This window comes from Rhinoderma darwinii, chromosome 2 (assembly GCF_050947455.1).
Source record: "Rhinoderma darwinii isolate aRhiDar2 chromosome 2, aRhiDar2.hap1, whole genome shotgun sequence".
NCBI classification, from domain to species: Eukaryota; Metazoa; Chordata; class Amphibia; order Anura; family Rhinodermatidae; genus Rhinoderma; species Rhinoderma darwinii.
Window position 1 is genome coordinate 213,051,071 of NC_134688.1, and position 72,089 is coordinate 213,123,159.

Sequence of the window (72,089 nt, forward strand, 5' to 3'; positions counted from 1 at the left end):
AAAAAAGTTTTATAGTCTACGTGTTTGTTCGACATCAGTTTTTTGTGGAGCGTGCTTTTGTGACGTCCGTATATTTTTGTCTGTGAAAAAAAAGTAAAGAAAAAATAATAACATTTGTCTGCATGTGCGTCTGGTTACAGTCTTTGTCGTACGTGTGTGTAATTACAATAGCCCATAGAAGGTTCACGGTGGAAGAGGCATACGCCATGTTAAATTTCTGACTCTAATGAAAGCGATACAGAAACCGCGTCTGAGGTAGAAATGTATTCTACCAGTGTTAGAGACGACAGTGATACGCTTTCTGCAATTCAAGTGTCGCTGCAGAGTCCACAAGCACAGGGCATGTCACAGAAGTACCACAAAACACGGCCCACTCTATTCCCCCAGAATATATTGAGTGGGTACCCACAGAGTCATTTTCCCCTAATATCCAAGAATTTATTGCCACACCAGGGATAAATATTAATGTGGAAAATTTTACAGCCCTCTATTTAAAAAAAATATTCATTACAGATGAACTATTGGAGCTGGTTGTTAACCTAAACCAATCTGTATGCTCGCCAATTCTTTGCTGAAAAGCCAACGTCCTCCTATGCAAAGCAGTGGCACCCCACAAATACTGGCGAATTTAAAACATTTTTGGTGCTCATCCTCAACATGGGGTTAGTGAAAAAGCCCTCAATCCGGTCATATTGGGCAACAAGCCCTACACATGCCACACCTGTTTTTCCAGCCGTTATGACCAGAAGCAGATATGAAGTGCTAATGCGCTTCCTTCATTTTAACGACAATCACCAGGGCCCCCCGAAGTGATCCAAGCCGTGACCGCCTGTATAAAATAAGGCCCCTGATAAAAATTTTGGAGGAGTTATTTATTCCGATGTACAACCCCGAAAAAAACCTAGCGGTGGATGAATCGCTGATGAGTTACAAAGGCAGGCTCTCATTCCGCCAGTACATCCCCTCAAAGAGAGCAAAATATGGGGTTAAAATCCACAAGCTCTGTGAGAGCGGTACAGGTTACACATCTGCCTTTAGAATCTATGAAGGTAAAGACCGTGATATTACCCACATTATTAACTCATTTACTTTCACACCGTTTTTGTAGGAAGAACCAAAAGGGAGGGTTGCTTATTGGATAATGTTTCACTGTAAAAATGCAGCAATACTGTATTTTCTGGAAAAACCTATTTTTTATTTCTTTCCACCTATTAAAAATACTCACTATACCCCTAGATGAATATTAGCCGGACATTTATAGAGAAAATAGAAGAAAGGAGGAGACCTCCAGCTCACCAATCCTGTGTCTCGAACAAGCACTTTGCTCGGATCCCCGCGACGGCCCACAGTAGGTAATGTAGGAAAAAAGGAAGAAATGATCCAGCGCTGTGTCAGGGTAAAAGGGATACTCCGTTCCCACATTAATTGGTAGAAAAACTATTAAAAATAGAACAGAGACGCAGTCTCAGTGTGGTTAATGATACAGGCAGATGCCCGAGCCTACGCGTTTCGAACACCGGTAGTGTTCTTATTCATGGCAGAAATGGACATTTATACTTGTCAAAATGACCTGCAGTACCACGGCAAACATAGTGTGGTTCCCTAAAATCAGCTCTAGCGTAAAAAGGCCTCAATGGATTCTTTCTATGATATGCCCTATAACGGGACCGTATAATAGATTAGACACACATTTGGTATCGCCGTACACGGGAGAAATAGCAGAACGTGGAAAGGTGTCACTTTTACCAGTATGCTGGAGAAAGGTAGAAAAAACACAAAGCGCACAATAGTGCGTGACACTGTGATTTTACACGTGTGAACAAGGTTCTGAATACGCTCACCTGGTGGGTTTATGCTGGGAGCATAACATCCAGTGTAACAAATTCCACTTAGGTAGCCTCCACGGTAGGTTAGTGGCAGGATCAGCTTGCAGCATAGGACCCGGTTTGAGAACTTGATATACAAAGTCTCAATAATGAATGAAGGAATAAAAGCAAAAAGCCAAAAAGCGGGTGTCTTCTATGCGCTATTGATCAATAGAATCTTCCAAAAGACGTGTATTCCAAATTCCTCAAGGATAACGGTATAGTCGGTAATGAAAGGATTTATTGGTACAAGATGATATAAAAACACAACTGTTTAACAATGAACAGTTTCGAAACCGGACCGGTTTCTTCCTCAGGTAGTATGTAAATGAAAGGGTGGGGTGTCGGTTAAATAACCCAGTGAAAGGTTAATTAAAAGCAAGAACTACCGGGTCGGATGCAAAAATAAAACACCAACTCAAATTACATATCAAAGTATACATATGATTACAGTCAATAAAAATAAAAATTATAAAATATATGATATATATGAGCTATGTACAAATGTCCAATGAAAGATGATTCATTTCTATGTATTATGCTTGGAATATGTCTAGCTATTGAAAACATCCTGTATTAAACGGGATTGAACGTATACATAAATACAAAAAAATGCACATACATAATTATATTATTTTTAAAAATGTATTATAAATAAGTTTAAAAAAATGTAAAAAAAAAATGTAAAAAAAAAATATTTTTATTTTTTTTGGTAACTTAGCCTACAGATGGAGTATCATTCTTGTAATCGTTATTTCTGGACGTGATATTAAAGATACATTCTCCTTTTGCTCATTTTGTTCATTTTGTCTATTTTGCTATACAAATTCGTAAATACCAAACTGGGATAGTTTTTGTGCAGATTCTATATGGGTACATATATGTATGTAGTTATGATGTGCGCATAACTATACTATTTCCGTCGAAAATGATAATAGTGCCAACTTTATCATTGTACTGGTCTTGGTGTTATTCACAAATGATCAAAGTTTGGTGGTTTTGATTTTTAGTATTAAACAGATTATTTCTTTCGATACGATCTTTACCACTTGTTGAGGAACTTTGTATATGTATACATATATATAATTACATATAACGGATTTCCCATTTATTTCCATATAGTGGGATTCATCTAAAGTAAATTCGTTTTATTAAATTATGATCTCTGTCATTTCATTCAAACCTGCAGGTTTTAGGGTCTTCGATTTGTATATCCAAAAGATTTCTCTCTTGCACAGTGAATCATATCTGTCCGCTCGGTTGTCACTTATATGTTCAATTGGTGTAATATTGAAACAACTAAAGTCATTATTATGAAACAAAGTACAGTGTTTGGAGACACTGTGCAAGAGGAATTTTTTCTTACAGTTAGAACGATGTTTATTTAGCCGACAATGCAAGAATTGGATTGTTCTCCCTACATATTGTAGACCGCAGACACAGTCAATGAGGTATATAACGTAGTTTGACTGACAATTTAACTGTGTTACAATTTGGTACTCGTTTTTTGTTTGGTTTGATTTAAAAGAGTCTGTAGTGCGTATACTAAGACAACATAAACACTTCTTTTTCCTGCATTTGGAGCTCCCCTTTAAATATGCACTTGAGGACATAGCATTTTGTTGGGACATCGTTTGTCTTCCAGAAAAGTTAATCTTACTCGGTGCTAAAATATTCTTCATAGTTTTTGCTCTCTTAAAAGTAATCATTGGTTTCAAAGGTAGGCTATTTTTAAAAAAAGGATCAGTGTGTAAAATGTACCAATATTTATTCATGATATCCTTAATATTTTTGTGTGCAGCGTTATATTTAGTTATGAAGTTGAAGGAGAAAAACTTTTTTATTTGTTCATCTTTCGCTTTTTTTATGTCTATTGTATCAACCGCTTCAATACCATTTGATAGTGTATCCTTAGGGGGCAAACAATCCTCTTGACTTAAAATCACTGTTTTTTTGTATGCATCAGAGAGGAGTTTTTTTGGATAATTTTTTTCTTTAAATCTTTTTTGTAAGATACGACTTTGATCATTAAAGTCTTTGTTCGATGTACAGTTTTTTCTAATTCTTTTATACTGACTATATGGGATGTTTTGCTATCATAGAGAAACTAAAAATCTATTCTAAACATATCGATTTTCACCACATTAACCATAATATTAACAATAGGATTTTTAAAGCTGAACAAGAACTAATTGAGAAAAAAAGCTAATAAATTGATTACAGATAGAATAGACTACCAAACCAATCAAATTAGATCCTGGACAAAACACCCCTTCCACTATGTTCGCCCTGAACGAATACATACAACTAATAAAACTCTGCTGCCTAATAAAACTCTGTTGCCTATCATTAGTCCTCCTCAATCAGATTCCAAAAAACTTGAATTAGAAAAAAGGTTTGAGATGAGTCAGTCTCGTAGAATGTTTTTGAATAGCAAATTTAGTAAAGCAAATTATAGGAATACACCTAATTCCAAACCCCGACCTTTGGATAAAAACATTAAAAGCCTAAACCCTACTAATCTCACCTTCTCTGACTCGGTGGAAACTCAGAAATCACCTATAGGGAACTTATTGATCGATATGTCTATTTTAACAGTCCATAATTCACCCGACAATTCCCCAACCAGAATCCAATTGGAATCATCCTTTTCTCATCCCCCCAGTAAAATATCATCCCCTCCCCATTCAACACTGCCAAGTCCCGTTGATTGTTCTCTTCCCTTGGGAACTAATACCATTGATAATACTAGAGCCGGGTCAAACATGTCTGTTCCATTTTTAGCGTCTGCTTTTTCAATTCAATTAGAAGAAAACCCACCCTCCAGCTCTCAAGTTTCCCCATTCCCCCTTTTTTTAGATCCACTTCCCCCATACAACCCACAGAAACTAACAATTACGCATTTCTTTCACCCCAAAAAAAGAAAGTACGATACAGAGGAACTAGAGGAGGCAAAAAGAAAAAAAGAATAATTACTCCTCCTACAAAACAAACCTCTATATTTAACCTTTCAAACCACATCCTAAATGACTCTGAAACATCACTATTGAATAAAGGTTTAGCATTTTGTCCCACTGCCAGTGCAAATGGCTTTGATCTATTTTTAGATCTACATAGATTTACGAGGAAACTAACATTGCACAGACACTTCCAAATTACATCCACAAAAAATAATCCCACTGATTCCGACAATGTCACAAACATTAACACAACTTCAGACACAGAAATATCGGATATATTTAGACACACAGATCTAAAACCGGTATCTAAATTTTATCCTGTGGGTAACCAAGGAAATTTTATCAATACTTTCCATCATCTAGTCCTCAAGGATCTAGAGGAGCTAGACTCATACAAAATCCGTGGAAAAAATAACCTTACTTATAAAGAGAAAACAGCCCTAAAAAACCTTAAAAATAATAACCAATTAGTTATCAGATCAGCAGACGAGGGGGGACAGTAATTCAAAATGTTACAGACTACTATGAAGAAGCAATGAGAATTTTATCAGATGAGAACTACTATAGGAAACTCATAGTTAACCCTTTATCGACAATTTTGGAAGACCTTAAAATCATGGTCAATCAAGCTTTCTCGAATAATATTCTTAATAAAAAAGAAAAAAATTATCTGATCCCGGAGAATATCAACATGCCCTTTTATTATCATCTTCCAAAAATACACAAAAATTTAACTAATCCACCAGGGAGACCGATCATATCGGGTATGCAATCTCCCACCTGTCACCTCTCTCACTACCTAGACATAATTTTACAAAAATATGTGATAGAATTCCCAAGTTTTTTAAAAGACTCAACCCAACTAATTGGGGATCTAAAGACCGTTCCAATGAGGGAAAATCTACTATTTATTACTTTGGATGTTACTGCACTCTACAGCAACATTGAACACGTATTGGGTTTGGAAAAACTAAAAATAAGACTGGAGAGGGATACGGAACTATTACCAATACAAATTAACTTTTTTTGTAATAGTATGGAATTTATCTTAAAGAATAATATCTTTTCATTTGATCAGAAATTGTATCACCAAGTAAAAGGCACAGCTATGGGGACAAGGGTAGCTCCTAGCTATGCAAATATCTTCATGGGAATGTTTGAGGAGGAATATATCCGGCAACACCCATGGGCAAACACTAATATCTTATTATTTAGAAGATTCATAGATGATCTGTTTTTAATTTGGGAAGGTGGTCTTACAACAGCGACAAAGTTTTGTCAGATGCTGAACACTAATACCTGGGGGATAAATTTTACGTTCAACATACAACCAATTGAAATCGATTTTTTGGATTTAACAATAGTCAAAACTACGAGTAAAATCATCACCCGTACCCACTTCAAAAAAGTGGATAGCAATAGCTATTTGGACTATAAGAGCAGCCACTATCATAAGTGGCTAAAAAACATCCCATATAGTCAGTATAAAAGAATTAGAAAAAACTGTACATCGAACAAAGACTTTAATGATCAAAGTCGTATCTTACAAAAAAGATTTAAAGAAAAAAATTATCCAAAAAAACTCCTCTCTGATGCATACAAAAAAACAGTGATTTTAAGTCAAGAGGATTGTTTGCCCCCTAAGGATACACTATCAAATGGTATTGAAGCGGTTGATACAATAGACATAAAAAAAGCGAAAGATGAACAAATAAAAAAGTTTTTCTCCTTCAACTTCATAACTAAATATAACGCTGCACACAAAAATATTAAGGATATCATGAATAAATATTGGTACATTTTACACACTGATCCTTTTTTTAAAAATAGCCTACCTTTGAAACCAATGATTACTTTTAAGAGAGCAAAAACTATGAAGAATATTTTAGCACCGAGTAAGATTAACTTTTCTGGAAGACAAACGATGTCCCAACAAAATGCTATGTCCTCAAGTGCATATTTAAAGGGGAGCTCCAAATGCAGGAAAAAGAAGTGTTTATGTTGTCTTAGTATACGCACTACAGACTCTTTTAAATCAAACCAAACAAAAAACGAGTACCAAATTGTAACACAGTTAAATTGTCAGTCAAACTACGTTATATACCTCATTGACTGTGTTTGCGGTCTCCAATATGTAGGGAGAACAATCCAATTCTTGCATTGTCGGCTAAATAAACATCGTTCTAACTGTAAGAAAAAATTCCTCTTGCACAGTGTCTCCAAACACTGTACTTTGTTTCATAATAATGACTTTAGTTGTTTCAATATTACACCAATTGAACATATAAGTGACAACCGAGCGGACAGATATGATTCACTGTGCAAGAGAGAAATCTTTTGGATATACAAATCGAAGACCCTAAAACCTGCAGGTTTGAATGAAATGACAGAGATCATAATTTAATAAAACGAATTTACTTTAGATGAATCCCACTATATGGAAATAAATGGGAAATCCGTTATATGTAATTATATATATGTATACATATACAAAGTTCCTCAACAAGTGGTAAAGATCGTATCGAAAGAAATAATCTGTTTAATACTAAAAATCAAAACCACCAAACTTTGATCATTTGTGAATAACACCAAGACCAGTACAATGATAAAGTTGGCACTATTATCATTTTCGACGGAAATAGTATAGTTATGCGCACATCATAACTACATACATATATGTACCCATATAGAATCTGCACAAAAACTATCCCAGTTTGGTATTTACGAATTTGTATAGCAAAATAGACAAAATGAACAAAATGAGCAAAAGGAGAATGTATCTTTAATATCACGTCCAGAAATAACGATTACAAGAATGATACTCCATCTGTAGGCTAAGTTACCAAAAAAAATAAAAATATTTTTTTTTTACATTTTTTTTTTACATTTTTTTAAACTTATTTATAATACATTTTTAAAAATAATATAATTATGTATGTGCATTTTTTTGTATTTATGTATACGTTCAATCCCGTTTAATACAGGATGTTTTCAATAGCTAGACATATTCCAAGCATAATACATAGAAATGAATCATCTTTCATTGGACATTTGTACATAGCTCATATATATCATATATTTTATAATTTTTATTTTTATTGACTGTAATCATATGTATACTTTGATATGTAATTTGAGTTGGTGTTTTATTTTTGCATCCGACCCGGTAGTTCTTGCTTTTAATTAACCTTTCACTGGGTTATTTAACCGACACCCCACCCTTTCATTTACATACTACCTGAGGAAGAAACCGGTCCGGTTTCGAAACTGTTCATTGTTAAACAGTTGTGTTTTTATATCATCTTGTACCAATAAATCCTTTCATTACCGACTATACCGTTATCCTTGAGGAATTTGGAATACACGTCTTTTGGAAGATTCTATTGATCAATAGCGCATAGAAGACACCCGCTTTTTGGCTTTTTGCTTTTATTCCTTCACTTTTACCAGTATGTCATATGGTGTTTCGAAATGGCCTAAGAAAAGTGACACTTTTGTAAACAAAATTCAATTTACATTTTTTTGGCCCAAGTTTGGACAAAATTCTGTAAAAAGTGTGAAGGGTTAAAACAGAAATTGAACCGCTAGAAATAGAATTTGGGGTGTGTATTTTTTTGTATCATGCTAATTTTTGGTAAATTCTGACAGTCTGCCACTCCAGTACTATGGCAAATGCAGAATGGTGCACTAAAATTTATTCTGGTGTGACAGGCCTCCAAAAGCCAAAACGGACTCCTTCTATGATATGCCCTATAACGGGTCCATATAATAGATTAGACGCGCATATTTGGTATCGCCGTACACGGGAGAAGTAGCAGAATGTGGAAGGGTGTCACTTTTACCAGTATGTCATATGGTGTTTCGAAATGGCTTAAGAAAATGCCACTTTTGTTAAAAAAAAAGCAATTAACATTTTTTTGGCCCAAGTTTGGACAAATTCTGTAAAAAGTGTGAAGGGTTAAAACGGAAATTGAACCGCTAGAAATAGAATTTGGGGTGTGAAAAAAAGGGGCACTTGTGTTTTATACTATATTTCTGGTCAAAAAAAATAAACTACAAGTCAGGTGTCCTTATGATCAGGATAAATGAAAAAATATATTTCAATACATTTGTATGATACAATTACTTTTATTTTCAAACTGTTACATTTTAAATGATGAAAAATCCCCCCCAAATTTTTTTTTCTGTCTTTCCACGGCTATAAAAAAAGTAACAAAAATGTTACCTATACATATATACCACAGAAAGGAAGCACTACATGTCCCAAGAAAACAGTGCAAAATTCACATCGATACATAAAACACATACCAGAGTTATACTGCGTTACATCTGTGAATAGCAAAACTGCGAAAATTGCTCTGGTCACTAAGGTTTAAAACACCTTCGGTATTAAGGGGTTAATATGTCAAAGAAACCGCCAATAGTGCAGGTTACAAGGTAAAGATAAAGTGACATGCGTTTAGAGACAACATTAAGAGTCATGTATCACTAATCATTCGGTAGGCAACCAGAGGACAGTAGCGGCACACATAGCATTGGGGGAAAAGGAGAGAGGAAAGAAAAAGAAAAAAAAACGGGGTGGGGGGGGGGCGGGAGAGCTTGTATTAGGCCGACGCAATACATCAATTAGTCTGGGAATATGTAGGCTGTAGAAAATAAAAGGTTAAGCAGAATGTACATAATACAGTATTAATAACCACAAATATTTTTTCCAGATAAATAGTTAGGTATACAGTAGTACAGCAGAGAGTAAAAAATGGGGGGGGTGAAGGCAAAAGGTGAATATCATAAGCAGCATAGTTTCCATAGTCAATCATAGAAAACACTTGAACTGTCAATGGGACAAAAAAATTTTGTTTACAAAATGTCAAAAATGTATTGTGGGTATCAGTATAGTAGAGAGAGTCAATCATGTAAGGATACATCACATAAAGGGGTTGTGCCAGAACAGACAATTTTCACCTATCCCCAGAATAGGTGATAACTGTCTGATTGCTGGGGCCACCACTGCTGGAACCTCCACCGATTGCAGAACGTGACACCGCCCCAGTGAGGAGCTTGAATGGAGCGGCAGTCAAGAATATGCCCGACGCTTCATTTAATATCTATGGGACAGATGGACCGGCAGCAAAGGGGAGATGAGGAGAGCAAAATAAGCTTGGAAAGGCGGTGGTAAGTTTCGCTGCTGAACCCGAGGAGTACAGTGCTCAAGCGGCCATCTTGGTTGCCTGCTTACAAGCACACGCCCTCCCTGTTTATTCTTTCTTTTATTTTTACATCCGCACCATCTTTTTGTGCGTGTCCTGCTGGTGCGGACTGCTGATCAGTGACGCACATCACGGATTAGCATCTTTGCTCTTTTAGACGCAGGATGTTTGTTATTTAATAAAACTGTAAAAAAAATGACGATGTTTGTTGCTGTAGTGATGCACTTGTGGGGGGGGGGGGACGTGGCCCAGAGCCAAGCAGGCATGGCACAGCCGGATAGCATGGGTGCTTTTGGGCCCCTGGGTTGCTCCCTCTGCAGGAGAGGTGCTGCGGTGGCAGTGGCCGCCATGCGGTACTGCAACCGATAAAGTAGGGACACACTTTGAAAGAGGTCACCGTGAAGTGGCAAGTGGGCTTATACAGGTTTATCAAAATGTTAAGGCTATGTTCACACGGGGTATTTTGCCGAGTTTTTTGACGCGGAAACCGCGTCGCAAAACTCGACAAAAACGGCCCGAGAACGCCTCCCATTGATTTCAATGGGAGGCGTCGGCGTCTTTTTCCCGCGAGCAGTAAAACTGCCTCGCGGGAAAAAGCGACATGCCCTATCTTCGGGCGCTTCCGCCTCTGACCTCCCATTGACTTCAATAGGAGGCAGGAGAAAGCGTATTTCTCGCTGTTTTATGCCCGCAGCGCTCAATGGCCGCGGGCGAAAAACGGCGTGCAGGGAGAGGAATATCTGCCTCAAAGTTCCAAACGGAATTTTGAGGCAGATATTCCTCCCCCAAAATACTCCGTGTGAACATAGCCTAACAAAGAACCTCATGTTCATGTTAATAAATTATGCCTAGCGGCTCAGATCAACGTATATATTGTGGATGTGCGGTCCATGTCTAGTATCTCACAATGCTGTAAAAAAATAATAATTCTGATAGTAGTTAGGTGTAGCTAGTACGTAGGTAGGGAACTAGGGTAGTGGACCTTTAGGTTAGATGTTAGTTTAGTAAAAAAAAACATGTTTTATCGTTTTAATATGGTCATATATATAATTTTAGGATTTGTTTGGTGTGTAAATCTTTCTACAGTTGCAGTTTTTTTTTTTGTACTACAGTTTTGTGTTAAATATATAGCATTACCGTTAGCACCAATTAGTGACGGACATTGGTTTTTTTTTAACCGCTTCCCGACCGCCCACTGTATATTCACGTCGGCAGTTGCTGGGCTCTGTGCAGTGACAACGTGAATTCACGGTGGGCGTTAAAAGCGCGATCCGGGTGTCTCAGAGTAGCACTGAAACCCGGATCGCGCTGTTATCACCTGCCTCTGGTCCCGGAGATATGATCGGGACCTGATTAGTTCAGGTCCCGGTCATGTGATCGCAGGGAAAGTGTGTTGTAGCAACGAACTGGAAAGTTTGTTGCTATAACAAACTGGAAAGTTTGTTGATACAACACACTTTCCCGGGGACCGATTGCGAGTGCTGCAGTCAGTTATAAGGCAGAATCGGCAGAATCGGAGGCCATATAACAGCCCCAGGGTCTGCCATGCACGACAGCCTATGAGAACCAGCAGGAGGCCGGTCCTCATAAGCTTCCTGTCAGTGTGACTCCCAGCGTTACACTGACAGTTTATAATACGTTACACTACCTAGTAGATAGTGTAATGTATTATAGAAGCCATCAGTGCTGCCAGTCTTCAAGTAAAACAAGTAAAAAGTAAAAAATAAAGCAATAAAAATGTTTTATAAAAGTGTAAAAACAAGTTACAAAAACAAAAAATGCTTTTTTTCCTATAAGTCTTTTATTATAGGAAAAAAATTAAAAGGTTAAAAAAAAGTACACATATTTGGTATCACCGCGTTCATAACGACCCAAACTATAAAATTATAATATAATTTTTCCCGCATCGTGAACAGCGCAAAAAAAATAATTAAAAAACAATGTCAGAATCACTATTTTTTGGTCATCAACCCTCCCAAAATATAGAATAAAAAGTGATCAAAAAGTCGCATGTACCCCAAAATAGTACGAATAAAAACTACAACCCCTTACACCGCTTTTTTGACTGAAAAATAAAAAAATTATGGCTCTCAGAATACGGTGACAAAAAAAAGAAATAATTTGATCGAAAAGTGATTTTATTGCGCTATCGCCACAAAACATAAAAAACCTATATACATATGGTATCGCCGTAATCGTACCGACCCGCAGAATAAAGTAAAATGTCATTTATAGCGCACGGTGAACACTGTAAAAAAAAAAATTTGTTTCTTTGTCGCTTTGCTTGCCAAAAAAATCTAATAAAAAAAGTGATAAAAAAAAAATCACATGTACCCTAAAATGGTACCAATGAAAAGTACAGATTGTCCCGCAACAAATAAGCCCTCACAAAGCTCCGTTGGACAAAAAATAAAAAAGTTCTGCCTCTCAGAATATGGCGATGCAAAATGTGCAGAGTGTTCCAAAAGCGGATAAGATCGGGCGCCATTTATCAGTGCGACACCGGCCACATATCTGCGGATTATTATTTATGTACCCCATTATTATACCCTCTTATTATGCCCTGATGTACCCCGCACAGATAACATATGTCCCCACATTATAAATTGAAATACCAGCAAAACCCCAAACAGAACAGTTACCAAGCAAAATCTGCGCTCCAAAAGCCAAATGCCGTTCCCTCCCTTCTGAGCCCCACAGCGTGCCCAAACACCAGCTTACGTCCACATGATATTTTATATCCGGGAGAACCCGCTCAACATTGTATGAGGTATTTGTCTTCAGTGGCACAAACTGGGCACAACATATTGTGCATTAAAATGGCATATCAGTGGAAAATTTACATTTTCACTTTGCACCATCCGCTGCGCATTAACGCCTTCGCGCACCACGACTTAATAGCATGTCGTGGTGCGAGGGGTTATATATGGAGCAGGCACACGCGCTGCGCCCGCTCCATATTCTGCAGGAGTCCGCTGTGTATTACAGCTGACACCCGGTACTAACGGACAGGAACAGCGATCGCGCTGTTACAGGAGCCTGTAAAAATTACATTATACTGCAATACATTAGTATTGCAGTGTATTGTACCAGCGACCTAATGATCACTCGTTCCAGTCCCCTAAAGGGACTTTTGGGGGGCTTCCACTGTTTTGGTACCTCAGGGGCTTTGCAAATGCGACATGACACCCGAAAACCATTCCAGCTAAATTTGAGCTCCAAAAGCCAAATATTGTTCCTTCCCTTCTGAGTCCTGCCATGGGTCCAAACAGCAGTTTATTACCACATATGGTGTATTGCTGTAATCAGGACAAATTACTTTACAAATTTTGGGGTGATTTTTCTCCTTTATTCATTGTAAAAATTAAACATTTCTATGTTTTTTCAGAAAAAAAGTAGATTTTCATTTTCACGGCCTAATTCCACTAAATTCAGCCAACAAACTGTGGGGTCAAAATGCTAACTATACCCCTAGAAAAATTTCTTGAGGGGTGTAGTCTTCAAAATGGGGTCAGTTTTGGGGGGATTCCACTGTTTTGCTCACTCCAGGGCGTTGCAAACGCGACATGGCACTGAAAAACAATCCAGTAAAATCTGCGCTTCAAAATCCAAATGGCGCTCCTTCCCTTCGGAGCTCTGCCGTGGGTCCAAACAGCAGTTTAGTACCACATATGGGGTATTGGCGTAATCAGGAGAAGTAGCTTTACAAGTTTTGGGGTGCTTTTTAATCTTTATTCCTTGCAAGTAGATTTTCACTTTCACAGACAAACTCCAATAAATATAGCAAAAGACCTGTGGGGTCAAGATGCTAACTATACCCCTAGATAAATTCCTTGAGGTGTGTCGTTTCCAAAACCGTCTCACTTTTGGGGGATTTCCACTGTTTTGGCACCACAAGACCTCTTCAAACTGGACATGGTGCCTAAAATATATTCTAAAAAAAAGGAGGCCCCAAAATTCACTAGGTGCTCCTTTGCTTCTGAGGCAGGTGTTTCAGTCCAATATCACACTAGAGCCACATGTGGGGTATTTCTAAAAACTGCAGAATCTGGGCAATAAATATAGTGTTGCGTTTCTCTGGTAAAACCTTCTGTGTTACAGAAAAAAATGTATTACAAATGAATTTCAGCAAAAAAAATTACATTTGTAAATTTCACCTCTACTTTGCTTTAATTCCTGTGAAGCGCCTAAAGAGTTAAGAAACTTTCTGAATGCTGTTTTGAATACTTTGAGGGGTGCAGTTTTTAATATGGGGTGATTTATTGGGTCTATCTAGTACATAAGGCCCTCAAAGCCACTTCAGAACTGAACTGGTCCCTGTAAAAATAGCCTTTTGAAATTTTCTTGAAAATGTGAGAAATTGCTGGTAAAGTACTAAGCCGTGTAACGTCCTAGAAAAATTAAATGTTAAAAAAACAATGCAAATATAAAGTAGACATATGGAATATGTAAAATAGTAACTATTTTGTGTTGTATTACTATCTGTTTTACAAGCAGATACATTTAAAATGAGAAAAATCATAATTTTTGCAAATTTTCTCTAAATTTTGGTGTTTTTCGCAATTAAGCAATGAATTTATTGACCAAATTTTTCCACTAACATAAAGTACAATATGTCACGAGAAAACAATCTCAGAATCGCTTGGATAGGCAAAAGCATTCCAGAATTATTAACACATAAATTGACATGTCAGATTTGAGAAAATGGGGCTGGTCATGAAGGCCAAAATGGGCTCGGTCTTGAAAGGGTTAAGGAAATGTATTCAGTAAATTATAAGCTATAGACAGGGGGAGCTATATGTAGTGCACCATCTACAGGGGTGGGCTACATGTGGGACACTATATACAGGGGGAGCTATATGTGAGGCACTATCTACAGAGGTGGGCTATATGTGGAGCACTATCTACAGGGGGAGCTATATGTAGGGTAGCATGGTGGCTCAGTGATTAGCACTATTGTCTTGCAGCTCTGGAGACCATATGCGGGCACTATCTACACGGGAATGTATATGGGGCACTATCTACAGACGCTTCTATGTAGGGCACGGTCTACAGAGGGGCCACTATATACAGAGAGGGGTGTGTGTGTGTGTGTGTGTGTGTGTGTGTGTGTGTGTGTGTGTGTGTGTGTGTGTGTGGTACTATTATAATCAGGGACACAGGGGTTTTGAGAATTTTATCTTCGTTTATAGGTGCAGAAATGTTTTCAAAGTGAGAAGCTGAAGACATCTGAGCGGAAAACTGCAGAGATGGGTCATGGCCGGGAGAAATCCATCATAGACGTCTGGACCGGATGGAGAAGACCACTATAAGGTGGTGGGAAGACTCCTTGCGCGGGCCGGCGTGATGACGTCACTGCATCATGCTGGTCTGCGCATGTATCCCGACCGGAGCCTGTCCATCGCTCTGTCCAACGCAAGAATGGGGCAAGGTAAATACAATATATAATTTTTGGGGGGGGGGGCTTTGTGGCACTATATACAAGGGGGAGGAGCAGGCTGGCACTATACAAAAGGGGGGAGCAGGGTGGCACTATATTCAATGGGGAAGCAGGGTGGCACTATATACAAGGGGATGTGGCACTACTAAGGGGACTGTATGCCACTATTTACAAGGGGAGGGCTGTGGCGCTATCTACAAGGGCCTGTGTGGCACCATCTACAAAGAGGAGGCTGTGTGGCACTATATAAAAGGGACGGGGGGCTGTGTGGCGCGATCTACAGGGGGTCTGTAAGGCACAGTCTACGGGGCACAGTCTACAGGGCACAGGCTACAGGGGGGCTGCATGGCACAGGCTACAGGGGGGCACTACTATAAAGGGGGCTGCATTTGGCACCTAGGGGGGCAGTCAAAAGTTTGCTATGGGGTCCAGTCTTTCCTAGTTAGGCCCCCCATGCATAATACCACAATGCATTTCAATATAGTTGCATACAATATAACGTGTACATGCAATTTGATGCAGCTGAAGTCGCAGAAATGATTTGATGTTTTTTAGAATTATCACAAGTTACATGTAATTCCCCCTCCCCATAAATTACTTGTTACAAAGTAGAACAAAATCTGCACATGACTCATATAAAATAGCTTTAAAAAAATAACAATTGATTTTTAAACCAAGTGCTTGCAATAAGACCATGGCTCGGAGGGCGTTTAGTAGGAAACTATCCGTACATGTCCGTATGGCGGCGGCGGCGGCAGTCACTCCTGATACGAGCTAATAAGTGGTCTAGATACATTTTTTACACGATAACAAACAGTTAGCTGCCTCCATTATCCCTTCTAGTCAAATGAGGTCAATGCTCCAATGCATTCTCTGGCGTGCACCTCCGCCTTCCCAGAACTTCTGTTCCTTGCCGGCTTCCATAGCTCTAACCCGACGTCACGTCCTGCCCTAAACCAACATGAAAGTTTAGGGCGCGAAATTAGATTGGAGGAGTCTGTGTGGTATTACCGGGGAGTCTGTTGCTGCCTTGTCTTGGAAACGACCCGCCATGGACCAAGTGTCCTCCATGAAGAGCTTGCTCCTGGCAGTGGCGCAGTACAGGAGCTGCAAGAACGAGGCCAATGGCGCAGCGCTGCAACGCCAGCTGGAGGTACAGTAACAAGTAATGTACGTCTATGGCTGGTGCGTCAGATCAGCGCATCCATGTAAACTCTCATTGACTTCATCTAACAGCTCATTCTAGGGTTAAAGTTAAACAAGCTATTTGTGTCCGACCACATATTGCCCAGTGAGTGTCTGACCAGCCTTGTGGAGCTCATCGAAGACCCCAACACCAGTCCTGCTGTCACCCTCAAGACCATTAACCTGCTGTCAAGTGTGGGTAAGAAGCAAACGGCTTTCTTTCATTAAATATCTTGTTTTATTTGTTTGTTGTTCATTGGTTTAATAACAAAGGGATTTTCCAGGTTATAAATGTCAGAGAAGTTTAAAAAAACAAAAAACGGACTGCATTATATTCCTTACATTACCTCCAGCACAGTGACATGTCGTCCATCATAATGTCACTGATTGGCAGCCATTGGTTGCAGTAGTCGCCATTCTCCTGTGTACACGCAGCAGAACTGTGAAGAATTGCAAATGTCATTTTTGCCTATTTTAATTTAGCGCACCCCATGTTGGCCACTTTTTTGGCGCAAGCTTTACCAGAATTTTAACACCTTTTGCTTAGTAAATCTTCCTCATTGTTCGGGTCTAAGGCTACATTCACACAATCGTAGCCCACCTCGGACGTGAAGGACTGCAGTTTTCCACGTCTGAGGTGGATCCGTGCTTGACACGTTGTCACGGATCCCCCACAGACTAGAGTCTATGGTGGAGGGATGCGTGACACACAGTAAAATAGGACATGTCCTAGTTTTCAACGGACAGTTCACACGCGCCGTTGAAACCACGGTTGTGTGAACGGCCCCATTGAGATACATGGGTCCGTGTGATGGCCGCTGTTTTAACGGTTGTCACACAGACGAGATTCACGTCAGTGTGAATGCGCCCTAAGGCTGAGTTTACACAAGCGTGTGCATTTTGCGCACGGAAAAAACGTGGCGTGTTGCGTGCGCAAAAGGTACATAACAGCTCCGTGTGAGAGCCCCGTATGATGGGCGGCTGCTTGATTTTCGCGCAGCCACCATCATTATGACACTCCGTTTGGATGTTTGTAAACAGAAAAGCACGTGATGCTTTTCTGTTATCATTAATCCTTTTCACTGCTGTTGTGCGAATCACGCGCGTCCCACGGAAGTGCTTCCGTGTGACATGCGTGGTTTTCACGCACCCATTCACTTCAATGGGTGCGTGATGCGCGAACAGCGCACAAATATAGAACAGGTCGTGAGTTTTTTGCAACAGACTCACGTTGCTCAAAATTCACGGACTGAATGCACTGCCCCATAGACTATTATAGGTCCGTACGACACGCGTGAAAATCACGCGCGTCGCACGGACGAATAACACGCTCGTGTAAATGAGGCCTAAGGCTGAGTTTACACATTACAGATTTGATGCGGATCTCACCCTTCTGTGCATGTATGTGCTTCAGACCAGGGATGATGCGTTCATATTGTGTCACATGAACTCAAGCCCTGTGATGTTTTAGGGAAAGGGTTTTCTGACTTACTCAAAAAAGTGGCCAAGGAAGAAGGAATGCAATAAAAAAGGAAGCATTGCTCACTTCACGGATCCATGGGCATTCAAGCACCACCGCTTCGGTCCTCCCTGGCGCTGTTTATTGACATGGCTGCAGCGAGGACGTGACTGTATACCCACGTCCTCGCTGCAGCCAATCACTGGATGGATCACTATTATGATCTGCAAAGTGTTTCATTACCCTGGGAGACCAAATCTGTGGTAAAGGAGTGGACGTATTCTATTATAAAGGGGACAAAATGTCTTCCCTATGTAAAAGATGTGCTTGACAAGTTTTTCCTGTAAATTAAAACTTTCTAAAAGATGTATTTTCAACCAACTACCACTCTCAAATCAGGATCAGATTCTACAATGTGCCATTTTTTCCATGTTGTGTGGCATTTCCCAGATTGGCCAAGCTTGCTGGTTTCAAAGCCTGATGAACCGCTCATCAAACTGTTCTTTGTGCTGTGTTCACACGAGCATGTTCGGTCCATAAAATACGGCCCGTATGTCGGCCTGTATTTTCCATTGAAATCAATGGGCAGATGTTTGTAGGTGTTCGGCTTCCGATTTTTCAGCTGTTTTTCTGGACATTTGCGGCCCGAAAAATGGCTGAAAACACTACGTGTGCACATACCCTTATTGTAGGGGTTCATAGATTTTCTATTGAGTCCGTACACCATTAACTCCGCTTTCTGAGAAAAAGCAGATCGGAAACTAAGCGGCTCACACGAGCGCTTCGGTTTAGTGATTGGTGGAGGTCTCAGTAGTAGGACCCCCGCCGATCAAAACATCTGACATGTCAGAAGTTTGTTGAAAGTTTAGGTACCCTTTAAGTCCCAAGCCTGTAACCCCAAAGTCTCAACATCACTACTGATGCAACGTAATCTCAAGAACATGGAAGATTGTGGCATGCTCCGTCACCTGCCGTGTTATTGAGATCTTTTTCGTTAGAAGCATTACTTTTAGGAGAGAATGGGGTGCCTTATGGGGCGCCATACTGTAGCACACGCAGTGCTTATCTGTCCTGTGACAGACCCATTATAAACGGATATCCCGATGCAAATGTGCACAGAGCCTAACTCATGTTATTATAATAGATCTCAACGTGTTGTAGACTTCTTTGTAACTTTTGTTTGTACTATGTTTTTTATGTTTAATAGCTTCTGACATTCAAACAAGAGAAAATCTTCATGCTACCTACAATGTCACCAGTGTTCTGGCTGGTGTGGTTCATAGATACAGCTCCATCCTGAATGATCCTGTTCTATCACAGGTTTGTAAGTTCAGCATTTATAGGCTTGAAACTATATCTTCATCTTCAGCCTTGTCTTATAAAATAAAACCTGCTATATTTTCCATTCTCTCCATTTTACTTATGCTGTATTTTGTTTTTTCTTATATCTGTTTTTTTACCCTTCTAAGAGACAACAAATACATGTGTCACATTACTTTGACTGTGCAGCTCTCTACCGTCAGTTCACTTCACGGACAGCAATCATAAATCAGTCTTAAGTATTACATAGGCCCCATGCACACGAACATGCTTTTGCCGCCGCAATTCCCCCGAAAATCGTCAGGAGAATTGCGACCCCATTCATTCCTATGGGCCCATGCACACGACCGTGGTTTCCACGGTTCGTGCATGGCCCAGGAGCCTAGACCGCAGAAAGAACGGACATGTCTTATTACGGCCGTGTTCTGCAGTCCAGTCTCATAGGCCTGAAAATCACGGCCATGCACGTGGCTACGGTCGTGTGCATGAGGTCTTAGTGTGTGTGTGTGTGTGTGTGTGTGTGTGTGTGTGTGCATATGTTATAAATATATATATATATATATATATATATATATATATGTGCGTGTGTGTGTCATGGGGGCCAGGAAGTTTTCATCTACAAACTCACAGGGAACATTACCAAGACAGTATCCATCCAACGATCCGCCTGGCATATCCAAATATGTGTACATTTAGAAAAAATGTGGATAACCTCATGTTTAAATATACGTGTTAGGCCTCATGCACACGACCGTAAAAACTCCCGTAATTACGGGCCCATAGACTTCTATTGGTCATGGGTACCTCCCCGTATGCTCACGGGAAGGTGCCCGTGCCGTTGAAAAATATAGAACATGTCCCATTTCAGGCCGTAATTACGGCACGGGCAGGCCCATAGAAGTCTATGGGGCTCACGTAATTACGGGTGACTACGTGTGTGTGCACCCGTAATTACGGGAGCGTTGCTAGGCGACGTCAGTAAATAGTCACTGTCCAGGGTGCTGAAAGAGTTAAACGATCGGCAGTAACGGTTTCAGCACCCTGGACAGTGGCTACCGATCACAATATAGATAAAGCTGTAAAAAAAGACGTTCATACTTACCCAGAACTCCCTGCTTCTTCCTCCAGTCTGGCCTCCTGGGATGACGTTACAGCCCATGTGACCGCTGCGACTAATCACTGGCTGCAGCGGTCACATGGACTGCGGGTCATCCAAGGAGGTCGGACTGGATGTCAAGAGAGGGACGCGTCACCAAGACAACGGCCGGGTAAGTATGAATTACTTTTACTTTTATTACGGAAAGGGCTGCCCCTTCTCGGGTGGAATACGGGTGACTCCGGACCCGTATTACGGGTGGTCAAAAATACGGTCGTGTACATGGGGCCTTGTAAACTTTTTTTCTAATTTTTTATTTATTTTATTTTTTCCCAAAAAAATGTAACAATGCTAATATTGGGTTTTTATTTTTTTAGGGCATTCAACTGCTGCAAAGATTAACCTACAATATAAGAGTTCTGCATGCAAGTGTCAATATAGAGGAATTAATTTCGTTCTTGATTAACAGAATGTAAGTAATCGTATGTTTTGGTTTTTTTTTCAGTGCTATTCTGGTGTTGTGTGTGTGTGTGTGTGTGTGTGTATGTATATATATATATATATATATATATATATATATATATTTAGTATAGTGTGCATCTAGCTATCTGGACAAATCCTTGATTCCTCTTAAACCATGTTTTGATAAATAATCCAAATCAAATCCGATGACAATCTGCATCCAATGTACAGTATGTGAATGTATTTCCGCAACCCCGTTCACATGCTGAGGATAGTTTCCACACAGATTTTTGCCTGCGGCATTGGGAAAGAAAAATCTGCGAGAATAAGTAGCAGCATGCTACGTATTCCACCTGATTTCACATGGAAAAGCCAGCGGTTTTCCACACCTAATTTAGCCTTTGTGTACATCACGCTTTTGGCCTATGTTTTGTTTTAAAAGCTCCCGACATATGCGTTAAACTTGGGCTGTGACAGATGCCTTAAAAGTGTTATCTTCACCAAAGAGTTTAATGGTTTACGTTAAACGTATACGTCGGGAGCCTGTTCGTGACATACGGTCTATGGGTGAAGAATGCCACCATTAGGCATCCATTTAAGACATACATCACCTATAATGGTATCCATTTACCGTATATATGTGATGAAAGGCTATTGAAAAGCCCATGACGTATACATTAAACATATACCTATGATGCATGCAGTACAGTGGCATATGTAACCCATAGACTCCCATGATAAAAAAAAAATTGGTATCCCTTGGGATGGAAAAGTGTAGACTGCTATGCTATTCTATCATCCAAAAATAAGGCATACTACCGTATACTAGCATGACGGTGGGGAAAACATTTTAACTTTTGGCCTCCGTTGGGCAAATGGAGCCCCATGGACAAATTTGGTGTGTATGTCAGGAGCTTGCCTGACATACAGGTGGGGTTAATCCACGGCAGAAACCCGAGGCTTACGTCTCCGAATTGCTCACGGCAAATCTGACACATCTGGACATAGTCTTACTAATGTTATGTCTAATTTAATTTCTCTTCACTTCTGCTCTCCGGAGGAATTTCATTAGACATGTCATTAGAACGTGTCATAACTTTATTTTATGGCATATCAGTGCTATTTTTTACTACAAACTGGCCAACCTTTTTTACCCCTCTTCATGCACCCCACATAATTTAACAGGCTAATGGCACCATCCATGTGGTGATAACTAGCGTACTTTCTTAGATGGCACTGCGCTCTTCTGCACGAAGTGCCGTTGGCAGGATTGAACGGTCACACAGAAAGTCAGATCCCGTACTGTGACAGGGGACTGAAATGATCAGTTCCCAGTCACTTAAAAACCTCTAATAAACAGCTATGTTATTGAGCTGTGCTGCCGCATTCTGCTAGTGTTTAGGGGATTCCCTGTTCACAGGGGGCTCAGAGGCATGCAGAGAAGATTTGATATGCGTCTTCCCTGCATGTATCTGTATACATATTACTGGTAACAGTGATCTAAACAGCTGTTGCCATTCGATCAGTGATCTGTATATGTGGACAACAGGGAACACATTGATCATGTGTTCGCTGCTAACCTGTATAGTAAAATGTAAAAAAAAATAATAATCTAAAGCAATAAAGGAAAAAAATATATAAAAAGGTGCACTTTTAAGCTCATTTAACCCCTTAATGACCGCTGTATAGTCTTTTTACGGCGGCCGTTCAGGGTAGTTTTTTAGAAGTTTTCCCGCATTGGGCAGGGTGCTCGTAAAGCCCAGGCTGTTGTTAACAACGTCAGGCTTCAGGGCATCAATCGGAGACAACTAGCAGTGGTCTCCGATCATATTTAACCCTTCAGATGCGGCGGTCACTTTGACCGCCGCATCTGAGTGGTTTTAGAGGGAAGGGCTAGAGGGATGGTTTTTATGGCAGCTGGGGGCCTAACAAAGGTCCCCAGGTCTGCCTCTAGTTAATGCCTGTAAGGCCATGCCAGAGGCAAAGCTTAACGCCTCATGCACACGACCGTTGTGCCACTCGGGCCGTTTTTGACGGCATCCGAGTGGCACCTGATTAGTCTTCATGGACCCATTCACAGAATCTGGTCCGTAAAAAATTATCCGAGTCTCCGATCCGAGGAAAGATAGGACATGTTCTATCTTTCCTCGGATCACTGACGGGACTTGGTCAGCTCACACGGGCGTGTGCATGAGACAGACCGTAATACACTGCTATACAGAAGTATTGCAGTGTATTATAAAAGCGATCAAAAGATCGCATAGTGAAGTCCCATAATGGGATTTAAAAAAAAAAGTTTAAAAAGTTTTAATGTTTGTAATAAACAAAAATTCCAAGGGAAAAATAAAATGAAGCGCCTACTTTTTCCCCTTACAAAATACTTTATTCTGAAAAAAAGTTACACATATTTGGTATTGCCAAATCCATAAAGACCCCAACTATCAAACTATTACATTAGTGAACCCGTGCAGTGAACACGGTAAAAAATAAAAACCCCAGAATTGCTGTTTTTTTGTTCATCCTGCCTTCAAAAAAATTTGATAAGTGATCAAAATGTTGCATGTACTCCATTATGGTACCAATAAAAACTACAAGTTGTCCAGCACAAAAATTATTATTATTGTAGGAAAGTTCTCATGAAAGTTGGAATCTGTTGTGGGAAACAGTGGCAAAAAATGGGCCGAAATCGCCTCCCATTGATTTCAATGGGAGGCGGAGGCGTTTTTTTTCCCGCGAGAGGAAAAAAAAAACACTTGCAGAGAAAAGAAGCGACATGCCCTATCTTCGGCCGTTTCTCTCTCTGACCTCCCATTGACATCAATGGAAGGCAGAGAAAGCATATTTTTTTCGCAGCGTTTTTTGCCCGCGGCGCCCAATGGCTGCGGCCGAAAAATGCAGCAAAGAGAGTGCAGGCAGGTCAAAATCCTTCAGGAATTTTGAGGCAGATTTTTCTGTCTGCAAAAATGTGTGAACAGAGCCTAACACTTCTAAACCCCTTTTTTTGTTTTTAGACTATTCGATGCAGAGTCATCGGATGGAGAAAACTGAGATGATGTTTAGAGGTGGAGATAATGCAGTAAAAAAAAAAAAAAACATAGTTTTTTTTGTCATGAACGGTTTTGGATATAAAAACTCGCTTTTAGGATGCATTTCTTTGAAGCATAAAGATTAACCGTTGTAAAATATCCATGTAGGATTACTAATTGAGTGAGTGCTCTGTCACCAGATTTTGCAACCCCTATCTCCTATTGCAGCAGATCGGCGCTGCAATGGAGATAAGAGTAACGTTTTTGTTTTTTTTTAAAACGAGCATTTTTGGCCAAGTTATGACCATTTTTATATTTATGTAAATGAGCCTTTCTTAAGCCTCATTTACATAAATATAAAAATGGTCATAACTTGGCCAAAAATGCTCGTTTTTAAAAAATAAAAACGTTACTGTAATCTACATTGCAGCGCCGATCTGCTGCAATAGCAGATAGGGGTTGCAAAATCTGGTGACAGAGCCTCTTTAAGCTTGCACTAGTATTTTATGCATGTGAATCAAAACCGTCTGTTTTATTTTATTATTTTATTCTAGTCAGTCCCCTGAAGATGATCTAACAATGCCATGTCTTGGCCTTCTGGCAAACCTTTGCCGAAACAATCTTTCTGTCCAGTCACACGTCAAGTCATTGGTGAGGAAAATGTTTTTTAAGTAAACGGATTTCCACTTCTGGATCGTACTAATCTAGTTCTTTATCTGAAAAGGAATGGTTTTTTTTGTATGCTCCGATCTTATTTGATATACCCATTATTCATGCTTATAAAAATATTGATCACCTATGTAAAAGTCCGTACCAAGTGCAACTTCGTCATTCTGATACTGGAAAAATCATTTATTATTCCGTCATAACCGCAAATGTACACAGTCGAGTCACGTTATTATGACCACCAGCTAATATCCAGAATAACTGCCGTGTGCAGCACGGACAGCAGCTAGACAGGTTTGGAGTGACTCAATAAGGTTCTGGTAGGTTGTCTCCGGTATCTGGCGCCGTGCTGACCGCAGTGCATCCCACAATTGCTGGAGGGTGTGTGGGAGAGGATCCATAGAGCGAATAAGTCCATTGTTTTTCTACATTACAGCTATTGGAGAGTGTGGTCATATAATCACTGGATGTGTTTCTGTGTATGTGACATGAAAACTGGTGCAGTATTTACATTCTAGGGAGTGGAGTTTTTGTTTTTTTTCTATTTTGTTTTGGTTTTTTTTTAAATTAGGAATATTGGCCACTCTCTTATTTTACATGCCTTGCAGGTTCTTGTCCTTGGTTTACTATTGATTGGGTGCCAATCAACCCAGTGTCTTGTACATGCCAATTCTATGTGTATGGATGTAAAGATTAAAATATTGTAGACCTACTAAATGTATCTTGCATTAATGTGTTTTACTTTTTATTTTTTTTACTTACAGACCCATGTGAAAGGATTCTATCGTACATTGATTAGCTTCTTGGCCCACAGCAGTTTGACTGTTGTAGTTTTTGCACTTTCAATACTGGCAAGTCTGACATTAAATGAGGAAGTCGGAGATAAAGTGAGGTTTTGCATGTGTTTTTTTTTTTCTTATGAGATTTATGTTTGTGATTGACACACACACACACACACACACACACACACATGAGCGTGCGCGCGCCCTGTGCTCATCTTCTACTGTTTGGCCTCTGTCCTATCTGGAATTACTGCCATTGTGATCCACATAGTTGGCAGCGAAGGAAGTTTGCATTTTTTCCAGTTCTTTACAGCTGTCATTTTTGATTTGTGATGTTCTATCCAGCCACCTCCGAGCAGGAAACCCGTAAATATCTGCTTCGCTATGCTCGAAATCTGTGTTAGCCAGCCTGTTGCTCTTCATCTGTTTTAAAACTACAACTCCCAACATGATCTGACAGCCTGAAGTTGTCAGAGCACGATGGCAGTTCTAGTTTTGTAATGACTTGGAGAGCCACAGGTTGGGGAACACTGCTCTAAGTAATATTAGGTTTATTTAGTATGCAAAAGAAGAAATTTTAGATTTAATGTACACCTAACCTTCCTAGTAGAACTGCTAGTAGATAATCATAAATAGCCTGCTGCAGATGTTCGTCCGTCTGTATCTTATATTCTTGATTTAGGCCAGGTAAGCCACTAATTGGATCGAGCCCACTATGCTTCAGCGTGAGATAACTGAAATCAATACATAAACAGTCTACTGCCAGGATAATAATGGCGCTGTGTGTTCCTGGCATTAGGCTGCTTGACTTTCTGCCTGGTAGGAACAGTCTGTATCCACTTATGCTGGAGGAGAGAAAACATTATACATTTTACTGTTCTACTGCTCCAATGCGTCATCAGCCATAACATTAAAACCACCTGCCTAATATTGTGTAGGTCCCCTTCGTGCTACCAAAACATATCTGACCTGTCGAGGCATGCACCCCACAAGACCTCTGAAGGTTTTCCCACTGTTGCTCTATGGGATTAATATCTGGGGAATTTGGAGAACAAGTCAATACCTTAAACTCTTTTTGTCATGTTCTTTAAATCATTCTTGAACCATTTTGGCAGTGTGGCAGGATGCATTATCCTGCTGAAGGAGGCCACTGCCATCAGGGAATACCGTTGCCATGAAGGGGTGTACTTGGTCTGCAACAATGTTTAGGTAGTGTCAATGTCACAACCTCATAAATGGGAGGACCCAAGGTTTCCCAAAAGAGCGTTGCCCAGAGCATCACACTGCCTTCACCAGCTTGCCTTCTTCCCATAGTGCAACCTGATGCCATTTGTTTTCCAGGTAAGCGAAGCACATGCACCTGGCCATCCACATGATCCACATCCACCGTTTTCCATTGGTCCAGTTGTAATGCTCACGTGACCATTGTAGGCGCTTTCGCCAGTGGACAGGGGTCAGCATGGGCAGTCTGGCTGATCTGTGACTATGCAGCCTCAAACACAGGAGGCTGCAAAGCACTGTATTCTGACACCTTTGTATTCTAGCCAACATTAACTGTTTCAGCCATTTGTACTACAGTAGCTCTTCTGTGAGATCGGACCAGACATGCTAGACTTCGCTCCCCACATGCATTAATATGCGTTGTACACCCATTACCCTGTTGTTGGTTTACCGTTTGCCTTCCTTGGACAACTTTTGTTACATACTAACCATTGCCTACCTGGAACACTCCACAAGACCTGCCGTCTTCTATCATCACAACCTGTCCCTTGTTAAAGTCACTCGGATCATTACGCTTGCCCATTTTTCCTGTTTCCAACTCATCAACTTCAAGAACTGACTGTTCCCTTGCTGCCTAATATATCCCACCCTTGACAGGCACCATTGTAACAAGATAATCAATGTTCTCCTCAGGTGTCAGTGGTTTCAATGTTATGGCTAATAAACTTGGGCTGTGTTCAGATTGCGTTTTTGTTGCGGCAAATTGTGGCCAAACCGCTCCACGTTGCTGCGATTTTGCGGACGTTGCAGCAAAGTGGTGCTGTTTTGCTGCGATTCGCAGCAAAAAAATGCAACGTGTAAAAACAGCCTCATATTCTCAGCACTCCAGGAGAAGTAAATAGTAGTTGTTTTTTTATTCACCCAGATCAATGCGACGTTTCAGCAGATTGAATACATGCAGCGCTACATCTGTGTGTTTCTCTTCATGCATCAGCTTTACATCTCTATAGACTGTCACCCAGTAAATGTTTGGACTAGCTGCTGCTGATAGCAGAGAAGTGTGTTATTCCTTGCGTTCTTGAACTTCAGTCAGTGCTGTGAAGTGTTTGTTGGCTGCAGACAGCTATCCTTCCAAGGTCAAGGACCTCTGCACTTTCTCTTTATTTGTCCTTGAATTTATCTTCACAGTAGTTTTAGGAAAATTCATAGTACTTCTCTACAGATAAGACCACATTATCGGAGTTCCACAGAACGAGAAGAGTCACAAATACTCAGCACATGCCCGCAATAATAACTTTCCTCTTCACTTAGGGCAGCAATATTATTTAATAGTACCAGTGCTATTTTCACCCTTCTGGTATCACTATTGGCCTACCGATAAAAAATATATTCTATGTGGGTAGGTAGGGAAAAAGCCCAAAACCAAATGTTAACACAAAATCTGCTTATATAACACTTTACCCCATTGTTTTGCCAATAAAGATATGTAGGTCAAATAGTAGTGTCAGCACAGTAATAACATTGAATTAATAACGTAGAATTGCTCGTACCATTAGGCCACCATAGAGACTTCCACACTCAATTGTAATCCAAAAAAGGACAAATGGTTACAGCATCCAGACTTCAATATGCGGTTTCAAAGGATTTATGCGAGTGCACAATGTTTTGATTAACGCTTAAAAAGAGTGATCTAAAACATCACATACTCACATGTGGTAAGTAAATCCTTTTAAAACAACATATTGAAGTCTGGATGCCGTTCTCCTTAATGCTTTTTTTGGAATATAAATATGTCCGTCAGTGTCCCCATAATACAATGGGTTGCTCGCTTTGCTTCTGACGATAGCAAGTTATTTTTATACCGTTTTCTGCAGCCAGAGATCGGCACTGTCTCAATGAATCCTGGACATCTGGAATAAGGGTAGGGTAGCCAGGAGCCACAGGAAAGAGGCCTAAGTGTTGCTTGTGGCCATCCTACTAGTACCCCTCCCCAAAACTGCTGGTCAGGTCTTGAAGACACTATCGACATACCTGTATTACAAGTCCTGTTTTCTTTCTAAATACTCCGAAACCACATTAATTCATCCATGCTAATTAGGCAAAAATGATTCCTCTGGACTCGGAAGTGTCCTACATCTTACTATGTAACATGACCAGGTATGGGGATACTGCTTTTGTGAAGACCTAACCAGTGGTATTGGGGGGGGGGGGGACGGGACTGGTTAAAGACTCCCTTTAAAAGCATGCTCATGCTCTGGCTTTTTATTCCCAACTTCAAACCTTTATGGCTTATCCACAGGATATGCCGTAAATGTCTGATAGATGCAGGTCCTAGCTCGGCGACCTGCACCTATATATTGGAAACGGGTCGCCTGGGTAGGTGGCCACAGATTCCAGGTGGGGACTAGTGCAGAGGAGGCCACGCGCTGTTTACGTAACTTCCATTGAATAGAATAGAATGAGCCGCGCGCAGCCCCCTCTCCACTATTCACTCTCCTGGAATCACCGACCACTTCACCAGGCAAAATGTGGGTCGGGTAACTCCCTGTTCTACGTACAGTTGCAGATCCCCGAGCTGGGACCCGAATTTATCAGACATTTATGGCATATCCTGTGGATATACCATAAATATCTAAATTGGGAATACACCTTTTAAAGTGTCACTATTAATTCAATAAACTTTTGACTCGTCCATCTCTTCATTTTATACTGTGGGTTATTTAGTATGTGTAAACTTCATTTTTATTTTATTTTTTTAGCTTTTTCATTCCAGAAATATCCATCAAACATTTCAGTTAATATTTAACATTCTTGTCAATGGGGATGGGACGTTAACAAGGAAATACTCAGTGGACCTTCTTATGGACTTGTTAAAGAACCCCAAAGTTGCCGATTATTTGTCAAGGTAGACTACAATGCGTTTTGTTTATATCTATATAAGGCCTTATTCACACGAGCGCATCTGATTTGCATCTACAAAAAGCTGACTGTTTTATATCCATATGAATGTCTGTTGCATCTGTGTGGTTTCTGTCAGACATCAGTTTTTCTCGTCCATTTTTCTCCTCTACAAGCACTTCATGGTTTTACTTTTTTGTTTTGCGTTTCTTTAGCAACTCATCCATGAAAAACACATGGGTGTCCTGTGTGTGCCGTCCTATTTTTATTTTTATTTTTCACGCATCCATATACTTTAATGGGTGTCATGTGTGAATAGCCCCATTGACTTGAATGGGTCAATGTTCTGTCCGTTGTTTAAATGAACACCAAACGGACGAGAAATATGTAAGGCTTAAGAGCGGTGTAGATGTGTATATGAGATATAAAAAGAGAGATCTAGATAAGTAATTGTTAATATAAATCAAATCCATACAAAACTGAAGTTTTAGTAGAACCTACTATTTAATGGAAAAGTGTAATGTCTTGCTCTTGCTATTACCTCCAGTCAGTGATAATGCATGTTCTTTTTCTCTAGCAGCAGATGGTTATTATAAAGATATTAATAACAATATTTAAATACTACACGTTAAATACTTAAGATGTAATAAATTGTCTGGACTTAATATAGCAACCAAATGTCACAGATAGAGTGACAGATAGAAATTTGGTAATTTCAATATGATGTGGGTGCCAGCGTATCCGACTTTGATCCAGGATCCAAACCACACAAAATAGAGAAAAGATCGCAACACTCGCATTGTATACCAATTCATAATATAATTTTTACTTTCGTTTTTTTTTCTATTGTATGCTTGTCAGTATATATTTACACAATTTTACATGAAGATAATGAGACTGTTTTGCATTTCCTTAGATATGAGCACTTTAAATCATGCCTTGTTCAAGTACTGGGCCTCTTACATGGCAAGGATCCTGATTCAGCCTTGAAGGTATTTTGTACTACTCAATATAAATGGCAACGCAATAAGAGTATATTTTTATATTTATAGGGCATTTCTCGCCAAGATACACATTTTCTATTAATTGGACCAATAGTTTTAGTCCTGTATAATATTCTTTGCACTATTTAACGGTAATGTTCTTAATATATACCCTACTTTCACTGTGACTCTCTTGAATTTCATCTGTGCTTCCTAATAAAAATGGCTTCTCGTGAATATTCATGAGGTATTCTACATTAGATATGTTCTATACATTTTGACAGATGACTGGCTTGTTATGTGACCTCACATTCACTTCTGACTGACAAGGAACATGATTGGTCAAAGCTTCAATGAAGCTCCAGCCCTTAGACTTATTCAGAGACCGGTAAATCCCTTAGACTCATTCACTTCTAAAGTAAACTTTCCTAAAGAATTAAAGGGGCACTATCTTTATTCAGTTGCTCATGTACAAAGATGTGTGTGTGTGTGTGTGTGTGTATATATATATATATATATATATATATATATATATATATATATATATATATATATATATATATCTCTTTCCATATGTATATGCACTGAAAAGCTACCTGAGCTATTGCCATTGGATTAACAAGTTGCTTATATAATAGAAGACTGTCAACTGGGTGTTTCACAGATACCTAACCATATAATACTGAGCAGTACTAGAGCAGGACATGTTCCAACCATTTAGGTTTCATCTTAATTTATGATTTGTGTGGTGCAATAAGAATTCGTCACATCTGGTCTTGTATGGGTTCAATTATTACAGGGGTCTCAGTGATCTCTTTTGAAATATAAAGGTGCTATAATATATATAGTTACATATAGTTTGCACGGTTGAAAAAAGGCACATTTCCATCAAGTTCAACCAAGGGATGGGAAAACGGAAGTAAAAAAATGTCTACACATAAGAGCTTATATTTTTTTGTTCTAGGAAATTATCTAAGCCTTTTTTAAAGCCATCTACTGTCCCTGCTGTGACCAGCTCCTGCGGTAGGCTATTCCATAGATTCACAGTAAAGAAGGCTTATCGCCTCTGCAGGTTGAACTTTTTTTTTTTTTTCCAGACGGAGGGAGTGCACCCTTGTTTTTTTAGGGGGTTTTACATGGAACAGGATATCACCATATTTTTTGTATGTGCCATTAATATATTTATATAAGTTAATCATGTCCCCCCTTAGTCGTCTTTTCTCAAGGCTAAATAGGTTTAGTTCTTTTAATCTTTCCTCATAACTTAGATTCTCCATGCCCCTTATTAGCTTCGTTGCTCTTCTTTGTATTTTTTCCACCTCCATGGCATCCTATCTATGAACTGTAGCCCAGAACTGGACTGCATATTCTAGATGAGGCATCACTAATGCTTTGTAAAGTGGTAATATTACATCCCTGTCCCGTGAGTCCATGCCTCTTTTAATACACGACAATATCCTGCTGGCCTTTGAAGCAGCTGATTGACACTGCATGCTGTTATTTAGTTTATGATTTACAAGTACACCCAGATCCTTCTCAACAAGTGACTCCCCCAGTGTAGCTCCCCCTAGGACATATGCAGGTTGTTGGTACCCAGGTGCATAACTTTACATTTATCTACATTAAACTTCATTTACCAACTGGATGCCCAAACACTCAGTTTGTTTAAATTTGTTTGCCATTCACGAACCTTTTCCATAGACTGAACTATATTACATAGCTTGGTGTCATCTGCAAAAATAGAAATAGTGCTATTAATCCCATCCTCTATATCATTAATAAATAAGTTGAATAATAGTGGTCCCAGCACTGAACCCTGGGGTACACCACTTATAACTGGGGACCATTCAGAGTAGGAATCATTGACCACAACTCTCTGGATACGGTCCTTGAGCCAATTCTCAATCCAATTACAAACTATACGATCTAAACCTATAGTCCTTAATTTACCCATTAGACGTCTGAGGGACAGTGTCAAATGTCTTTGCAAAGTCCAAAAACCCTATATCCACTATATGTTTTCTACAAAGGTCCATCAAGTTAATGAACTAATTGAAGTTCTGTATTTTTCAGGTGTTAGAGTTGTTGCTGGCTTTCTGCTCGGTCACCAGCTTACGCCACATGCTGAGACAGACTATGTTAGAACAGTCGACTATACCTAGACTTGGGCCACGTACAAAATCTCCCGAGCCAGCTGTGGCTCTTGTTCATTGGTCAAGCCAAGCACTGGAAGCCCCTCAGAACTGTGCAGTATTGGCACTAGAGCTCTTCAAGGAAGTTTTTGCAGTAAATGCCTTTCTTTATTACTTTTAACTTTTTAGAGTAAATGTCTATCTTTCCTCAATCCATTCAATTTTATGGTAAATTAGATATGTAAATGTCTGCCTTTCTTCATTCCTTTCAATGTTTAGGGTAAATCTGATATGTTTCTTTACAAGTGTGAAGAGTGCCAATATAATGTTTAATGGACAACCACACCGAGCAAACATTAAGCCACATATCTTCCACAAAATAAAAAGGGTGTTATGACTTTTTTTTCCCCCTGTTGATATGTACTAGTAACTGAGGTGACCAATAAGAAAACTGACATAATGCAATCTTATTAGATGGGCATATTACATAGCTTCCCTTTTGATTAAAAGTTACAGTATTACAATGCAGCAATTGAATGTGAATGTTTCCCCTATAAGGACTTTTTTGTTTTAATTTCCTTTCTGCTTTATGATTAGGATGCCATTGACACTGGTACCAGCCACTCTACAGAACGGTTTGTAGACCTCCTATTGCCAGTTCTTCTTGAGCATCTTCATATTCCAGATTCACCTTTCGATGAACAATTAACAAAAAAGAGGTGCAAAAGAATGGTGAAATCAATGGATGTATTGATCAATATCCTTTTGTCAAGCTTGTTTTAAAGTAAACATGAAAAATATGGAGACTAGCTATTTTTGCTACAAAAATTAGCCTAAGAAGTCTCGCTTCTGCAAAAAAAGCGTGACATTCTAGCATAGTGCTGATTTATCTTTGACTTCTTAAATGTGACTTAAGACCACATGATGTACACTATATGGACAAAACTATTGGGACAAAGCTCTTAATCTTTGAGTTCAGGGGTTTCGTTCAGTCCCATTTGCCACAGGTGTATAAAATCAAGCACTTAGCCATGCAGTCGCCTTTACTAACATTTGGGGAAAGAATGGGCTGTTCTATAGAGCTCACTGATAAGCAGCGTGGTGCTGTAATAGGATGCCATCGTTGTAACAAGTCAACTGTGAGTGGTATTATTCCAAATTGGAAGCGTTTAGGGGTGCTGAGGTGCATAGTACATAAAAGTCACCATTGCTCTGCTATCTCAATTACTGCAGAGTTCCAAACTTCCTCTGGCATTGACATCAGCACAAAAACTGCCCTGGGAGCTTCGCTGCATGGGTTTCCATGATGGAGCAGCTGCATACCAGCCTTACATCAACAAGCATCGGATGGAGTGGTGTGAAACACAACCCAACTGGACTCTGGAGCAGTGACAACATGTTCTGTGGAGTGACGGATCACCCTTCTCTATCTGGTAGTCTGACGGATGAGTCTGGGTTTGGCAACTGCCAGGAGAACGTTATCTGCTTGACTTCATTGTGCCAACTGTAAAGTTTGGTGGAGGAGGGATAATGCTTTGGGGTTGTTTCTCAGGGGTTGGCCTAGGCCCCTTGGTTCCAGTGAAGGGAAATCTTCATGCTTCAGCATACCAAGACATTTTGGACAATTGTATGAGTCCAACTTTGTGGGAACAGTTTGGGGAAAGACCTTTTCTGTTCCAGCATGACTGCACAAAGCAAAATCTCTAAAGGCATGTTTGGGTGAGTTTGGTGTGGAAGTACTTGACTGGCCGCACAGAGCTCTGACCTCAACCACATTGAAACACCTTTCGGATGAACTAGAAAGGAGATTGTGAACCAGGTCCTCTCGTCCAACATCGGTGTCTGACCTCACAAATTCTCTTCTGAATGAATGGGCAAAAATTCCAACAGAAACAGTTCAAAGTCTTGTAGAAAACCTTCCCAGAAAAGTGGAAGTTATTTTAGCTGCAAAGAGGGACCAACTCCATATTCCTATTGTTTTTAAAATGGAATGTCAAAAAAAGCTCCTGTAAGTGTCCAAATATTATTCTCCATATAGTGTATCTGAACCAAAATATTTGGGGACCACAGTACCCATAGTTACCAATTTGCATGCAAATACTGTAGATCAACAGCGCACTCTATGGTAGCCACACTATTTTATCTTCTCAAATCACTTCCAAAAGCCAAGTTACCGTATAATCTAGAGCAGTGGTCTCTGTGGCCCTCCATCTGTTGCACAACTACAAGAAATCCCTGATTGCTTCATTCTGTCAGGGCATCCTGGGAGTTGTAGTTTTGCAACCTCTGGAGAGCCACAGTTTGTCGACCACTGATCTAGAGTATAATATGCACTTGACAAGACTTGCCTAACTTTAGGTGGCAGAAAAATATTTATTGCCATCTCACTCAGGCTATTGGACTCCTTACCAGTTCTATTTGTTATGTCTCTGTACAGCGGATTTACATTTAGAACCAATGATGTTACTGGATTCCACCCTGTTCCCAAGTGACGGGGTCTGATCCCATCCTGCAAAGACTAAATATATAGCTGCTGCACAGAGCTCTTATCCAGTTGTGTAAAACGGACCTAACACTGAAATATGTTTCCACATGCCATATGTTTTACTTAAATTGGAAAGCCTACATCTATTGTATGCATGTAATAAGAGCAATTTTTAAATATATTTTCTTTCTGGAAAATCAAATATGGTTTATATAGGGTTTCCTTTTTTTTTATTTTATTTATTTTTTCTTCCTGTGCAAAAATACCTGTTTAAATTCCTTAGTGCTGTCCTTTCTTTTATATGCTGGATTGTATTTTTCTTCCTCCATTTAGATATAGCTGTTCATTGAACAGAGTGTATATGATCTAACAGTTAACATAACCTATATTTATAACATATTTTTTATAATCATTCTCCTTAACCTTCTTTACCGCTCTGTTCCGATGACTCGTTGAAATCCCGCATTGCTATGAAGCTTGCTGTTAACAGATGTGTCACTCTTGTTGATTATCAGTTTACATTCAGCGGTGCAGATTCCAGCTTTGGTGCCAATATGGTGGATTCCGAACTCTCGTAAGTCCTATGGGATTTTTCTAAGTGCATATTTTTATGACCTATGTGACTTGATAATGTCGCATGTTAAGTCAAGTTGGATATAAGGCAAGTTCATATTGCTACGAAGTGATTAAGCATCATACTATACAGGGCTTTGTATCTGTGGTTAACTGGCAAATATACTAAACACATAATAGGGAATAATATTTGTAAAACTATAAAAGCACTGCAGGTTTTTTTTTGTTTTTTTAAAAATATTTTGTTTTTGTACCAAGCAATATTTCATCGGATGTAATACTGAAGACTTTAGATGTCATGAGCAGACTAAAACAGTTGGTCACTAATATGGAAGCCGCCTTCTATAAGATACTACAGGTATGGTTAAAGTCTGTCTTGATTATTTTTTTATTTTTTCGTTCTACTAACTCATTCACACATAAGCCATCATATATAAAAACTGTTCTAAGAAAAATTGTTGTCATTTAAATTTATAAAAGAAAAAAATGCAGATCTATATTTCACATACTGACCAATTAGGTCACTACTTTAATTTCCAAACTTCTCTGGACAATCGAGAGCTGGAATCTTCGGATTATCTGAAACATGTTGCTGCATATCCCTAACCAATTGCTAAGAAAATTTATACCTACTAATCGGATTGTAGCAGCTATTTTTTTGTGTATGTTACCAAGTGGAAATTGAGACCTGACTGGCCCATACTGACAAATCCACTTTTTGTGGTCTAATTCAAACAAAACCAATACATACATTTGATATTTAAATTAATTTGAACCTACGTGCTTGCAAAAAAAAATATATATATATTTTATATGAATTTTTTCTCTGCAGGACCAACGTTTGATTCCATCACTATCTTTTGCATTAACCTCTGATAACAGAGAGCGAGTTCAAGCTGGCCTTCGAGTATTATTTGAAGCTGCCCCCCTGCCAGACTTCCCAGCATTTGTGTGAGTAAATAGCACGCAAAAAGTTATACCAATAGGTTACGAAATATAACCAAAATAATTAATATCACATTATTAAATATTGTACTCGTGCGTTAGATGAACCTTACAGAACTTGTTTCCTTGGGGGGGGGGGGAGAATTAGTGTCCAATATATTTTGCCGTTCAGACAGTATAAATGTATTGTTTTATATTTTGTTTTGTTTTTTGTAGTACTTCTTTGAAATCATTGTGATTTGGTGGAAGAGTTATACAGAGCTTTATTATTTTGTATTCCATGGGTATATTAATGTAATCTTGGCCTTTTTAGGCTTGGGGAAAGCATAGCTGCTAATAATGCATACACAATGCAAGAAACAGATCATCCGTCAAAACGATTTGGATTGCACGTGACTACAAACAACTGTAAACCACCACAGATTGCTAAAATGAACAGCATGGATATATCATCCTTAAATATCCAGGAACTGATTCAAAAGCTACAGTCGGGGATGGAGGTAAAGTTTAAAAAGATACATTGGTGTATGATTACTTCAAATAATAAACCATTTTAGTTATATTTCTTATATTCCATAAATTTACTTTCTCAAAATCTCCATAAGATTTGGCAAGTTGTTTATGTGATTTATCGAAATAATTCATAGAATTTCCAGGTGATTTTTTTTTGTGACCACCAAGTTATATAAGAAAATATTCTTGTCCTAAAATATCAGAATAGAGATAATTCATGTGTGTTTTGTGTGTGTATATAAGAAACCGTGTAGAGTTTAGGACAATCTGATAATAAAGAAGGACAAGTGACAGGGGATTCACTGTTGCTCTTCGGTATCATGTGTGCTATACTGCCGCTCGATCATTAGGATCAGTTCTGATTTTAGGCTTAAATCCGGTAAAATATATTCCGTGTAACAAGGAATTGCAGTTAACTCTGGAGCTAACATGCTGGACTGCTGCTTGGATGCAAATTTTGTTTACTCTTATTGCCTAAGGCTCTGTTCACACTGCTTTCAGTGTTTGTTGGAGAAAGACAACAATGTATTCCACTGTGTTCGCATACAGTGGGGTACGCCGCCCATATGTTTCCACTGTAAAAAAAATAAATAAAAGTATACAGTGCTGTATACATGTTTAAAAAAAAAAAAATGTCCCTCTGACTGCCTGTCATGCTGCACCCCGCAACAAGCCTTTCACATCCTTAACTTTGCTCTCAAGGGGAGGGTGTCCTCTATAGAGCATAGATGCTTTGAGTTGTCCCGGGTAGAAAGTGTGGGCTGGGATTCAGAGGCTGGCACTGCAACAACGGAGGAGCAGAAGACTGGAGTGACTATGGAAGGAGAAGATGTGCAGTATTCTGTGTACTTGTGCTGGCAGTTGAAGTCAATGAGTAAAATGTGCCAGCGCTGTAGCCGGCAGTGCTGGGTCACTTTATTTTAATTTCACTAATTTGTGCAGAAACCCTTTATAACTGTACAGTGTCATCTTCACATGATTGCAGGTGATCAGTGAGTTGTGGGGGGAGGTTTGAGAGTTCTTGCAGCATATCACACACACAAAGTATGGCTGACGTTTTAGTATCAGAGCCTCTTGTACACAGACCGAAGTGTTGCTAAGCATTGTTGCTAGTGCATGGATGTAGGCCTAAAGGACCTGTGAATGGGGGTGTATGGGCACGTTTAACATATACACTGGGAACTTTCCCGATACCTATGTTAAATATGCACTGCAAGCACAGTGTGAACACAGCCTTAGCTTGTCTTGTAGTTTGATCACTGAACTTCCTAATTCCACTTCGACACCAGAGTCCATACGTGCTTCATTAAAACATCACAAATGTGAACACTTATTCAAATGACTATTTTTTTATTGTTTATTGTTTTTGCAGTTGAAGGAACAAGTGAATGATGTTAGGATTTCCGATATCATGGATGTTTATGAACAAAAACTATGCGCCCTAGCTGTGAGTACGGAGCTTCTATGCAGCTTTTTCATGTTATTTTAGAGAAAACTAATTATTTATTTGTCCTATGTGTTTTAACAGTCGAAAGAAAGTCGGCTACAGGATCTTTTAGAAGCGAAGACCTTAGCTCTTGCTCAAGCAGATCGACTTATTTCACAGTACCGATGTCAAAGAGCACAAGCTGAAGCGGAGGTGAGCCGAATACTTTGCAGATATAGTAGAACAGAGTAATTGAATTTCTTATTGATCTCCGCAGTAAATTTCATACTCGCTGTATAGACTTATCCTACCCCAGTACAGTATTGAGGCCATTTATTTTCGCACTATGCTAATACATTTAAAAATAAGTGGAAGCCTTTTCGAAATTTAGCAGTTAAATGAAAATATACAGTATTTAGACAACTATGCTTTTTGCTACTTCTGGCATTATGATATTTTTCTGCATGGATTTATTTTGTGCTGTAGGCAAGAAAGCTGGCTACGTTACTTAAGGAGGCAGAAAGGAAGAATGAGGAACTGAGCTTGCTTCTAAAGTCTCAACAGCTTGAGTCTGAGCGAGCAAAGAGTGACATTGAGCAGTTATTCCAGCACAGTAGGAAGCTACAAGTTGTGGCTGAAGAACATGAAAAACTGAAAGTCTCCTATGCTGATCACATATTGAAGTAAGAATTCTCTTACTAGTTTGACTTCAACAGGGAAATTAAAGGGGTTGGCCACTTTAAGGCTAATGGTAACCAATGTGTGTTTACCACGAATGCATGTAATTACTAATACATTCCTTTTCTGTTCTGTGCCATTTACTATAACTGCGAAGCCCCGCCGCCTTGGTCTTCAAGCTTTTTTCAGGATCAATGCCAGTTTTTCGCGTTTTTTGTTTTTTTTTCCGCTGTTTTCCCCAAAAGTGTGTGAAGGAAGCCTTAAACAAGGCAGATTTTGTTGCAGATATTTCTTTGACTGTCCCATTCATCTGAATGGGGCTTGCAGAAAACGATGTTGATGCTGCAGAAATCCCATTCCGGTGTATTGAATACTCTCAGAACTTTCAACAACAATGTGCTGCATGTGATAAACCCTAAGGGTCAATACACACGAGTATTACGTGCGTCAAAACCGCAGCATAATACAGTACCAGCATAGTCCATGAGATTCCAGGAAATCTCGTATACGTGCTGCAGTATTTTTACACACGTAAATTGATTTTAAAATCTGCAGCATCTCAATTTAGCTTGCATTTTCGCTTGCGAATTGTATCTGCCTAATGCTGTGGAAAATCGCAGCAAAACCCGCAGCATGAAAACACGCTCAAAAACGCATCAAAATGTAAAATCCACACTGTGAAATGCGTGATTAGGTGCATATTTTACCTGCGAATTTCCTGCATATTGCTGCGGTTTTGGTTTGTATTTTCCACAGCAAATTACGCAATGTGTGCATGTAGCCTAAAGTTGCAGATGTTGGAAATGTGTCCGTCAACAAGTTTGTCTACGGTTTCAGATATCAGCCAGCAAAACTGTAAATCCGAAATATAAGACATTAACTTGGTACACGCCAAGTAATACAGTGTGTTTGTGTTGTATAGATTATATCTATTTTTATCTTTTTTGATCAAGTAATAAAGAATGAATGACAGTGGGTTTACAGGCTTTTAGATATTAAAGAGAAGCTGTCAGCTGACGTGTCTGTTTTAGTAGAAACGTGTATTCCCCATTAAATAACAAATCTGGAGTATCTCTTCTTAGAACTCTGTGTTCTGCCTTTCCTTGGTTAGGCTTCCTGGAAATGTATGAATAAATTAACAACTAGGTGTTACCATTCCCCCTGTCGATGGGGCGTGACGCTCTAGCCAATCAGTGCTGTCAGTGTCAGATTGTGTAGGGAAAGACCCTAGTGACAAGGAGTATGGTGATGCTCAGTTGTCTATTTACTCATACATTTCCATGAGGAATAAAAGAGGAGCGTCACAACCCAGAGTTTTAAGCAAAGATTTTTCAGTGTTGCTATTTCATGGGAAATACAAGTGTTTACTAAAATAGACATAACCGGTCCTCCATTATCTGCTTATACTTTTTTTTTTTAGCGTTACAATTATTTGTGTTGATGTAAGTTTGGTATTGGAGAAGCCTGATTTTATGGCCTTAAAATGTAGCTCTTGGCTTTGAAGTTGAATGCGGTACTCTGTACCGGCACAAAAGTTTTTGCTGTGTAAATAATGGTCCTGTCTTAATTTATAGATATGAACTCTGTGAAAAGCAGTACAAGGAGCTGCAGGGATCTTATAATGTATTAAGTAAGCAAGCAGAAACCATGAAAAAACTGAGTGACTCCCTCAAGCTACAGAATGAAAAGTAAGATTGAGTTTTCTTTTACGATCCATATATACAAGTGGTTGTTTAAGTTACCATTGAGTCCTCTGAGAATTGTAGTTTATACAAATAAGTTATTTTATTGCAGTTTTCTATTTTGTAAGCTTTTATACAATATAGTTTGTCACTGCCTAAATAAAATAGGGTAACCTAAAGAATATTTGAATTTAGTTTCATATTTGGCAATTTCCAGGTTTTCTTAATCTATCTCACCTTTTTAGAATTGCTCACTTAAGGTCAGGAGATTCCTGCCATATTCTTGCTACTCGTGGACGGCCCTACATCTGTATTTTTAGGGATCGACAAATAATACCATTCTGTTAGGAAATTGTGTTTATGCATTTTCCTAATATTTGAACATAATCACCAAAGACGTATGTCCACTATAAAGACGCCTTGAAGAATATATTAAGAAATACCATAAGTAGCAGTTCCCTATTAAATCGTTAACAGGATTACTTCTCTCTAGCCACATGAGTGATGTGAAGGACACAATGACTTTAGTCCATCTGCAAAGTAAATTATACTGACTTTTTTTTGTTGTTGTGGTTATTTATTTGGAAATGTTATTGTAATAATATTTCAGAACTCTGGCACAACTAGAAGACATTGAAAATCAAAGAAAAGAACTTTCCAAACAGCTACAAGATAGGGAGAGCAAAATATTAAGTGAGTAATGCTGTTCTATTCAGTAATCATACCCTTCTTTTTTTTTTTTGTCATTTTAATTCTCGTCACTTACAATTTTTCACTCACATTTACTATTTACTTAATCTTTACAGAAACATTGATGTTTTAGCAATTCCTAAACCAAAATAATCTAAGTAATGTCAGTTCTACATATTGCGTTCTGCTTTAGCCATACCTTCCATAGATCTGTATAGTGCAAGCTGTGCGCATTCTGTGACCACACCTTACAACAATTTTCCCCCCCATAGCCCTTCCAGAGGCTAATTAACGATCAGTGGCGGTCCCCGACTGTGGACCAACACCTATCTAACATATATCTCTTAATAGTGGGTAAACCCATTTAAAAAAAAATAATTAAGCTTTACCTCATAATTCTGACAATTCTGAGTTATATGTTTTTATACAACACCCTGTTTTTATTTTTGGGGTAAAACTTGACTCAACCTATCAAGGTGACCACCACATTATACTGAAACCTACAGTAAGAACCAATATAGTCACCCTGCTGGCATCAGGGCGGTAGCTATACATTGGCCCTTAGCCACTATAAGGGGAAATTCTTATCAAGAATAAATCAATGCAAATAAGGCAGGAATATTAGTCTGTGTGAACAGGAGAAATTATAATACGGAGGTAAGAAATTTGATGCATTGTTTCTTTAATCCCTTCACGACAGCTATATTGCTATATACGTTCCAACTGCCAATGCCTCGTGCAGTTGTCCCATATATAAACGTTGGCAGCCTCTTCCCGCATAGATAGTTCCATCCCCCTGTAGATAGTGCCACTTCCACTGTAGGTAGCGCCACCCCTTTTAGATAGTGGACATTGACTTCAGGAGCTCGCTCTATGAGCGGGGTCCCCGGCCAGAGCATTGCCGATGGTTTGGCTGGGGACTTTGCTTCTAGAGGGAGCCCCAGACATCACTGTCCATATATGGACAGTGATGTGAGGGGCTCCTCCGGGAACAGAATCCCAGGTCAGAGCGTCTACAACGCTCTGGCCGGGGACTCCGCTCCTAGAGGGAGCCCCTGACGTCACTGTCCAAATATGGACAGTGATGTCGGGGGCTCCCTCTAGGCGCACAATGCCCGGCCAGAGCGGTGCCGACGCTCTGACCTGGCATTACGCTCCTGGCATCACTGTCCAATATATGGACAGTGACGTCTGGGTCTCCCTCTAGGAGCGGTGTCCCAGCCAAAGCGTCGGCAATTCTCTGGCTGGGGACTCCGCTCATAGAAGAAGCTCCTGAAGTCACCATTTACAGGGAGTGGCCTATCTACTGGGGAAGTGGCGCGATCTACAGGGGGAGTTGCACTATCTGGTTGGGGATTCTGCTCCTAGAGGCAGCCTTAATGGCGCTATCTACAGGGGGGTGGCACTATCAACATGGGCACTCTGTCACTGTATAGGCACTATTTGCAGGGGACACTGGCACTATTAATATGGGCACTATCTACAGTGGGCACTAGCACTATTTACATTTAGCACATAACACTGTGGTGTTTTTAGGGGTTGGGACAAAAAAACTGACAAATGAAATTGATCATTTTAAAAAAATAAAATAATTTTAAACGACCATGTACAATGGATGGCAAACAGCGGTTAAAAACAGCCTGACAGCCGGGAAATGGATGAAAATTTTGACACACTGATTCAAAATGGCCATGAAAAACTGACCATTGATTGTTTTTGTTTTCTTTCACGGTCGTGTGAATGTAGCCTTATGACCTTCACCCTCCCCTTATAGCGATCCAGGCTGATGGAGAGAGCAGACGCCTAATTGTTACAAAACTGCAACAATGTATGCAGTTAGGTCCAGAATTATTTGGATAGCGACACAAGTTTTGTCATTTTAGCGGTTTACCAAAACATTGAATATACAGTTATATAATCAATATGGCCTTAAAGTGCAAACTCTCGGCTTTAATTTGAGGGTATTCACACCCTAATTTGAGGAAGGATTTAGGAATTACAGCTCTTTAATATGTAGCTGCATCTTTTTCAAGGGACCAAAGGTAATTGGACAATTATCTTTAAAGCTATTTAATGGGCTGCGTGGGCTATTCCCTTGTTAATGCATCAATTAAGCAGGTAAAAGGTTTGGAGTTGAACCCAGGTGTGGCATTTGGAAGCTGTTGCTTTTAACCCACAACATGAGGTCAAAGGAGCTCTGAATGCAAGTGAAACAGACCATCCTTAGGCTGAAAAAAATGAAGAAATCCATCAGAGAAGTAGCACAAATGTTAGGAGTGGCCAAATTAACAGTTTGGTACATTCTTGAAAAAAAAAGAGCGCACTGGTGATCTCGTGAACTCCAAAATGCCTGGACGTCCACGGAAGACATCAGTGGTGAATGATCGTAGAATCCTTTCCATGGTGAAGAAAAACCCCTTCATAACATCTACCCAAGTGAAGAACACTCTCCTGGAAGTAGGTGTATCCGTATCTAAGTCTAAAGAGAAGACTTCATGAGAGCAAATACAGAGTGTTCACCACAAGGTGCAAACCATTAATAAGCCTCAAAAAATAGAAAGGCCAGATTAGACTTTGCCAAACAACATGTAAAGAAGCTAGCCCAGTTCTGGAACAGCATTCTTTGGACAGATGAAACTAAGATCAACCTGTACCAGAATGATGTGAGGGAGTAGGTTTGGAACGGCTCATGATCCAAAGCCCACCACATCCCCTGTAAAACATGGTGGAGGCAGTGTGATGGCATGGGCATGCATGGCTGCCAAAGGCACTGGGTCACTAGTGTTTATTGATGATGTGACTGAAGACAGAAGCAGCCGGATGAATTCTGAAGTGTTCAGGGATTTACTTTCTGCTCAGATTCAACCAGATGCAGCAAGGTTGATTGGACGTCACTTCACAGTACAGATGGACAATGACCCAAAACTTACTGCGGAAGCAACCTAGGAGGTTTTTAAGGCAAAGAAGTGGAATATTCTGCAATGGCCAAGTCAATCACCAGATCTCAACCCGATCGAGCATGCATTTCACTTGCTTAACCCCTTAATGACCAGGCCATTTTGCACGTTAATGACCAAGGATTATTTTTTGTTTTTTCACGGTCGCATTCTAAGAGTTGTAACTTCTTTTTTATTCCGTCGACATAGCCATATAAGGGCTTGTTTTTTGCCCGACGAGTTGTATTTTGTAATTGTACCATTATTAGATGCTTATAATATATTGATTAACTTTTATTAACTTTATTTTAGAAGAGAATTGAAAATAAGCAGCTATTCCAGCATTAATTTTCATATTATAAATTTACGCCGTTTACTATGCAGCGTAAATAACATGTTAACTTTATTCTATGGGTCGGCGCGATTACGGGGATACCAAATATGTAAAGGTTTTATATGTTTTTCCTACGTTTGCACAATAAAAACCCTTTTAGAAAAAAATTACTTGTTTTTGCATCGCCGCATTCCAAAAGCCGTAATTTTTTTATTTTTCCGTCGATGTGGCCGTATGTGGGCTTGATTTTTGCGGGCCAATGTGTAGTTTTCATTAGTACTATTTTGGGGTACATAGGACTTCTAGATTAACTTTTATTTTTATTTTTTTTAAGGGGGAATGGGAGAAAAGAGAATTCTGCCGTTGTTTTTTTTTTGGACGCCGTTCATCCTGCGGTTTAATTAATGTGTTCATTTTATTGGTCAAGTTGTTACGATCGCGGGGATACCATATATGTGTATGTGTGATTTGTTTTGACACTTTTACTAAATAAAACCACTTTTTGGGCAAAAAAAAGTTTCATTTGATTTTGACTGTAATTTTTATTTTATTTTTTCACAAACTTTATTTAACTGATTTACATTTATTTTTTTAGTCCCACCAGGGGACTTCACTATGCGATCTACCGATCGCATATATAATGCTTTGGTATACTTAGGCAATAATGCTTTGGTATACTGTCAGTGTAATACTGACAGGCAACCTATTAGGTCATGCCTCCGGCATGGCCTAACAGGCATTTGCTTAAGGCAGATCTGGGGGTCTTTGTTAGGCGCCCGGCTGCCATGGAAACCCGACGGCGACCCGCGATTTCTTTGGGGTGCTCCCTCCCTCTGGCAAACACATTAGATGTCGCTGTCACTATTGACAGCGGCATTTAATGGGTTAAACTGCCGGAATCGGAGAGCACTTCGAATTTGGCAGTTGCAGCAGGAGCCAGGCTGTGTATAACAGACGTGCTCCTGCCGCTTATCGCGTGGGTACAGTGGCAGTACCCGCGCCATCACAGGACGGATATATCCCTCCTCCTGCGCGAACTAGCAGCTGCAGAGGATGGATATATCCGTCCTTCGGCGTTAAGGGGTTAAGACAAAACTTAAGGCAGAAAGACCCACAAACAGGCAACAACTGAAGACTGCCAGTCCTTTACTGCAGCTAAGCATAACAAAGGATGAAACCCAGCGTTTGGTGATGTCCATGGGTTCCAGACTTCGGCCAGTCATTTCCTGCAAAGGATTCTCTACAAAGTATTAACAAAAAACATTTTTTTTGTGGTAATATTAATTTGTCCAATTACTTCTGAGCCCCTGAAATGAGGAGGCTGTGTAGAAAAATGTTTCAATTCCTAAACGTTTCACGGGATATTTTTATTCAACCCCTTGAATTAAAGCTGAAAGTCTACACTTCAATTGCACCTCCGTCGTTTGATTTCAAGTCCAATGTGGTGGCATGCAGAGCCCAAATCATGAAGATTGTGTCACTTTCCAACTTGGTCATGAAAGGGTTAAATTGATAGTGTTCTGATGTGATGAGGGAAGTGAAGAATACTGGGAAGCTACACCGGTTTTATAGGAGAAATTAAGTTGGTTTCTTTTTGCACCACATAGTGTTTTAAGAGATTAATATTCTCATTATGTGAGTTAGTGGCCTGTGGCAGATTAAAATAAGGAAAAAGTAACCATGCACATCAGAGAGGTCACAGTGTCAGAAGATTGTAGTGTGTTTGTCCATATACCTTGGTTTTATAACCCATGTGCATTTTTTACAACCGTTAAATATGCAACCAAAGAAAAGTAGATCCTGTTCGGGTAGATCAGTATACTGTAATACAGGAACCCTAGAATATGGCAAAATAATGTAACATTTTCAGCATTGCTGTATTTTGGCCCGGATCCCCTTACTAATAGAAACCTTTCTGAAATTATCAGGACCGGATGGGGGTTGACAGACAAAGTACATATAGCTCTGTCCCCAGCCCTCATTTTACCCTGTTTTACGACATCCGGTTAAGAGATGTGATGCGCCAGAACACTGATCATCTGCACCCTGTTATGTGCTGCTCTGATACTAGATACCGTAGTAGTATCTGGATAACACTCTTTTTATATAGTTTCCTTTTGCTCAATACTATTGTATGTATCTATGTATAGAATTAGGGCAGCACGGTGTATGAACTGTCCTGATACTAAATGTTGTATATTGCGGGACAGTAGTCTATATACTACCCTAATAGTATTTACTTTGGGTGGCTGGCTAACTGCCTTTTGTGAGCCACAATATCTCCGTGCCCCCAAAACTAAACCTAGTTACAATTTCAAAACAACCCAAAAAATGTTGTACTTTGCGATACAGCTGCTCTGTACTCTCTATACTGAGTGGCCGTATCGTTCACCGAATCCAGTACCAGTCAGGTTCATGGGACTGACGGGTTCAGGGAAAGTGGGTTCACGCAGGATACACCTGTTATCCATCACATTTAAGTTCAGGACTGACGGATTCAGGTCTTAGTGAACGATACATCTGCTCTGTATACAGAATACAGAGCTGCTGTTTCTCAAAAAATAAAAATGATTTTTAATAAAAACCTAAAATGAACTTGAATATGAATTGCAAATCTGTAACCACTTAAAAGTAGCTGCTCGTGCCAATTTCTGAATGTGCGGTTATTGTCAAGTGGAAATGTCTAGGAGTAACAGCTCATCCACGGCTAATTCAGAGTGGGGCCATCGAGTGTGAAAGCGCTTGGTGAATTTAAATCACCTCCCCTATGTTGTATCACTCACTGCAGAGTTCTTGCAGAGTTGATATGCACTTCTTTTAATGATATCTCTGCGACCGCTTTGAATATCACAACTATTTTTACTTGTTTTTTTGGGGTTTATTTTACAAGACTTATGAGGCTTTAATTTTCTAGATTAGTTTAATTAATTCAGTGTTTTTAAATTTTATTATGAGCAGACAAATCACTAAAAATGTGGGGGGAAAAAAACAAAAACTTTTTTGTAATTTAAACTGACAGTTTTTCATGGCTGTTTTGCATGAAACAATACAACCCAATATTTGAATCCATTTCCCGGACGTCTGACCGTTTTTAAACGTTATTTGCCATTCGTTTTTCATGGACGTTAAAAAAAAATATGATTTTTAGTTATTAGGATTTTTTTGTCCCAACCTCCTGAAAACATCACAGTGCCCATGTAGATAGTGACGCAATACCACTGTAGATAGTACCACATAGTGCCCACTGTAAATAGTGCCACAGTGCCCACATAGTGCCACAGTTCCCACATAGTGCCACAGTTCTCTCTGTAGATAGTGCCACACAGTGACCATGTACATAGCGCCACAGTGCCTGTGTAGATAGTGCCACCCCCTGTACATAGCAACACCCCCCCCCCCCTGTATTTAGCAACAGCCCCCCTGCAGATAGCGCCACCCCCCATAAATGGAACCCCTTCCTGTAAATAGCACCACTGTAGCTCCCTGTAGGAGCGGAATCCTTCTGGATGGGGATTCCGCTTCTACAGAGAGCCCCTCATGTCTATGTCCATATATGGATAGTGACACCAGGGGCTTCTCCAGTAGCAGAATCCCTGGCCAGTGTGTCGGCCGGGGATTCCGCTCCTAGTGAGAGCCCCTAATGTGACTGTTCAAATGGACCGTGACGTCAGGGGACCTCTCTAGAAGTGGAAGCCCCAGCTAGTGCGATCTGACACCGGGGATTCCGCTCCTAGAGGGAGTTCAGATGGCGCTATCTACAGTGGGAGGTGTGGTGGTATCTGCAGGGGGTGCTATCTGCAGAGCGCAGGCCAGGGATTCCGCTCCTAGAGGGAGCGGAGGTGGCGCTATCTACAGAGGGTTTTGCGCTACCTACAGTCATAAGATTATATATATTCACCTATAAATTGAAATTGGGGTATATCATTTAATCTCAATGTATTTAAAATACAGAACGTGTGATATCTTTATGTATTCATTCTGAATAGATTTTCAGCAGAAAGTGAAGAGCTTAGAGGAAAAGGTTAAAGCAAAACAAAAGGAAAAAGAAGACATGGAAGAAACGATTGATATCCTTCGTAAGGAATTAAGTAAAACTGAACAAGCAAGGAAGGAACTGAGCATTAGGGTAAGACATTTATAGTTTCAGCAAATAAAAATTAACTATTTTATATTTATTTAGTAAGGAGTTTTGCCGTAATTAATGTCATCTCTAAACTACATTGCCCAGCCTCCGAATAGATCACTGTAGTTATTGCCTTTCCGTATCTTATCTTGTGTGTGCTTTCAGTGTATATGGGTTTACTTTAAACATTTACATCAGTGGTCTGTAATCTGTAACTCTCAAGCTAGGCTGGCCATACACAATAGATATATGTGGGCCATTTTTGTCGGAATGATTGTTCGGCCGACAACTATCTGAAGTGTAGTGTCCCGTCATACAATGACAGTCTAATTAACCACAGCTAGACAACCACAAGTCGCAGACTTCGAATGTAAATCTATAAAGCATATCCATTCCAGTTTGTGGTAACACGAAAAAGACTAAAAATGTGGAAGTGATAACTAGCAGGGCCTGTGTAAGTTAGAGGATCTGTCACCAGTTTATTAATTCTCTATCTCCTAGCTAATCTAATAGGTGCTCTAATGCAGATAACTACAGTGTGATTTTTTTTTTTTTTTCAAAAACGTTTATTTGACCATTTTTCTAAATATGCTAATTTGGCTATACTTGCCAAATAGGAGGTTACTCTTTCTTTTCACTCTGGGCGGTGTAATGTTTTCTGTATGACGCTGTCCAATCAGCATACAGCTTCTCCCCCCTTCCCAGCCCAGCAACACCGCGTGGTCATTTGGTATACAGCTTCCATTCCCGACTGTGTTTTCAACTGGTGATATCTCTGGTTGTGTCACTTTGATCCTGGTGTCATATGAAAGATTAGAATCTCATCTTTCATATGACACCAGGTCCACAGCCGGAGATATGGCTATTTGAAATTATCCCCCTTCCCTCCAGCCTCAGTCTCTCACACTGTGTGAAGCAGCTTCATGCTGATAGGATAGCGTCAGAGGCTGTGACTTGGCTCCACCTCAGGAGAATTACTGGTGTTGATACCCACTTGTCAAGTATAGGCTCATTTTACATATTTTAGAAAAAAGCTCATAACTTTTAAAATAATAAACGTTTTGGGACACCATTTTCTCTATACTTATCAGTATGACAGCGCCTATGAGATAAGGCATTACTAAAACTAGTGACAGATCCTCTTTAACCCCTTCCCGCTCCTTGACGTACTATTACGTCATGGCAGCTGTATCGTTCGCGCTCCATGCCGTAATAGTACGTCTCGGGAGTAACGGCCGTTTCGGCCGTCCTCCCGACACATACAGGAGCTGTGACGCTGCTGTCTTGTTCAGCAGCTGTCACAGCTCCTACAGCGGGGACCGATCGCTGTGTCCCCGCTGATTAACCCCTTAAAAGCCGCGTTCTATAGAGATCGCGGCTTTTTAGGGGTTAAGCTGCCATCGCCGGCCTGCTACGCGATAGCGGCCGGCGATGGTGACTATGGCAACCGGACACCAAACAATGGCGTCCGGCTATGCCATAGACGGAAGCCTAGTGGGTCCTGACAACGTCAGGACCCACTATGCTTGCTGTCAGTGAGTAGCTGACAGTTCTAATACACTGCACTACGCATGTAGTGCAGTGTATTAGAATAGCGATCAGGGCCTCCTGCCCTCAAGTCCCCTAGTGGGACAAAGTAATAAAGTTAAAAAAAAGTTAAAAAAAGATGTGTAAAAATAAGAAAATAAAAGTTTTAAAAGTAATAAAAGTAAAAGTCCCACTTTTTCCCTTATCAGTCCTTTATTATTAATAAAAATATATAAACAAACAAATAAACTATACATAATTGGTATCGCCGCGTCCGTAACGGCCTGAACTACAAAATTATTTTGTTATTTATCCCGCACGGTGAACGCCGTAAAAAAAAATATTAATAAACCGTACCACAATCACAATTGTTTGGTCACTTCACCTCCCAAAAAATGGAATAAAAAGAGATCAAAAAGTCGCATGTACCTAAAAATGCTACTGATGGAAAATACAGTTCGTTACGCAAAAAATAAGTCCTCGCACGGCTTTATTGATTGAAAAATAAAAACGTTATGGCTCTTAGAATAAGGTAACACAAAAAGTGAATGATTGTTTACAAAACGTATTTTATTGTGCAAACGCCATAAGACATAAAAAAAAACTATAAACATCTGGTATCGACGTGATCGTATCGCCCCGCAGAATAAAGTGAATATGTCATTTATAGCGCACGGTGAACGCTGTAAAAAAAAAAGTATACAAAAACAATAGTAGAATTGCTGTTTATTAGTCACCACGCCACCTAAAAATAGAATAAAAACTGATCAAAAAGCCGCATGCACCCCATGAAAACTACAATGGATTCCTCAAGGGGTCTAGTTTCCAAATTGGGGTCACTTTTGGGGGGTTTCCAATGTTTTGGCACCACAAGACCTCTTCAAACCGGACATGGTGCCTAATAAAAAGGAGGGCTCAAAATCCACTAGGTGCTCCTTTGCTTCGGAGGCCGGTGCTTCAGTCATTACCGCCCGAGGGCCACATGTGGGATATTTCTCTAAACTGCAGAATCTGGGCAATACGTATTAATTTGTGTTTCTCTGATAAATCCTTTTGTGTTATAAAAAAAATGGTATAAAAAGAGTAAATTTCACCTCTACTTTGCTCTAAATTCCTGTGAAACACCTAAAGGGTTCATAAACTTTCTAAATGCTGTTGTGAATACTTTGAGGGGTCTAGTTTCTAAAATGGGGTGTTTGATAGGGGTTTCTAATATATGGGCCCCTCAAAGCAACTTCAGAAATGAACTGGAACCTAAAAAAATAAATAAATGAGGCAATACTTCGCTTCTTACATTATACTGATAATGAGCCGTGCCCACTCCGAGATGACCCCAGTTTTGACCGTTTGTATAAACGGAGACCCCTATTAGACCGTTCCAGTGCCCGGTTTTCCCAAGCATACACCCCCGAGAAGTGTTTTTCTATTGATGAGTCCCTGGTACATTTTAAAGGGAGGGTTCAATTCCGCCAGTACCTGCCAGGTAAGAGGGCAAGGTATGGCGTGAAGATGTATAAGCTGTGCGAGAGTGCATCAGGGTATACCTACAGGTTTAGGATATATGAAGGAAAGGCCACCCCCAAACCAGACTGCATCCTGTACTACAATAGGTACATGGGAGGTGTGGACTTGTCAAATCAAGTCCTGAAGCCCTACAGCGCCATGCGGTGTGGTATAAGAAGCTGGCCGGGCACATCATACAGATGGCTTTGTACAATGCGTATGTGCTACGTCGATGTGCAGGCCAGAGGGGAACTTTCCTGGAATTTCAAGATCTAATCTTTAGGGACCAGGAAGGGGGGGCACCCAGTACTTCTGGAAGCGAGGCCACACGCATCGTACCAGGGCAACACTTTCCAGGAGAAGGTCCCCAAACCGGTGGAAAGGGAAAGAGTCAAAAGAGGTGCAGAGTCTGCTATAAGAGGGGGATAAGGAAGAACACAATATACCAATGTGACACGTGTCCCGAAAAACCAGAGCTCTGTATAAAAGATTGTTTTAAAATGTATCATACATCCCTTGATTTTTAATTTACCCTGATGCACTCCGCACAGCTTACCCCCCTCATCTTTCCCTTCTGAGCCCTGCCGTATGCCCAGGCAGCTGATAACAGCCACATGTAGGGTATTGTCGTACCCAGGAGAACCCACATTACAATTTAAGGGGTGTATATCTCCGGTGGCGCATGCTGGGCACACTATATTGGACACTGAAATGGCATATACATATATAAAATTGCAAATCTCACACTGCACCATCTGCTGCGCATTATCTTTTACACAGTACCTGTGGGGTCAAAATGCTCACTACACCTCTAGATGAATGTCTTAAGGGGTGTAGTTTTTAAAATGGGGTCACTTCTCGGGGGTTTCAACTGTACTGGTACCTCAGGGGCTTCTGCACACATGACTTAGCACCAGAAAAGCTCCAGTAGGCCAAATGGTGGTCCTTTCCTTCTGAGCCCTCCCATGGGCCCAAAGGGCAGTTTATCACCACAAATGGGGTATTGCCGCACTAAGGACAAATTGGGCAACAAAATGGGGTATGTTGTTCCTTGTGAAAATAAGACATTTTGATCAAAAATGACATCTTATTGGAAAAAATATCATTTTTTTCATTTCACAGCCCAATTCAAATAGGTGCTGTGAAAAACCTGTGCGGTCAAAATGATAACAAAAACCATAAATGAATTCCTTGAGGGGTGTAGTTTCCAAAATGGGGTCACTTCGGGTGGGTTTCCATTGCTTTGATACCTCTGGGGCTCTGCAAATGCAACATGGCACCCGAAAACCAATCCTGCAAAATCTGGACTCCAACAAACACATAGCGCTCCTTTCCGTCTGAGCCCTCCCATGGGCCCAAAGGGCAGTTTATCACCACAAATGGGGTATTGCCGCACTAAGGACAAATTGGGCAACAAAATGGGGTATGTTGTTCCCTGTGAAAATAAGAAATTTTGATCAAAAATGACATCTTATTGGAAAAAATATCATTTTTTTCATTTCACAGCCCAATTCAAATAGGTGCTGTGAAAAAACTGTGCGGTCAAAATGATAACAAAAACCATAAATGAATTCCTTGAGGGGTGTAGTTTCCAAAATGGGGTCACTTCTGGTGGGTTTCCATTGCTTTGATACCTCTGGGGCTCTGCAAATGCAACATGGCACCCGAAAACCAATCCTGCAAAATCTGGACTCCAACAAACACATAGCGCTCCTTTCCGTCTGAGCCCTCCCATGGGCCCAAACGGCAGTTTATCACCACAAATGGGGTATTGCCGCACTAAGGACAAATTGGGCAACAAAATGGGGTATGTTGTTCCCTGTGAAAATAAGAAATTTTGATCAAAAATGACATCTTATTGGAAAAAATATAATTTTTTTCATTTCACAGCCCAATTCAAATAGGTGCTGTGAAAAACCTGTGCGGTCAAAATGATAACAAAAACCATAAATGAATTCCTTGAGGGGTGTAGTTTCCAAAATGGGGTCACTTCTGGTGGGTTTCCATTGCTTTGATACCTCTGGGGCTCTGCAAATGCGACATGGCACCCGAAAACCAATCCTGCAAAATCTGGACTCCAACAAACACATAGCGCTCCTTTCCTTCTGAGCCCTCCCATGGGCCCAAACGGCAGTTTATCACCACAAATGGGGTATTGCCGCACTAAGGACAAATTGGGCAACAAAATGGGGTATGTTGTTCCCTGTGAAAATAAGAAAATTTGATCAAAAATGACATTTTATTGGAAAAAATATCATTTTTTTCATTTCACAGCCCAATTCAAATAGGTGCTGTGAAAAAACTTTGCGGTCAAAATGATAACAAAAACCATAAATGAATTCCTTGAGGGGTGTAATTTCCAAAATGGGGTCACTTCTGGTGGGTTTCCATTGTTTTGATACCTCAACGCCTCTTCAAACCTGGCATGCTGCCTAAAATATATTCTAATAAAAAAGAGGCCTCAAAATGCACTAGGTGCTTCTTTGCTTCTAGGGCTTGTGTTTTAGTCCACGAGCGCAGTAGGGCCACATGTGGGACATTTCTAAAAACTGCAGAATCTGGACAATACATATTTAGTAGTGTTTCTCTGGTAAAACCTTCTCTGTTACTAAAAAAAAATTGAATAAAATTGAAATTCAGCAGAAAAAATGAAATTTGCAAATTTCATTTCCAATTTGCTTTAATTCCTGTGAAATGCCTGAAGGGTTAAAAAACTTTCTATATGCTGTTTTGAATACTTTGAGGGGTCTAGTTTTTAAAATGGGGTGTTTTATGGGGGTTTCTAATACATAGGCCCCTCAAATCCACTTCAGAACTGAACTGGCACCTTCAAAAAAAGGCTTTTGAAATTTTCTTAAGAATATGAGAAATTGCTGTTTATGTTCTAAACCTTGTAACGTCCAAGAAAAATAAAATAATGTTCAAAAAACGATGCCAATCTAAAGTAGACATATGGGAAATGTGAACTAGTAACTATTTTGGGTGGTATAACCGTCTGTTTTTCAAGCAGATGCATTTAAATTCTGAAAAATGCTATTTTTTGTAAATTTTCTCTAAATTTTGCAATTTTTCACAAATAAAGACTGAATATATCGACCAAATTTTACCACGAACATGAAGCCCAAAGTGTCACGAGAAAACAATCTCAGAATCGCTTGGATAGGTTTAAGCATTCCGACGTTATTACCACATAAAGTGAAATATGTCAGATTTGAAAAATGGGCTCTGAGCCTTAAGGCCCAAACTAGGCTGCGTCCTTAAGGGGTTAAGACCGCACGTAGACCTGAGCCCTGCAGCTACAGGAATAGATTTACTCTGGCATATCTGTTCAGTGTGAGAGGTATGGATGGATTGTCTCATAATCACAAATTGCTCAGTTGAGCTGAGACAGCCAAGCGGGTACAGCTTTTCAAGCAGACATTTGATTGAATGGGACTGTAAGGTAATAAGTGGGATTGCTATAAACCATGATGCAATTCATCTAGGGCTACAATAATAATTCCTGCCTACTCTGAATAATTGTATGAGGTCCTTCTTTTTGCTCAAAAAATAAACCGTTTCGTTACGTTCCATTTTTACTGCATAGATTCGCCTTTTTATTGCAGGGATTAAAAAAATGCTCTAATTATTAAAGTACATCAATCTACTCATAAGTGTTAAAGGCTATGTACACTTTTGAAGGTTGATTTTGATCAACTTTTGAATTGTTTTTTATTTAAAAAAAAATTTTTTAATTTGTGAGATACACCTTCTATGTATCATGTATACATAGAAGCTGTATCTTGTGTTAACAGCCGAATCCATCAGCAAGACTGACGGCTTTTGGTGAACGCTGGTCCTGCATGTCTCATCCTGCTGACCTGACAAATTCGGCCTTTACTGAATACAGATACAGTTTCTATGTTTACAGGATACATAGAAACTATATCTTAAAAAGTAAAAAAAATGATGGAAAAAAAATAATTCTAAATCAAAACCTTTATTTATTAATAAAAATTTGCCTTCAAAAGTGTACATCGTATTTAACTTTATTACTTTGATGGGCATGCTCTTCACATCTACACATATGGGTTTTTAAGTTTGTATGGTTTGCGTAAATTTATGTATAACTGGCTTATAGTAAAATTAAAGCAGTGGTTTGCTACTGATACTGTCGCATCTTCATACAGCATTTTTTTTTAAGCCTAGTCTCCCCAATAATCAGCTTTCCCCCCCTAAACAAATTTACTATATAATAAATGTAAGCATAAAGTATAAAAAAACACACAAAACGCATTGAAAACCAAAGCATAATATTACAGGATTCAATGTTACTGAACAATAATTCATATTGTGCACAATCCAGTGGACCTGAAAGCCTATATGGGTTCCTGTAGTAATAATCATCATGGCTAGTGCCCTATGTTTACAGTTCACCAAATATATTACATTAGATCATCATATATAGGCATGGCACCGTGGGACTTTAAAGGGAACCTGTCACCAGCATTTCACCTATTAAACCAGCAATACCTGGTGGTAGTGGGTGAAAAATCATTTCTATATAACCTATAATTGAATACTGAAGCTACAGAGCCGACTAAGAAGACAGTTTTTTAGTGTTCCCACACCGTATGCAAATGAGCATAAAAGAGTCAGATCTTCATTTGAAAAGTCACATCTTTATTCCTCAAGTCTTTCCGAGTTTACCCACCTCCTTACTTTTGATTGCCAGCTCCTCGCCTTCCCCAGCACAAAAAAATCCCGCGCTTGTGCATTGATGTCCTCTTCTGGTGTGTGCGCACAAAGGGACACCTCATTATTACGATAAAAGGCGGCAAAATGTTATTTACAGTCAGAGGAGGAGTTTAGGAGAGGGGATAACAGCAATGAACTTTTTATAGCAGCGGCCAGTGAGGGATAAGTAAAGTTCAATAGGGGAAATGCTGGTGACAGGTTCCCTTTAAGTAATCTACATCTCTACCTGTAGTGCTTCATATATATGTATACAAATAATTACAAAATCAAGTAGACCTATACAGAGTACAACACGATGATGCACAGCAATACCCACAAAGCAAACAATACCGATTCATATGGATAGGTGATCTTTGTTAATTTTGGCACAATCCGTTTTAAAGGGGTTTTCCCATACCCTTCGTCCAGGGGGGGGCGGAATAGGTTTTGTTGGTATATAATACATTTGTTAACCTTGTGATTTTGATCGTCTATATACTACAGACATCTTCTCTAGAAGTTCAGAAGACTCAGCTAGAAACCCGTTTGGAAGAAAAAGAAGCCATTTTGAAATCCCAACATGAAGAGCTGAGCAAACATTCACATATGATTGCCATGATACACAGCCTGAGCAGTGGCAAACTCAATACAGAGACTGTGAACCTCAGCCTTTAGTCAAATGGCTCTATTGTAGTTTTGTTGTGTACAGCAGATTTGTGACATCACCTGAAAGAATGATCTTTCATGTGATGTCTTTTTTAAATTAATCAATGATTTTTTTGAATGAAATTATACTGTACGTTTTTAGTGGTTTTACGATACAGTGCAAACATTTATTCTCAATATTCTGTATAAAATATACAAGTCCTTTAAAAGGGTATATTTGTATGGCTTTTTCATTCTTTTGCTCTTCTGGTGTCGATTAAGCAGCTCTGCAACTAGCCTAAATAGGGTTTTATGTAAATAAAGTCTAATTATTTCATAATAAAACGGTTATGCCTCTTTTTCCAATATCCTCTTGTGTTTTAAGTCCTCACCATTTTTCTAAATCTTTGCTTGCAATGACGTAGTGAAAACGTTGTTTCCATACAAATTCTGGAAACCTGATTAAAATCCAGCGGACAGAGCTGCAGAGCTGGTTGTAGAAGAGATTTCACGTGGTGCGCTAGGTCAAGTAGGTTTTCAGTCTCTGGATAATGAATAAATAAATGTTTTCACCCACTGCAAACAGATCTTGAAAACGGTAAGAAATTGAAACACAAAGTATAATGAGAAGTTGCATAACTAAGTTTCACAGCAATTAAAGGGCCCCCAGCGATTAGACAATTATCACCTATCTTGTGGATAGGTGATCTTTGTTGATTTTGGCACAACCTGTTTTATAGGGTTTTTCCCATAATCATCATTTATCACCTACCCACAGGATAGGTGATAAATGTCTGATCGGAGGGGGTCAGACTTCTGGGACCCCGACCAATCCCGAGAACGGGAGTCCTTGAGTGCCCTATGTGAATGGAGCGGAACTGCGCATGCTCAGCCACTGCTCTATTTACTATCTATGGAGCTATCTCTGGCAGCCCCATAGAAAGTAAATAGAACAGTGGCAGAGCATGCGCAGTTCCGCTCCATTCACATAGGGCATTTGGGAACACCCGTTCTCCGTATCTGTGGATAGGCGAGAAATGATGATTGTGGGAAAAACCCTTTTTTAAATTTATGTACATAACAATACGTGGAATTTCCTGCACCTCATGAAATTATGACAATTGCTTTTCAGTTGCTCGTTAGCAGCAGTCTACAAACTGTAAATTTTAGGGTCTGTTAACACTAAATTTGCAGTGTACATGAGAGATATACACTGGGAGGTTTTCCCAACGGACGCCTCCAACGGATTCCATTGTATAGGCATACACGAGCATCCATCGCCCATAGAAAAAAAAATAACCGCATTCCATACAGTTGAAAGAAGGTATATTAGCCCGACTGAGGGCAAAAAGACAAGACTGGAATAGAGGCCTATGGATATGTTTGGCATATGCGCCAGGAGCTTTTCCGGCTCATGTGCCAAGCGGACTGTGAATGAAACCATTTGTAGTTAATTGGTAAAAGGAGCAAGTGATGAACAACTGACTATTTCCAATCGCAGGTTTTAACAAGATCTGAGCCTACAACGGATCAAATAAGTTGTGATCTATTGCTCCTCGTTCAGATCAGTCCTTAATGCACTTTTAGCAAAAAGTAATATGAATTACATTTTAGTATATTTATTTTAGCTAAGTAAAAAATATGTAATGTGTAATAGGTGTACACACGGGCTCATTTGACGATGAACTCGCTAATCAGATCTGTATTGGCTATTTTAGGAATATTTGCATTTAATTTCATGAATGGAATAGACTAGTTGTTATTTTTGTATCTGTCTAAAGATATTAAAATGTTAAATATGTACAGCATGTATTCCCCCATTGGAATTCTTGAGTGCATAAAATAGTGAAATATTATTATTATTATTAGTAAGCAGGATTAATCAGTAGAGCAAGTTCCTACACGGTGTTGTCACTATGTATTCATATAAAGCACACTACACAGAAGTATTTAGAATATTGGTAACATTAAGGCCGGGTTCCCACGGGTCGGATACGCTGTGTAAAAATCACGCAGCGTATCCAACCTGGAACCCCCGCAGCACCTGCCGTCTGAAAAATCTAACCACAAAGTGGGGCGGTTTTTCAGACGGAATTTCCACTACGTAAAAAAGCGCTCATACTCCTTCCCTCCTTTGACATCCGCACCAGCCTCCTACGATGACGTTGCAGGCCATGTGACTGCAGCCTGTGATTGGCTGCAGCGGTCACATGGGATGAAACGTTGCAGGAAGGGGGAGGGCGTTCTGGGTAAGTATGATTTTTTTTATTTTTTTTTCCCCAGAGTTGCGATTTTTGCAGGGTAGTTGCTGCAATTGCGCCGCAAAATTTGCAACACTTAGCTTTCTGTTGCAGGTTTTGCATCTCCATTGAATTCAATGGGGAAAAGCCGCAACAGAAAATCGACAAAAGCGCAGCACAAATTGACATGCTGCGGAATTAAATTCTGCATCGTAGGTCAATTTATTACAGTTTACGCTGCAGTTTTTTTCCACCGCGTGGGCATGACTTTTTGAATCTCATCCCCTTTGATGCTACTGGAAATGCTGCAGAATTTCCGCACAGAATTCCGTTGTGGAAATTCTGCAGTATTTATACAACGTGGGAACCCAGCCGAAGGATGAATTTGCGTTCTGCGAATATGCAGTGTGGATTCCGCACCACAAATCCGCAGCAATTGACAGTACAATTCATGTGGATGGGATTTTGAAAATCCCATCCACATATAGAAAAAAAAATTTTTGCGTGGAAAAGAAATTAGCACTTGCTCTTAAAGGGATTGTCTCATCTGGGCAACCCCTATCTATATACCCTCCCCCAATTAACCAGCATATTCCCCAGGTGATGGCTGAATGCATTGGCGCAGACCTAAGATCTGATCCCTACCAGGTAGCTGCAATGGCAGAGGGGGATGTCTAGATGGCTATCGCTCGTTTTTGTAATGCGCTGCGTGTAATACCAGTTACATTTTCTCTTTCTAGTACAACACATTTATTCACAATCTTAACTGGAAAGAAAAATATTTTGTAAAACATGTACTTTTTTTGTTTTTGTAAATTAAGATACTTAATTAAATGGCTGTATTCATTGGGAAAAATGTTTAAAAAAATCAAGCCCTATGTCTTGCCATCATGTGTTCCCTGCCGTCTTTCAAACTTTTAGTACGCACACACGTTTGGTTGAAAAGAAAACTCCACCAAAAACAGCAAGTTTAATTCAAGGCCTTATAGCATATGCTTTTCCAAAAGTCTTTGAGCAAGGTCTTCCTGATCTCACTGAATGCTATCCAGTCCCTTCCTTGGTTGTAAATACGGAGCTATAATATGTCCATGTGCACAGGGCCCAGCTCTATACGTCATGGGCTTTTTATATTCATTCCAAGTCCAATGACAGCCTGTTCTGTTGAAGCCATGCAGAGTTATTTAAAACGTCTTAATAATGTGACCAGCCAAGATAAAGCTGTCATCTGCTGCTCTCATACGTGAGTTGTCGTAGTGGTTAGATGGGTCCTTGTCCGTACATCAAAGCTGTGCTTGAAGTCCTAATGTTTTTTTTAATATACATTAAAGCAGAACTCCCATGAAAATTTTTATTGCTGTGCCAGTTTGTATTGGGCATCTTGTGCATGTAAATGTATATTTATTTTCTCACTGAGAAAATTTTTATTGCTGTGCCCGTTTGTAATGGGCATCTTGTGCATGTACATTCATTTTCTCACCAAGCGTCTCTCTTTCAATCCATTGGCTCTGTTCGGCTCCCCCGTTCAGTCACATGACCTGTAAACTCTCTTTTTAAGTCTGAGACTCACATTCTGAGTCTCATAGACTTACATAGAGAAATTGGCTTCCGGTCCACACACAAGATGCTGTGTGAATCGGTACGTCAGTTTGCAGGTCACGTGACTGAACGGGGAAGCCGAACGGAGCCCATGATTGAAAGATAGACGCTTGGTTAGAAAATTAATGTACATGCACAAGATGCCCATTACAAACGGGCACAGCAATAAATATTTTCATGGGAGTTATTTAAATATGGTCAAATTATACCAGTTATTTGTGTTGGAAATGTACTCACCTTATTTATAAATATATAGAAAATGTCTTTCCGTTTTATTTTTTCCACATTGCAAGAACTCTGCTTTATGAGAAACATTATAATTTGTTATTTAAACATGCCAAGAGTGGGACACGAGTCCTCTTCAGCAGCTCTTTTCCCCTCGCTGAACATGAAGTGGCCTCACATGAGCGCAGCTCTCTGCTTACAAGCAGTTTTTTTTTACAGGCAGATTTTGACCTGCCTGCGCTATCTTCCCGGGATTTTCATAGCGTTTTTCGCTTGTGGCCGTTGAGGATCGGGGGCAAAAAAACACTCAAACACTGAGTACCGTGGGATTTTCTGCCTCCCATTGATATCAGTGGGAGGTCAGAGGCGGAAACCGTGCCAAAAGGACATGCCGCTTTTTTTTTCCCCCGCTCAGGGAAAAAAAAACGCCTTTGCTTCCCACTGAATCTATGGGGGGTGATTTCAGACGCTGATTCCGATGTGGTTTCCACGTCAAAATCCACACCGAAAAAGTGTGAACAGGGCATTAAAAATCAGATGTTGTGCAAGTCTGAAAATCTTTTTTTTTTTTTTTTTTTCCATAGTAATCAGCAAACACTGCCGAATTTACCTAAAACAAGAGTGAAATAAGAGAAATAAGCACAGCTTACAAGGCGGTTTCTGTTATCCTTAGGCCGGGTTCCCACGTAGTGCAAACGCTACTGAATTTCCGCAACGCAATTATGTGTGCCAATTCCGCAGCATTTACAGTAGCAGCAAAGTGGATGAGATTTAGAAAATCTCATGCCCATGCTGCGGAACAAAATGCAGCGTAAATGTTAATAAATTGACCCACAGTGTGGAATTTAATTCCGCAGCATGTCCATTTATGTTGCGTTTTTGTTCAATATCTGTTGCGGCTTTCCCCCATTGAATTTAATGGGGATGCAAAACCTGCAACAGAAAGCCAAGTGTTGCGACTTTTGCGGTGTATTTTACCGCGATTATGCCGTAAAAATCGCAACTTTTAAAAAAAACATACCCAGAACGCCCTCCACCTTCCTGCAGTCCGGCCTCCTGAGGTGACGGTTCATGCCATGTGACCCCCCCCCCCCCGCAGCCAATCACAGGCTGCAGAGTCACATGGCCTGCAACGTCATCGTAGGAGGCAGGGGCGGACGTCAAAGGAGGGAGGGTGTAAGTATGAGCGCTTCTTTACACAGCGGAAAAAATTAATTCAATGGGGATGCAAAACCTGCAACAGAATGCCAAGTGTTGCGACTCTTGCGGCGTAATCACAGCGATTACTCCACAAAAATCGCACCGTATTACCCAAGACGCTCTCCATCTTCCTGCAGTCTGGCCTCCTGGGATGATGTTTCATCCCATGTGACCGCTGCAGCCAATCACAGGATGCAGCGTCACATGGCCTGCAACATCATCATCGTAGGAGACCGGACTATGGGCAGAGAAGAGGATCAACTTTTTTTTTTCAAGCGCTGCTTACCGCAGCAGAAATTTCCTTCCGAAAAAGCGCACCACAATGTGATTTTTACGCAGCGTAGCCCATCCGTGCGAACCCGGCTTCAGGCCTAGCTCACACAGAGTATTATGCAGGCAGAAATAATCTGCCTCAAAAATCCTTCAGGAAATTTGAGGCAGATTTTGACCTGCCTGCAGTTGCGACATTTTTCACCCATGGCCATTGAGGACCGCCGGCAAAAAACACTTTTTCAGCCTTTTATTGATTTCAATGGAACATTGGGGGCGTAACCACGGCGAGAAAGAGTGTGCCGTGTTTTTGTTTTTTTTACCACGAGCAGCTAAGAGCCGCTGCAAAAAAAAAAGCCTCCGCCTTCCATTGAAATCGATGGGCGGCGGATTCGGAAGTTTTTTGGCGCCGATTCAGACACGGATTCTCCGTCAAAATACATGTCACACAAAACACTGCTTGTGTGTATAAATACATTGGGACAGCTTTACTATTCAAAATGCAACAGAATTCTGGCGTACATGTTGTGCACCACATTTATTAATGGTTTTAGACACTTTTTGCACCACGCTTGACAAGTGTGTGTGGCTTCGCAGAAAAGCGATATGGTCTACCAGAAAGAGGGTATGGCTTAAATTGTGTACCAAAATGTTGTCACAAAAGGTTGGTGTAAGCGAAGCCAACCAAGCAGTGGTATCAGGAAGAGAAAGGTGTCTAGCTCGATGTACCAAATCATATAAAATGCACCACAGATAAATTTGCCTCATCTTCTGACTGCCTGATCTAAAAACCTAGACACTATTAGAAAATGTGCCATATTAAGTAACAGGTGACGTTTCGGGTAATAAACTGTTAATCAGGCTTCATTCGTGGAACTGGTAGTTGCGCCCTTACACCTTATTACAAATTATTATGCAAATGTTATTTTTCGCTGATTTTCCTAAATAGTCGATGCAAATGACCGTCAGTATAATCTTCAAGCCATCAACCGTTGGAGTATAATGCAAATTGTTTTGAACAAATCTCCTAATGATAACAGATTTTTTTTTTTAGAAGTAAAAAACTCAAAATGCACTGTTTCAAATTATTATGCACAACAGAGATCAAAACATTTTAAAGGTTGTAAAGAGAACTAAAATGGTAATTTGTTGAATTTGAAGCATCAGGAGGTCATATTTACAGAAATCAAAAGCTCTTTCAATTAAAAAAAACGTAACAGGCCAAGTTACATGTTAACATAGGACCCCTTCTTTGATATCACCTTCACAATTCTTGCATCCATTGAATTTGTGAGTATTTGGACAGTTTCTGCTTGAATATTTTTGCAGGATATCAGAATAGCCTCCCAGAGCTTCTGTTTTGATGTGAACTGCCTCCCATTCTTACAGATATTTTGCTTGAGCATGCTCCAAAGTTTCTCAATAGGGTTGAGGTCAGGGGAACATGGGGGCCACACCTAGAGTTTCTCTCCTTTTTATGCCCATAGCAGCCAATGACAGAGGTATTCTTTGCAACATGAGATGGTGCATTGTCATGCATGAAGATAATTTTGCTATGGAAGGCACGGTTCTTCTTTTTGTACCACGGAAGAAAGTGGTCAGTCATAAACTCTACGTACTTTGCAGAGGTCATTTTCACACCGTCAGGGACCCTAAAGGGGCCTACCAGCTCTCTCCCCATGATTCCAGCCCAAAACATGACACCGCCACCTCCTTGCTGACGTCGCAGCCTTGTTGGGACATGGTGGCCATTCACCAACCATCCAGTACTCCATCCAGGGTTGCACGGCACACATCAGTAAACAACACGATTTGAAAATTAGACTTCATGTATTTCTGAACCCACTGCAACCGTTTCTGCTTGTGAGCATTGTTTAGGGGTGGCCGAATAATAGCTTTATGCACACTTGCAAACCTCTGGAGGATCCTACACCTTGAGGTTCGTGGGTCTCCAGCGGCACCAGAGGCTTCAAATACCTGTTTGCTGCTTTGCAATGGCATTTTAGCAGCTGCTCTCCTAATCCTATTAATTTGTCTGGCAGAAACCTTCCTCATTATGCCTTTATCTGAACGAACCCATCTGTGCTCTGAATCAGCCACAAATCTTTTCACAGTACGATGATCACGCTTAAGTTTTCTTGAAATATCCAATGTTTTCATACCTTGTCCAAGGTATTGCACTATTTCACACTTTTCAGCAGCAGAGAGATCCTTTTTCTTTCCCATATTGCTTGAAACCTGTGGCCTGCTTAATAATGTGGAACGTCCTTCTTAAGTAGTTTTCCTTTGATTGGGCACACCTGGCAAACTAATTATATCACAGGCGTCTGAGATTGATTACAATGATCCAAAGAGCCCTAAGGCTGGGTTCACACGACATATTTTCAGACGTAAACGAGGCGTATTATGCTTCGTTTTACGTCTGAAAATAGGGCTGCAATATGTCGGCAAACATCTGCCCATTCATTTGAATGGGTTTGCCGACGTACTGTGCAGACGACCTGTAATTTACGCGTCGTCGTTTGACAGCTGTCAAACGACGACGCGTAAATTGTCTGCCTCGGCAGAGAAGTGCAGGGCACTTCTTTGCAACGTAATTTGAGCTGTTCTTCATTGAACTCAATGAAGAGCAGCTCAAGATATACGAGCGCCACAGACGCCTCGTATATTACGAGGAGCTGCTTTTACGGCTGAAACGACGCAGCTGTTTTCTTCTGAAAACAGGCTGTCATTTCAGCCGTATATGACAGCTAGCGTGTGAACATACCCTAAGACACAATACCATCCATGAGTTTAATTGAAAAACTAATAATTAAATGTTTATGACACTTAAATCCAATGTGCATAATAATTTGGAACACGGTGTATTACGAAAGCAAATCTCCACCCAGAGGTGTAGCTAGGTTTTTAGTCCACCAGCTGTAAAGATTCAGATTGGCATACCCCCACCCCATTTCTTTCCTGACATCTCCTTCCCCCTCGACATGTTTGCTTCCTGTACAAATTAATGAGGTGTCATTTTTTTCCACATTTTATTAATGTAACTCGAGCATAAAACCATTTGTACATTTTACAAGCAATATAGTTATATAACAGTAAGTTAAAAGAAAATAAATTAAAGAGGCCACATGCAGCCCCCGCTTGTAGATAGCGCCACACAGCCCCCCGCTTGTAGATAATGCCACATAGCCCCTCTCTTGTAGATATTGCATACAGCCTTGTAGACACACACACACCCTTGTAGTTGGTGCCACACAGCCCCCCTTGTAGATAATGCATACAGCCCCACCCCTTGCAGATGGTGCCATATAACCCCCCCATGTAGATAGTGCCCTACCCCTCCATGTAGATTGTGCCACACATCCTCCCCTTGTAGGTGGTGCCACAAAGACCACCCCCTGTAGATGGTGCCACACAGCTCCCCTTGTATATGGTGCCATGCAGCCCCCCTTGTAGATAGTGGCACACAGCCCCCCTTGTAGTTTGTGGCATCCAGCCCCCCCCCCCCACCATTGTAAATAAAGCCACACAGCCCCCCTCTTGTAGATGGTGCTACACGCAGCCTCCGTTGTAGATCTTGCATACAGCCCCCCCTTGTAGATTGTGACACACACACACACACACACACACACACACCCTTGTAGATGGTGCCACACAGCCCCCCTTTGTAGATATTGCATACAACCCCCCTTGCAGATGGTGCCACATAGACCCCCTTATACATAGAGCCCCACCCCTCCATGTAGATTGTGCCACATATCCTCCCCTTGTAGATGGTACCCCCCACCCATGTAGATGGTGCCACACAGCCCCCCCCTGTAGATGGTGCCACACAGCACCCCCCCTTGTAGATGGTACCACCAGGTCCAGATTTAGGCTATAGGGTGCCCTGTGTGGAACTGCCCTTTGGTGCCACCCCCCCCCCCCCCCCGCCCACTCCATTTAGCATTGTTATCTATTGTGGAGATTTGGTGCTTTTGTTTTTACTCTTAGGCCCTGTTCACACGGCGTGTGTTTGTCGTACTGAAAAATGCGTCAAAAATGCTTGGTTTAAGCTTCCCATTTACATCAGTGGGATAGCGCGCTGTTAGTACATATGGCGCGTTTTGCTTAAAACCCGCCTAATTTCCATAGTCAATGGGAGTCATGAATGGACTGCAAAAAAACATGCCGAAGGTGTGCAAAAAACGCGACAAGTGTCAAAAACGCCTGTAGTTTAAAAAGCACTTTACAAAAACACTAGTGTTTTGAACACATTTAGGCTGGATTCACAGGAGCGTGTGTGTTTTGCGCACGCAAAAAACGTGGCGTTTTGCGTGCGCAAAAGGCACTTAACAGCTCCGTGTGTCATGATCATATGGTGTGCCGCTGCATGTATTTCGCGCAGCCGCCATCATTATGACCCTCCGTTTGTATACTTTTCACTGCTGTTGCGCGAATCACGCGCGTCCCACGGAAGTGCTTCCGTGTGCCATGCGTGGTTTTCGCGCACCCATTGACTTCAATGGGTGCGTGATGAACGAAATACGCACAAAGAACGGACATGTTGTGAGTTTTACGTAGCGGACTCACGCTGCGCAAAAATCACGGACTGCACAGCCCTATAGACTAGCATAGGTCCGTGCGAGACGCGTGAAAATCACGCTCGTTGCACGGACGTATATCACGTTCGTCTGAATAAGCCCTTACACATTGTTGTTTTTTTTAGCACCGTGTGAACAAGGCCTATGTTTTGTTACGCCTCTTTTCACATTATGTCCTGCCTGTCCACTTCTCATATGCGGCGGAAAAGCTCCTGGCGCATACATTAAATAGACACAAAAAACGACAGTATAATTTTTTTTTTATTGGACGCCACTGCATAAAATAGTGTAGTCCCACCCAAACTGAAGCTTTTTTTTAACCTCCATCCGGTGTATGGGACTGTTTACCATACATTCGTGGAGCTTTCCCGATGCATACATTAAACGGATGGGTTGGATGTAATGTGAAATTACCTTAAGGAGGCTCTGTCGCCACATTATAAGTGCCCTATCTCCTACATAAGGAGATGGGTGCTATAATGTAGGTGACAGCAGTGCTTTTTATTTAAAAAAAACTATCTATTTTTACCACTTTATTAGCGAATTTTAGATTTATGCTAATGAGTTGCTTAATGCCCAAGTGGGCGTATTTTTACTTTAGACCAAGTGGGCGTTGTACAGGGGAGTGTATGACGCTGACCAATCAGCCTCATGCACTCCTCTCCATTCATTTACTCAGCGCATAGGGATCCTGCTAGATCCTTATGTGCTGTCTTATACTAACACATTAACAATACTGAAGTGTTTAGACAGTGAATAGACATTCCACGGGACGTCTATTCACAATCTCTGCACTTCGTTACTGTTTCTATGGTAGTTACAGCAGAGGAAGCGTGATCTCGTTGTAACCTGTCATTTACAGCGAGATCCCGCTTCCTCTGCTGTAACTACCACAGACAGAGTAACGAAGTGCAGAGATTGTGAATAGACATCCCGTGGAATGTCTATTCACTGTCTAAACACTTCAGTATTGTTAATGTGTTAGTATAAGACAGCACATAAGGATCTAGCAGGATCCCTATGCGCTGAGTATATGAATGGAGGGGAGTGCATGACGCTGATTGGTCATACACTCCCCTGTACAACGCCCACTTGGTCTAAAGTAAAAATACGCCCACTTGAGCATTAAGTAACTCCTTAGCATAAATCTAAAATCGCTAATAAAGTGGTAAAAAAAATGTAATAAAAAGTGATCAAAAAGTTGCATGTACCAAAATATTGTACCACTAAAAGCTACAGCTTCTGCCGCAAAAAAATAAGCCCTCACACCGCTTAATAGGCGAAAATATAAAAAAAAATTATGGCTCTCGGAATGTGGTGAAACAAAACATTTTGTTTTTTAACAAATAGATTTTTCTTTGTAAAAGTAGTAAGATATTAAAAAAAAACTATATAAATTTGGTATCACTGTAATCATATTGAGCCGCAGAATAAAGTTAACTTGTCGTTTGTCGTTACTGCACGATGAAAGTCGTAAAATCAAAACTTCAAAAACTATGGAGGAACCAGAGTTTTTTCCAATTTCCGCCCACAACATTTTTTTTCAGTCTCCCAGTACATTATATGGTACTTTAAATGTTGTCGATACAAACAAAAACTCCTCCCGCAAAAAATAAGCCCTCCCACCACTCTATTGACGGAAAAATAAAAAAAAGTTATGGCTCTAGGAAGGCGGGTAGTGAAAATCATAAATGAAAAAGCAAAAATGTCTCCGTCCAGAAAGGGTTAAAATAAAAAAGCAGCCCATACTTACCTCTGTCTTCCCAGACATTCCGGAGTTGGGGGCTCCCTTTACCTCTGTTCTCGGTTTATATACAGAGCGGCTGCAGTGGTGACATCACATCGACAGTACATCACCGCTGTAGCCTATTACTGGCCTCATCTGAACAACGCTGAAGCCATAAATAGGCTGCAGTCGATGTCACCGCTGCAGCTGCTCTGTATACAAGCAGAGAACAGAGGTGGCGGTAGCCTCCAGCGCAGGAACGTAAGTTTAAGTTATTTTTTTTTATTTTAACTCCTCTACTGCTTCAACAGAATTGCTTTTTAACCCCTTTAAGGTAATGTGTACAGGGTCTAAAAAGGCAACAAATGGTAAATGTGCACTATGGAGGAACTGAACAATGTGCCCATCTGCCATTTATCAACAGTGTCGTTCATTGCCACCATGGTGCCCATTTGACACTTATTTCTCCTATAGTGTGCTTATGTTCAGTGTGCCCTTGATGACTATTTGCCATTTACTTCCCCTTTTGCACCCTTTGTCACAGAAGAACAATAAATGGTCAATAAATGGCAAATGGGCATTGAAGAGAAGGACACTAAAGGGGCAATAAGTGGCAAATGGGCACCAAGGTGGCACTGATTCCTCTGCCCATTTGCCATTTTTGCCCTTTTTAGACCACCATTAGTGCCCCCATGCAACCAAAGCCCACAGTCTGACTGACCAGCTGGGCTTTTTACAAACAGTGCACTGTGCCCACTGATGCTGCTGGAGCTGAGACCTGGGGAATTAGCCGTTCATACCAGACCAGGAACGCATGGGAAGATAGTCTCCTCGACTGTCTTGCGTCCTGAGTGATGTCATCAGACCTGATCATCACTCAGGACGTAAGACGAGGAGGGTGAGCGGTAGTCGCGGCGCGGGGCAGCCAGTATTAAGGTCAGTGAGTGACACCTGACCCGCTGGCGCCCTGAGCAGTAGCCGCAGGGCGGGGCATATTCACCTGCTGGTGCCCCCCTTACAGGTTGGCGACCGCACTGATCGCACGTAGCTAAGGCCAGCCTTGTGTTCCACACACCCCCATGTAGATGATGCCACACAGCTGCCCCCTGTATATAGTGCCACACAGCCCCCCTTGTAGATGATGGTATGCAGACCCCCTTGTAGAGGGTGGCATACAGCCACACCTTGTAGATAGTGGCACACAGCCCCCCTGCCTCCTTATACATAAAGCCACACAGCCCCCCCCCCCCCATTGTAGATAGTGGCATCCAGCCCCCCCCCCCTCCCTTGTAGGTAAAGCCACATAGCCCTCCTTGTAGATAGTGCTACACCCCCCCCCCCCTTGTAGACAGTGGCACATTGTGGTGCGGTTTTTCAAACGGAATATCCGCTGCGGAAGAAAGCCGTTCATACTTAACCCCTCGGTCTTCTCTGAACGTAGTCTAGCCTCCTACAATGACTTCACACACAGCAGATTGGTTACAGAAGTTTCTGCAACTGAAAGTTACTTTCAGGCCGGGATCTCACGGGGCGGAAACGCTGCATAAAAATCACATAGCGTGTCCAACCTGGAACCCACAGAACATTCCGTCCGAAAAATTGCACCAAATTGTGGTGTGGTTTTTTTGAACGGAATAGCCGCTGCGGAAGAAAGCCGTTCAGTCTTACCCCCTCCCTCCTCTGACGTCTGCTCTGGCCTCCCTGGATGACGTTGCAGGCCATGTGATGCGGCAGCCTGTGATTGGCTGCAGCGGTCACATGGGATGCAACGTTATCCCAGGAGGCCGGACTGCTTGAAGAAGGAGGGCGTTCTAAGTATGATTTTTTTTAAATTTCGCGTAGTTGTGATTTTTGCGACGTAATTGCTGCGATTACGCCACAAAAGTCGCAACACTTGGCTTTCTGTTTGCGGGTTTTGCATCCCCATTGAATTCAATAAGGAAAAACAGCAATAGAAAATTAACTAAAACGCAGCATAAATTGACATGTTGCGGATTTAAATTGCACACCGCAGGTTAATTTATTAATGTTTACGCAGTGGTTTTTTTCCACAGTGTGGGCATAAGATTTACTAAATCTCATCTACTTTGCTCCTACTGTAAATGCTGCAGAATTTCCGCAATTAATTCTGTTGCAGAAATTCTGCAGCGTTTACGCTTCGTGGGAAACCGGCCTAAGGCCTTTCTTTATATATATATTTCTTCTTTTTAGGTTCCGTTCCTGATTTTGGCTAAATAATAATAATAATAATAATAATAATAATCTTTATTTATATAGCGCCAACATATTACGCAGCACTTTACAATTTAGAGGGGACATGAAACAAACAATATCAGACATTACATAGTGACAAAGTTCATTTACAATTCAAATCTGGGGAGTGAGGACCCTGCTCGCAAGAGCTTACAATCTATGAGGAAGTAAAGGAGACACAAAGTGTAACAGTGTTTGTTCTGTACAATGGTCCGGCCATTTTTATACACATGCGGTGGTAACATAAGGGTATGTTCACACGGCCAAATTTCAGACGTATACGAGGCGTATTATGCCTCGTTTTACGTCTGAAAATAGGGCTACAATACGTCGGCAAACATCTGCCCATTCATTTGAATGGGTTTGCCGACGTACTGTGCAGACGACCTGTTATTTACGCGTCGTCGTTTGACAGCTGTCAAACGACGACTCGTAAAAATACAGCCTCGTCAAAAGAAGTGCAGGACACTTCTTTGGACGTTTTTGGAGCTGTTTTCTCATAGACTCCAATGAAAACA

The 72,089-nt window shown here is 40.5% G+C and overlaps 1 protein-coding gene across 1 annotated transcript; it reads left to right on the plus strand.

The window, feature by feature from the left end:
• Positions 1–16,310: 16,310 nt before the first annotated feature.
• CIP2A (cellular inhibitor of PP2A) lies at positions 16,311–58,355 on the plus strand. Its single transcript, XM_075850366.1, has 21 exons — positions 16,311–16,625; positions 16,709–16,856; positions 19,324–19,436; positions 20,910–21,004; positions 24,575–24,671; positions 25,451–25,573; positions 29,449–29,594; positions 30,504–30,579; positions 32,644–32,856; positions 33,300–33,459; positions 35,620–35,761; positions 36,019–36,118; positions 36,593–36,711; positions 37,019–37,205; positions 38,591–38,665; positions 38,747–38,857; positions 39,131–39,327; positions 40,897–41,010; positions 41,615–41,697; positions 48,951–49,090; positions 57,338–58,355. Exons 1-21 carry the CDS (start codon positions 16,524–16,526, stop codon positions 57,506–57,508), a joined length of 2,712 nt encoding a protein of 903 aa, XP_075706481.1. The 5' UTR covers positions 16,311–16,523; the 3' UTR covers positions 57,509–58,355.
• The last annotated feature ends 13,734 nt before the right edge of the window (positions 58,356–72,089 follow it).

Bases quoted from the DNA above. Each gene is read 5' to 3' on its own strand.
- CIP2A (XM_075850366.1), top strand. From the start codon at position 16,524: ATGGACCAAGTGTCCTCCATGAAGAGCTTGCTCCTGGCAGTGGCGCAG. The intron at 32,857-33,299 runs GTAAATGCCTTT...CTTTATGATTAG, and splicing joins TCTTCAAGGAAGTTTTTGCA to GATGCCATTGACACTGGTAC. The intron at 41,011-41,614 runs GTAAGATTGAGT...ATAATATTTCAG, and splicing joins CTCAAGCTACAGAATGAAAA to AACTCTGGCACAACTAGAAG.